General features: G+C 35.7%; 6 protein-coding genes and 1 long non-coding RNA gene across 19 annotated transcripts; 4 read left to right on the forward strand and 3 right to left on the reverse strand.

The window, feature by feature from the left end:
* The first annotated feature begins 1,445 nt into the window (after positions 1–1,445).
* LOC131024974 (late embryogenesis abundant protein At1g64065) lies at positions 1,446–2,248 on the forward strand. The gene has a single exon (XM_057954566.1). The coding sequence runs from the start codon at positions 1,568–1,570 to the stop codon at positions 2,120–2,122; it is 555 nt and encodes a 184-aa protein (XP_057810549.1). The 5' UTR covers positions 1,446–1,567; the 3' UTR covers positions 2,123–2,248.
* A 7,955-nt stretch (positions 2,249–10,203) lies between these two features.
* Positions 10,204–18,546, forward strand: LOC131025028 (uncharacterized). 9 transcript variants are annotated; one of them, XM_057954612.1, is made up of 5 exons: positions 10,204–10,302; positions 16,798–17,065; positions 17,425–17,528; positions 17,599–17,735; positions 18,249–18,546. In XM_057954612.1, exons 2-5 carry the CDS (start codon positions 16,883–16,885, stop codon positions 18,281–18,283), a joined length of 459 nt encoding a protein of 152 aa, XP_057810595.1. In that variant the 5' UTR covers positions 10,204–10,302; positions 16,798–16,882; the 3' UTR covers positions 18,284–18,546. The 9 variants fall into 9 exon arrangements, 8 of the variants coding, with proteins under 8 accessions (XP_057810595.1, XP_057810596.1, XP_057810589.1 ...); XM_057954613.1 differs by lacking the exon at positions 18,249–18,546 and adding an exon at positions 17,865–18,232 and having other exon boundaries at positions 10,205–10,302; XM_057954608.1 differs by lacking the exon at positions 18,249–18,546 and having other exon boundaries at positions 10,208–10,302; positions 16,798–16,863; positions 16,970–17,065; positions 17,599–18,232.
* Positions 18,547–29,467: 10,921 nt separating this feature from the next.
* On the forward strand, positions 29,468–33,154 carry LOC131025030 (uncharacterized). Of its 2 annotated transcripts, XM_057954616.1 has the most exons (8): positions 29,502–29,854; positions 30,846–30,919; positions 31,202–31,297; positions 31,547–31,730; positions 31,853–32,077; positions 32,207–32,323; positions 32,549–32,782; positions 32,864–33,154. In XM_057954616.1, exons 1-8 carry the CDS (start codon positions 29,783–29,785, stop codon positions 33,074–33,076), a joined length of 1,215 nt encoding a protein of 404 aa, XP_057810599.1. In that variant the 5' UTR covers positions 29,502–29,782; the 3' UTR covers positions 33,077–33,154. The 2 variants fall into 2 exon arrangements, with proteins under 2 accessions (XP_057810597.1, XP_057810599.1); XM_057954614.1 differs by having other exon boundaries at positions 29,468–29,854; positions 30,846–31,297.
* An 11,950-nt stretch (positions 33,155–45,104) lies between these two features.
* Positions 45,105–48,333, forward strand: LOC131025031 (transcription factor TGA2-like). 2 transcript variants are annotated; one of them, XM_057954617.1, is made up of 11 exons: positions 45,105–45,372; positions 45,477–45,568; positions 45,721–45,803; positions 45,873–46,016; positions 46,293–46,376; positions 46,451–46,510; positions 47,184–47,261; positions 47,347–47,386; positions 47,447–47,724; positions 47,815–48,060; positions 48,155–48,333. In XM_057954617.1, exons 1-11 carry the CDS (start codon positions 45,326–45,328, stop codon positions 48,299–48,301), a joined length of 1,299 nt encoding a protein of 432 aa, XP_057810600.1. In that variant the 5' UTR covers positions 45,105–45,325; the 3' UTR covers positions 48,302–48,333. The 2 variants fall into 2 exon arrangements, with proteins under 2 accessions (XP_057810600.1, XP_057810601.1); XM_057954618.1 differs by having other exon boundaries at positions 47,453–47,724.
* A 128-nt stretch (positions 48,334–48,461) lies between these two features.
* Positions 48,462–49,341, reverse strand: LOC131025032 (uncharacterized). The gene is made up of 2 exons (XM_057954619.1): positions 48,769–49,341; positions 48,462–48,645 (listed from the first exon to the last, which is right to left on the reverse strand). Exons 1-2 carry the CDS (start codon positions 49,280–49,282, stop codon positions 48,593–48,595), a joined length of 567 nt encoding a protein of 188 aa, XP_057810602.1. The 5' UTR covers positions 49,283–49,341; the 3' UTR covers positions 48,462–48,592.
* A 7,727-nt stretch (positions 49,342–57,068) lies between these two features.
* LOC131025033 (putative late blight resistance protein homolog R1B-17) lies at positions 57,069–61,382 on the reverse strand. 3 transcript variants are annotated; one of them, XM_057954620.1, is made up of 3 exons: positions 60,734–61,382; positions 58,081–60,351; positions 57,069–57,589 (listed from the first exon to the last, which is right to left on the reverse strand). In XM_057954620.1, the coding sequence occupies exons 1-2, from the start codon at positions 61,172–61,174 to the stop codon at positions 58,120–58,122; spliced, it is 2,673 nt and encodes an 890-aa protein (XP_057810603.1). In that variant the 5' UTR covers positions 61,175–61,382; the 3' UTR covers positions 57,069–57,589; positions 58,081–58,119. The 3 variants fall into 3 exon arrangements, with proteins under 3 accessions (XP_057810603.1, XP_057810605.1, XP_057810604.1); XM_057954622.1 differs by having other exon boundaries at positions 57,069–57,646; positions 60,734–61,283; XM_057954621.1 differs by having other exon boundaries at positions 57,069–57,705; positions 60,734–61,283.
* A 5,870-nt stretch (positions 61,383–67,252) lies between these two features.
* Positions 67,253–67,799, reverse strand: LOC131025034 (uncharacterized). Its single transcript, XR_009102070.1, has 2 exons — positions 67,610–67,799; positions 67,253–67,512 (listed from the first exon to the last, which is right to left on the reverse strand). It is a non-coding gene; the product is annotated as an uncharacterized LOC131025034 (long non-coding RNA).
* Between the last annotated feature and the right edge of the window lie 3,841 nt (positions 67,800–71,640).

The following is a 71,640-nucleotide window of genomic DNA, read 5'->3' on the forward strand; positions in this document are numbered from 1 at the left end:
TAAAAAAAATTCGAACAATAACGTCACTAAAATAAAAAACACGTTTCATGCTAATTCATAATCATTTATTTTATAGACCGCAGATGAAGGAAACGCATTTTCACGAGCCCATAATATAATTAATTCCTCAAATGGAACCTTCCTGGCATTTAATTTTTATAGTCAAAGTCGTCTAAATTAATTAACCACGTTTTCGGGTGTCTGAAATTGTACATTTAGTATCTAAATATATTTGAACAAATTAATGATAAAAAATATCTATTTTAATATAGCAAAGACAACTTATATTCGGGCTTTAAAAAATATGTAAAATTAACTATCCCATTTTTATCTGAATAAATTAACAAATTAATTCTCAATAAAAATTTAATAAAATTAAACTACCCACTCATCCATCGTCACTTTGCATTAATAAAATTTAATGCCCGTCTGTTTGTATAATAATTCACTTTGCACTATTACGTGAACGCACAATTAATCAACACAAAATCTTGGGTACATCCGGGGGTGTACTGTATAATTGAGTTGGTCCGCATTCAAAATAATGTTATTTATATGGTTTGGGTCAGGATATGAGGTCAAATCAAGGTACGGGTCAAAGTCTAAGTGAAGGTGCAACCCAATTATACGGTACACCCGAGTGTACCCAAAACCACCTCATTAATCAAACATTCGTACAATTGTACATTTTAATTTATAGACATTACAATAAAATTGTCTAATAATGACACAATTTTAATGACATCAGAAAATGTCACACAAAAGCTGCTACATCATTTGAATAATAAAGTTTAGTTACATCCATACATTCATCTATATACGTTTGCTACATATAAAAAAATAAGTAAAATTTGTTAATTACATAAAATTGATGCATGCACCCTCAAATATCACTATGTTTAATTTTGTGACACACATAATAGCTATTTATCACACAATGTCACAATTTTACTGCTAGAACATTTAATGTTGTAGCGAGGTTCTTGCAATGAAGAATAATTTCGTAACGTTGGGTATCAATTACTTCCTCCGTTTTTTATTAAGTGTCCCCAACCGTCAAAATACACATACCAATAACATAAGATATTTTATATTTGTAACCTTAGTAATTGTCATAATAAATGCATATATACAACTAATTATTACATTCATACAAGTATTAAATAAGAATAATAGAAAAAATGTCATAAATATACTCTCAAATTTTGAAATGAGACACTTGTTGATAAACAAAAAAATGAGCTAAACGGGCCAGGACACTTATAAAAAAACAGAGGGAGTAACTACTAAGCAATAATAAGCATACATTAATATTCTAGGAACCTTCATGGCAATCATCTCTAAATTGGTTAAAATTAAACACGTTTTTGGGTATCCCAAATTGTACTCCTATTTTCTATAACAAATATAATTATTTAAACTCATAACTTAGCCACTACTCATCTAGCTAGCCAATGCTCATTTTCTCTATATATAAGTGTACACAAACGATCCATTGATCTCATCAAACTCTTTCACACGCATCAAATTGCATTAATTCATCAAAACTTACAAAAAAAAATCCAAAATGGGAGAAGGAAGAAGAAGCCGCAAGAAATGCTTAGCATACGTTGCAGCATTCGTGGTATTCCAAACCGCCATCATTTTGCTCTTCGCCCTCACAGTTATGAAGATCAGAAACCCTAAGGTGAGGTTCAACGCTATGGACGTCGTCGAAACCTTCACCTTCAACAACGGCACTGCCACCTCCGTGAGCATGAGGCTGCTCGCCCAACTCACCATAAAAAACACCAACTTTGGGCATTTCAAGTATGACGAGAGCAGTCTCGTCATACTGCACCGAGGGGTGCCACTCGGGGAGGCTGTGATTCCCCGGGGGCGCACCAGGGCGAAGAAAACGCAGAAGGTGGAGGTCTCGGTGAACGTGAACACGACTAGGGCATCGGGTAGCGAGCTGAGAAGTGAGATAAATTCTGGGGTTTTGAAGCTGAGCAGCCAAGCAACGTTGAATGGGAAGGTGCATTTGATGAAGGTGATCAAGAAGAAGAAATCTGGTGAAATGAAGTGTGATTGGGATGTCAATTTGGGCACTAAGCAGGTGGAGAATTTGAAGTGCAACTGATTTTTTTTTTTTAGTTTGGATCTCTTTGCTTGTGGGTGTGTAGTTTTTTTTGTTAGATTTATTTTCTATTTTTGCTTCTGTAACTATTGAGGATTGATTTTCTTATTCATTTCTTACGTTGATTTATATGTGATAACAAGCCAGTGAATCTCCCTTTCCCTTTATCATTAATTAATACCTTATTAGATTTTAAACTCTGCATAGTATAACATTATACATGTAAATATTATCTCAAAAAAAAATTATTACATATATTTAATTCGGAAAACCCATGGACTTTGAGTTAATCATGCTAGTAAGTACCCCAATTCATATTAATTTTTATTCCATGCTACTACAAAACAATGTCGATGATGCTTCGACATTAAACTTTCTAGAAGACGTGATTTAAAAAAAAAAAAGAAAAAAAAGCCACCCACGTTTTCATTGATAATCAATGAATAGTTTATATATAAGCATTTCATCCCATAATTAATTATATAATTCCTGATATTAGCAGTATATATTAAGCACACAATATTCTAGGCACCTTCCTCACACCTCATTCCATTGCTAGTCAAAGTCATCTTAGTTAGCTAGGTGTCTGAAAATGTACTCCTTTTTTTATTACTTTATTTTATTTTCGAGAATAATTTTCCCTATATATATGTACGTACTCAAACCGATTCATATTGTCTAATCAAACTCACTCACACAAGTCAAATTACATTCGTCAATTGTCACAATTTATTCCAATATTTTTATACTCCGTATATGTTTTTTTTTCTTAAAGAAAAAGATCTATGAAAGAAGGAATAAGAAGCCGCAAGAAATGATTAGCATATACTCCCTTTGTCCCCCATATTTATGCATTACCTTTTCTTTTTATGGGGAACGAAGGGAGTACATTGCAACATTTGACGAATATTATTTCAGTCTTCTCCCTAACAATTACACGAGAGCACTCTCATCATACTACACCATGCATGGGGTGCCACTCGAGGAGCTTGTAACCCCCCGGGGGCGCACCAAGGCGAAGAAAAATGTACAAATTTGAGATCTCTGTGGACGTAAGTACGGTTAAGGTATTGGCCTAGTGAGCTGGGAAATGAGATAAATTATGAGATTTTGAAGCTGAGCAGCCAAGCAGAGCTGAATAGGAAGGTGCATTTGATGAAGGGTGATCAAGAAGAAGAAATCTGGTTAAATGAGTTGTGATTGTTGTGTAATTTGGGCACGAGGCAGGTGATCATGGAGAAGTGCAAGTGATTATAATAAACACATCTTAAAATATAAAATATATATATGAATCATTTTAAGCCCTTAGATCATCAAAATCTACGGTTGATTCATCATCTTGTTGGATGAATTCATGGTCCCGAGTTCGAATCTCATAGGTAGCAAAAAAATTATTTTTCGCAATTTATAAATTTGCACAGTGAATTCATACGTATTGAATTCATATATTTTAACTATTGTAGGATACATCCTAATGCAAATACGTAAAGTTGTAAATATCTTTATTCCTTTTTTTTATAAATTAACAATATTAAATAAAAAAATTAAAAAGTCGCGTCATATGGGACTCGAACCCAAGACCTTTGGCCTTATACATTTACCCCTTATCGCTTGGTCAACACCCGCACACAAATATCTTTATTCCTTAACATCTTTGTTTTTATTAATTTCTTTAGTTCATGTTTTTATGGTTTAAAATTAAATAAGAGGCCAACTATCGTGGAGAATTATTTGCGTATCAAGGTTCCTTTATTTTAAATGATTTTATTAACGAGATATCTGCAATAAATTACGTAAGAACATGTGTACTGTTTGCTGGTTCCTAAAAAAACGCCTATGTATATGTTTCAAAACTTGCATTCTATATTTAATTCAAATAGCCCGACAAGTAGAATGGGTTGTCCGAAATTCAAATGAATTGGTCCAAATATCGTTATTTAGAGTGAAAAGTACTATTTAATTTGTGCATGTGTGTTGATTTAGCGGTAAAGTGACTAATGTATTGAATGTTTTGGATTTGAGTTCATGTAAGATGGATATTATTTAATTTTAGTAAAAAATAGAAAATAGAATGAGTAATTCTATTCATAGCCCTCATTTACTCTTTATAGCCTCCTATTTAATTAATAATTAAAAATAAGTAGAATTTTACTAATTTACCCTATTTTTCATAGCCCCAAATAAATTAATTTACCCTGTAAATGAGGCGCAATGGACGGGGCTGGATGATGTGGTGGATCTTTACTGCGAGACAACGCTGGCCGGGGACAAGCTCGTGGAACGCGTGGTGATAAGGTGAAGACTCTTCGACAAGGGGATCAAATCGAAAAGTTGCCTTAGCTTCCCTGTCGCCGGAAGGCCGAAACTATTTGCGGGAAGCTGTATATTCGCTGCTGCTTCCAGGAGAAGGATTTATTTTTCACCATAGGAATCAAGCGTGGGAAAGATTAATAACTCAAGAGAGCTTTTACTTCTCCCAAAATTATTTAGGCTGCATTTACTTTGATGGATAAATTTATCTATGAAAAAGAATGGATAACAAAAATTATGCCTTTAAATGTCTCATTTCTTTTTTCCAACATTTGACACAAAATAAATGAGACATTTAAAGGCATAAATTTTTGTTATTCATTTCTTTTTCATGGATAAATTTATCCATCAAGGTAAACGCGGCCTTAGTGTTATTATTATATACATGTATGTTAATATGTTTGCAGTTGTGCTTTTGTATGTGTGGTGTGTGCAGTAGGGCAGTTACAGTACATGCTAATGGCGTCGTGCAGTGCTTGTGAAGAAGAGGCGAGCAAATTTATATTGTTACTTCTTTCTCTCTATTTATGTATCTCCGTTTGCAACTGTGTTAATAATATAAGCAAAAACAAATTATATAATAATTTTATGTAAACAACAATACGCCGTAAGTGATGTGGAATAAGTGGGAGGGATGATAAATTAATTTATTTATAATTATGAAGAATAGGATAAATTAGTAAAATTATAATTATAAATAAAATAGAAGGATATAAAGAGCAAAATGGGGGTACGAATAGAATCATCCAATGTGCAATTGTCGTTGCCTAATTAGACTATGATACAAAGAAGCATAAAGTCTAACCTCTTGAGAGTTGAGAGCCAAACCACAAACCAAACAAGTGATGGGCCGACAATGATTAAAGCCCAATGTCTTCGGCCCTAAAGTTCAGCCTCCTAGCTTCAATAACCTCCCAATTCTTGAACATCTCGGAAGAGTTAAGACTAAAACCCTTTTCATCTATGTTGCACAGGTGTGAGGGACGGGTGCGGAAGCGATACGATTCGAATGTGCAGATACGAATTTTCAAAAAGTATAGGGTGCGATTCGTGAAGGATACGTCTATTATATTTATATATTTTATTATATATGACCAATCAAATTGAAAAAAAAAGAAAATAACGTTCATAAATTAAAGGGGTAATTGCCTGTAAATTCCTAACGTTTACTCGGAATTGGTTTTTGCACCTTTTTTTATTTTTCTTCTTTTAAATACCTAACCTTTAGTTTTTGTCTGAAATTTATCCGATCACCGGTTTTTTCTTACACCGGCGCCGGAAATGCCACTGTGGCAGCCGGAATTCACACTGTAGCAGCCGGAATTCTCCACTTGACTCATTTGTGACATGTGGCAAAAAAATATGAAAAAAATTGAAATAAAAAATACATGTGGAAAACAAAATAAAAATAAAAAAGAAAAGAAAAAGAAAATCACCCCCCCCAATCGTCCTTTCTCCCTTCCCCACCCCAAACCCTAACTCTCCCTCCCCCCACCCGGCGCCGCCCCCTGCCACCTCCACCACCGCCGGCGCCACCACCCACCGCTACCACCACCAACGCTCCACCGCCTGGAGCAGCGGAGGAAGTCGATCGCCGTCGCCGTCCTCCGGAGCAGCAGACCAGCCTCCACTTCGTGGTAGTGCACGAGCAAGGCGCGCGACCAAGCGGCAGAGCAGCAGACCAGCCTCCACTTCGTGGTGGACTTCCGGCCTCCCCCTCCCCAGATCTCGTCGGTCTCCCACTCCTCAGACCGTAACGACCTTCGTCTCCCCCATCCCCAGATCCCACCGACCTCCGCCGCCCCCTCCCCCTCTCACCTAACTTTCCATCTCTCCCTTCACATCTCACCAGTTCCAATTTCTCCGAATTGAAGCGGCGAAGCGCGGGGGAATTGGTGGTGGTGGCGCAGCAGGGGGCGGCGCGAATTGGTGGAGAATTGCGGATCTAGGGCACGAATTGTTGCCCTTTGTCCGCTGCAAATTCGTGCCCTTTGTGCGCTGTCGTCTGTGCTTGCGAATGTGGTGAGAACGGTGTGGGGTGGTGCCGGCAATGGTGGCGGCATGGGCGGTGGCGGGTTGGGGACTGGGGAGGGGCAGACGGGATCTGGGGATGGGGGAGGGACAGGTCGTTGCGGTCTGGGGAGTGGGAGACCGACGAGATCTGGGGATGGGAGAGGGCCGATGGGTCTGGGAATGGGGGAGGGGTGGCCGGCACTGGCGTATGGTGGCGGCGGCCGGCGCAGGCGGGTGGGGGGAAAGGGGGAAGAGGTGAATAAGGTTGGGGAAGATGATGAGTTGGAAATTTTCTTCTTCTTTTTTTTTTGCCACATGCAAAAATTATGTTTAGGTGTCAATTCTGGTTGCCATCTCATCTATTCCGGCAGCCACAGTGGCATTTCCGGCGCCGGCGTTAGAAAGAACCGGTGATCGGACAAATTCGAGACAAAAACGAAAGGTTAGGTATTTAAAAGTAGAAAAATAAAAAAAAGGTGCAAAAACCAATTCCGTGTAAACGTTAGGAATTTACAGGCAATTACCCCTAAATTAAATGTTGCATTGCAAATATAATCAAGAAATAAAATACATATAATAGTTGGAATTGCAAGATAAGCATTTCAATCTGTCACTTTTATTCTTATAATTATTTAATTATTAGTTTACTACTCCCTTCCGTCCCACGAATCTTTACACATTTAGATTCGGCACGGGAATTAAGGAGTTGTAGATCAGTGTTTTAAGTGTGTAGTTAATAAAATATAAAAGTGATAAAGTAAGAGAGAGAATGTAATAAAAGTAAGTATGAGAGAGAATGTAATAATTATTACCCGAAATGGAAACGTGTCAAGATTCGTGGGACGGCCCAAAAGGAAAACGTGTCAAGATTCGTGGGACGGAGGGAGTACTAATTATGATAGAACTTAGAAAATAAAATATAGTAGGATTATAATTTCTAGAAATTGAATTCTTCTTTGTTGAGGGATCGAAGAGACACAAATAATTGTAGGTTAATAAATTGAAAAAATTACAAAAGAGCCCAAAAATAGTGGAATTCTTCAAAACAACCCTAAATGCACCCGATTCGCGAATCCGATTTTATTATTATTATTATTATTATTATTATTTGGGGGGATTTGCCATGTGGCGAATCCCGTGCGAATCGCACCCGCACCCACACTCTGTGCGTATCCGATACTACAATGTGCTATTTTTTGAAGAATTCGTGCATCATAGCTTTTCATTCATTTTCGTTGCGCATTCTGAAATCTTTAGGTATTCATTCAATTTTTTGCTTATTAGTTTTCTAATTAATGGTTCCTAATTTGTAGAATTTATAGTTGGTTTGTGCTATATAAAAGACTAGTGTTGTTGTGATATCCCGTCCTTTTCATAAGAAATATAGAAAATCAGAGATTAAGTACGCTATTGATACACGCTCGGTATTTAATAATTATATCAAAGAAATCGATATAGTTATATTCTCAATTTTATTATTTATCGATCGACTAAATTTTGATCCATTATGGAATTTTATGAAAAATATTATTACTAATATTCCTCATTTTATTTATTCAATTATCTATCATCTAGCTTGTTTATTATAATTATTTTGAATCTAAGGCCCAAATATACGTATATATTTAAATAGTTATGGGATTAAATTATTTTTGTCTTTAAGCCCAAATAATTGTGGACTTGATATATTTTTTTAGGGCCCAAAACAGTTCCTACAGCGTGAAAGATTGTATGATTACAATCTGACAAAATCAGATTTCTTTTTATGCCGCCAGCATCTTTTCATCTCCCGATAAATCTTTTCTTCCAAATCTATCCAAATCTTTCCCCCTCCCAAAACTCAACTTTTCTGATATCTTTTCACTCTTCTCCTTTTAAATAATCATCCCTGACCCACTAGAACATTCTCATCCTTTCTGCATCAAATCTGCAGGTAACTTCTTCTTCCTTCTTTCACTTTCACTGCACTTACTTTTCAACCCAAAAAGGACAGAATCTTCATTATTTTATTTATACTTCAGGAATTCAAGACCACAACCCATTGAGATCAAGGTAGTATTTTATTCTCCTCTGTTACAAATCCACCAACCTTCATTTTGTCTCTTTCATTAAATATATATAGTGCTTTCATCCTTGTTACAGCAAAACAACAAAGTACAGTCACACCAAACAAATCTGAACAAGGTTCGTTCCACTTCTTCTAATTGTTAGTTAAGCTAGCAAAGTAATTTGTCCAATGTTGTGTCCATTTAACAATCTTCTTCAAGAACATGACGACCTAGATTCGTAAAAATCAGTTTCATTCCATCATACAAACTTATGAAATGATCTATATTTCTCAAAAGCCCAACTACAATATAGTAATTTTAGAAAACAATCCTCGAAGAGGCGTACCAACAAAATTGTTGAGTAAATGAATCAGATATGAACACGACTGCTGCTAGACATCACTGCCCCTCTTATACTTAAGATGAGTGACAAATTAAAGAAATAAGCATAAGATTTAAATCTCTATATATTCTTATTATATATATATATATATATATATATAGTTGCATTCTACAGAAACAGAGCTTATACAAGAACATCAGAAACATCGAACATGTATTGAACATGGCAGTAAATGTTGTTGAACATACAAATAATTTGTTGAACTTTAGGGGGCAGAGGGATTCGAACTCTGTTCATGTTCAACACAATTCCGCGTTGAACATTGAACGAACTAACGCTGACCGTTAGATTAGATAAGATCAACGGCTGAGATTAAGACTCTATACTATGCCTATATTTGCGTTTCTATTGAACTCTTCCCTATATATATATATATATATTGGATAATTTCAGCTTAATTATGATATAATTTTTTTTACAGTTAACTCACAATATGTTCTTCCATTTTTTTATTTAAAAATTCTTATAAAAAAGACTAAAATTTCCAATAAAAATTGAAAATATCAAGGTTTGTTTCATTTTTAACTTCTTTATTCTTGTAATGGGTATGAATGAAAATGACCGAAATAATTTGTGTAAAAAAATGATCATGACATATTTTTTTAATTAAGCTAAATCCATATAAACTATTTTAAGTGAAGTTCACGCATCAGCTACACAAGGTCAATCTTTTGCTCTGAACTTAAAAATTGTGCAATGATCAGTTTCAATATTTTGATAATTTTCTCCATATCACCTTCACTTGTGAAATTTAAATTAACTTATACTGATGTTATGTACTTATAATTTTGTGTTTAATGATATATTTAACCAACATAGTTTTCATGGATTATAATTTTGAACTACTGATGTAATATTATACATAATTTTGTATTATAATTTTGAAATACTTAACTTATATATTGTGTATTCTATATTATCAGTATTACATAATAAAAAATACTTATGTTCAACATACACTTTACTTGTACCTATAGAGAGATTCAAACATATTATAATGTAATATCATAAAAATTAATAATTTATGCAATGAAATATTAAGTTGAAAATTATAATTGGTTACAGGCTAAAAATGGAATATAATTTATATAGAACAATCTATATTATTGGTACATAATATAAAGAGTTGCAATTTGATATAAGAAAGACAAAAATAGCCACAACTATATATATAAAACTATGCATAATATAGCTATTTTTTATGTACATGTACAATATTACATTCAACGTATTAATTTAAAATATAAAATAAAAAAAATAGATACAACTATTAGAATAAATAAATAATAGTAATAAAAAAACTAATTAGCTACCTATTCATTTCCCTCAATTCGCCGGATCTCTCTCTCTCTCTCCATTTCTTCACTCTGCTTCTTGGCCTCTCCCTCCCGCCGCCGCTGGTCTCTAAGGTAAGACAGCTTGAAAAATAAGAATTTAAAGATCCTTAATCGGCCAGTTTTTGAGGGACCTGGTCGACCTCTTGTGGAAAAAAAAAATAACAATTCAAAGTGGTCCAAGGAGAGGTGGTCGACCAAGATAAAAATCGGACCTGCCTTGGTCTCTCTCTCTTTTCAAATTTAATTCATTGATGTCATGACACTTGTAATTATATTATTGGTTGAGTGGATTTTATTTAGATAATTGATAAAAATCATTATATCTTTTATATAAAATATTAAAAAAATAAAAAAATTATACCAAAATTTATATTTTTTCATTCTCTATAAATAGATACCACTCTTGCTATATTTCAATACACCTTCAAATTCTCTCATTTATCCTCTCTACATATAACTTCTATTATTTGTTTCTCTATTTTTCAATGGATGGAGACAATAATTCTTTCTTCAACTCTCAAAATTTCAATCCCTCCCAAGACTATTATCCAAATCTTGCTGATATTCCAAGCTCCAATGAATTCCCAGAGTTTGATTATGCTATGAATTCAGAATTCTCGCATAATCCAACTAATTCTCCTATTTCTGAATATCACCAAACCTCTGAAATTTTTTCTGCAAACCCTTCCAACAATGCGCAAAGTTGGACTGATATAGAAGATATATCACTAATGTTTGCTTGGTGTTTTGTCAGTAACAATCCAATTGTTGGCACTAACCGAAATAGTAAGTCGTTTTGAAAAACTATTGCAGATATGTATGAGCAAAGTCGAGCAGATAATCCAGAAATTGGAGGTCGAAGGAGCATCGAATCATTGAGGAACCGTTACAAACGCCTCAACAAAAATGTAACTCTGTGGGTTGCTGCATACAAGAAAACATATGAGCGACGAGCGAGTGGTCAGTCTAAAGAGGATATCGAGAAAGCAGCTCAAGCAATTTACGGTAAACCTAAGTTTACTCACCATGAGGTGTTTGAAAAAGTTATGAGCAGCTATCCGAACTGGGAACTGAAATTGGATAGTACTGGTTACGTACGTCGTTCTCACCCAGACGACGAAGACAGTGTTGACGAAAGTCGTAGCAGCTTCAAAAAAATCGAGGACAGATGAAGATGTGGATCCTCCAACCGACTCCACTCCAGAAACTCCAGGTAGTGATGCTTCAAAATTTCATCGTCCTATTGGTAGGGATAAAGCTAAAGCTAAGGCTAAATAAAAGGAAAACAAACAGAATCACAATCTTCGATAGTTTCAGATGCTTTCACTGCTGAACTACGTGAAATGAGAATCACACGCGAAAAAGAAATGAAAACATCTACGTTGAATACATTAATTAAAAAAAACCAGTTATCTCCAGATGAGGAAGCTCTCAAACGTCGGCTAATGGCAGAACTTTATGGAATGTAATCGAACTTATGATGCTTGCTTTTAATTATTGTGTTATTTAAATTATTATTGTATGGTTTATTTATGTAATTTCAATTTATGCAATTTCAATGTAATTTCATTTTGTGTAATTTCAATGTAATTTCAGTTTGTGCAATTTCAATGTAATTTCATTTTGTGTAATTTCAATGTAATTTCATTTTGTGTAATTTCAATGTAATTTCAGTTTGTGCAATTTCAATGTAATTTCGCTTTGTGTAATTTCAATGTAATTTCATTTTGTGATGTAATTTCATTTTGTCACGACATTACCAAAAGCTTTTACTTTCGGTGGCACCACCAATGTGACTTTTGAATTATTGTCACGATATTTCCAAAAGCCTTTACTTTCGGTGGCACCACCACCCATGTGATTTCTGAATTATTGTGTAAGATAGCATCTGACACTTATCATGCTCTTGCTTATATATTTATCCATGTACTCTCTCAAATAACAGAACAATTGTCTCTTCTATACTCTACATAGAAAAAACTCCTCTTCAAAAAATGGCCTCTAGTTCTAATATTGATGCTTCAAATTCTAGCGATGATGAAGCATGGGAACAAAGCGTTGCCGAACATAATCGCCAACTTGATCGCATCATTGAGGATGTGGTCATCCATGCCGCAAGTCTATCTGTACAACCTACCAATCATGCCGTTAGAGGAAGGAGACAGTATATTGAAAGAAGACGTGAGATAGGCCATGAAGGTGTGTTCGAGCAGTACTTTTCAGAAGATCCAATCTATCCCCCAGAATATTTTCGAACAAGGTTTCGCATGCGAAAGCCTTTGTTCGAACGTATAATGAACAAGCTCGTCGCCACCGATAGATTTTTTCAGCAACACCCTGATGCAGCTGGCCGTCTTGGTATGTCTCCAATTCAAAAATGTACTGCGGCTATGAGGGTGTTGGCATATGGCACCTCAGCCGATTTGCATGACGAATACTTACGAATGAGTGCCCAAGTCATTCGTAAATCAGTCATCAAATTTGTTGAAGGTGTCATTTCCAATTTCGGAGCTGAGTACCTCAGAAAGGCAACTGAAGAAGATATGGCAGCTCTTCTTCATATTGGAGAATGACGAGGGTTCCCAGGCATGATGGGCAGTATTGACTGTATGCATTGGGAATGAAAAAATTGCCCTACTGCATGGGCAGGGCAATATGCAGGACGAAGCGGTACGCCAACAATTATTCTGGAAGTAGTTGCATCACAAGACCTATGGATCTGGCATGCATTTTTGGAACCTCAGGTTCAAGAAATGATATCAATGTACTTGATCAATCGCCTGTTTTTGACGATATCTTGGAAGGTCGAGCACCTAAGATCAATTATATCGTTAATGGTCGCGAAAGGAATATGGGATATTATCTCACTGATGGTATATATCCTCAATGGGCGGCATTTATCAAATCTATTCTTGCTCCACAACTTCGAAAGCACCAGTTGTTTGCTCAACATCAAGAGGCTGCCCGAAAAGATGTTGAGCGAGCATTTGGAGTTTTACAAGCGCGTTTTGCTTTTATCAAGCGGCCATGTCTTATTTGGGATCGTGATATTATGGGAAAAATAAGGATTGCTTGCATCATCATGCATAATATGATAGTGGAAGATGAAAGAAGCACTTACCTTAACTATCATGATCCTACAGAATTCATCGAAGATCGACTAAGACAGAATACTCGTCGAAGTGAAGATGGAGAGGAAACTAATGATTTCGTATACTCTACGAATAGGATTGCAAGCCTAGCGAGCTATATGAGAACTAGGTCACAACTTCGCAATAGAGAAGATCATAGCTCTCTATTACATGACTTGATCGAGCATATATGGCAAAAGTTTGGAGATGATAATTAAATGCGTAGTATGTATTGTTTTTTTTTTTTTTTCTATTTTAAGTTTGGATTGTTGTAATTTATATTTTTAGTTTGTCGTAATTTAAATTTTTATTAGTTTGTTATTTTTTGTATTTTAATTTTTTATAATATTTTAATTTATATTTAATATTATTAAAATTATTACGAATAAAAATAATAATAAAATAATTATAAAATTATGTTGTAGTTGGGTGGTTGGATGGTTGGGGTTAGTGTTGCCGCCGGTTCAGAAATCGCCGGTTCCGGGCCCGAACCGGCGGTTCAGGGTCGAGAATCCGGCGAACTGGAACCGGCCCGGATGAAATGTAAAGGGCCAGTTTTCGAACCCTGAACCGGCGGTTCCGGGCCGGGCCGAAAACCGGCGGTTCCCGGTTTTTCACTTTTTTTTTAATGAAATTAAATGATTTGTGTTAATTTCAACTAAATGTAGCTTCACTAATTATAGTGTACTACACATGGTAGAGAATCCTACATTTTTCAATGTGGGATAATGTAGCTTCACTATTTATAGTGTACTATAGATGGTAGAGAATCCTACATTTTTCAATGTGGGATAATTTCAACTTAATGTAGCTTCACTATCTATAGTGTACTACATATTGTAAAGAATACTACATTTTTCAATGTGGGATTACTCAACCTAACTTATAAATATAGAACTTATATTCATGTAATATATAACTTACAACTTATAAATATATAACTTGTAACTTATAACTTATATTCATGTAATAGTTTTTACTTTACAAATGTTGAAAAAATATTAAAATTACTCAACTTATACTATATAGTTTTATAAATTATGATGTTAAAAACTTAAAATATTAAAATTACTCAACTTAAAGTCTTAAATTACTTAATACTCCCTCCGTCCCAATATTGTTGGCCACATTCTTTTCGGCACGGAGATTAAGAAATTGAGTGTTATGTTTTAATTGAGTGTGGCCCACCAAAATTAATGAGTTAATTAAGGGAAAAAAAACTGAAAATCTGGTGCTTCTTTTTCTCGCATTGGGCGCTTCTTCTTCTTCTCACCTTCTTCTCCGGCGCCGCCGCCGGCGACATCGACGACCCCAAAACCAGACACCGCCTTTACCCGCCTGAATCGCACCTCCATTTCTCCTCCAAATCAGGCCCCAAATAGTGTGTGAACAAAATCGAAAACACGAATATGCCAAAAACATCTAAAAATTAATCATCTTTCATGTTAATCAATCTAAAGGCACATGCGTAACATCAATTGAAAAACTCTATTTCTCCTCCTAACCAAATCCCAAATCGCATACCCAGATCTTGCCCAGGAAATCGGTGCACAGGTGAGCTTCGAACACCACAGCCTATCCTCGATCTATTTCGGTCTGCCGCCCTGACGCCGGAGTCGCACCTCGACCGTATTGTTCTCCAAACTCAAGGAACCCAAACCAGAGAAAAAGAGAGAAAGGGAAAAGGCGGCCGCCCTGACGCCGGAGTCGCACCTCGACCTGCGCTGCTCGAGATGTGCGATTCGCACGACTGGCCCTCCAGAATTGGGGCTCTCTTCTGGAATCGGTGGGGGCTGGTTCTGGGTTATCAACAACCGGAGCCCTAGCCCCCAAAATCACGCGGTGAGGGTGAAGCGGCGTAGATAGATGGAGAAAATAGAACGGTGGCGTCCGGCCGGAGGGGCGAGAGGCGGCAGCGGCCGAAGAGACGAGAGACGGCAGCGGCGGCCATGGGGGTGGCGTCCCGTCGGAGAAGAAGAGAAGGGAGAATGGGTTGTTGAGTGTGTGTTTGTGTGTGTATATTTTGAAGATGATTTAGATTTAATTCCAAATTTTAATCAAATTAGGGTTTACTTAGTAACTTAATTAGTGACCCTAATTAAATTAAATGTTTCCATTATAAGAAAGTGGCCAACAATAATGGGACAGAACAAAAAGAAAATGTGGCCAACAATAATGGGACGGAGGGAGTAACTTTTATACTATTGTCATATAAATATATAATTTTTAAATATATATTGTGTTTTTTAAAGCTTGCAATTACTCAAGTTACCAAGTAAAATAATTTTCAAATTTACTCAGCTTAAAAATCTTAATAATATAATAATATTTTTATATCATCTTTTTTTTAAATGACAATTGAATTGAAATAAAATAAAGGAAAAATAATTAACACATTGATAATAAAAAATTCAAATGAATTCATAAAAATAGATATCTTTATTGAATTTATTCTATGTACCAAAAAAATATTACAATGATACAAATTACATAATCTTCAAAATTGAATAAGTAAACTAACTAATACTAACTAAATAACTAATTGATTCCTAGACCTTATAAGTTATAAGTTACATATTTATAAGTTAGGTTGAGTGATCCCACATTGAAAAATGTAGGATTCTTTACAATGTGTAGTACATTATAAATAGTGAAGCTACATTAAGTTGAAATTATCCCACATTGAAAAATGTAGGATTCTCTACCATGTGTAGTACACTATAAATAGTGAAGCTACATTATCCCACATTGAAAAATGTAGGATTCTCTATCATGTGTAATACACTATAAATAGTGAAACTACATTTAGTTAAAAATTATCCTACATTAAAATATGTATGATTTGAATATAAAATTTAAAAAAAAAATTGGCTGGGCCCGGCGGTTCAGGGCCGAACCGGCGGGCCACGGGCCTGCTGCTCTTGAACCTTAACCGGCCCGGCGCTACCAGCGGTTCGGCCCTGAACCGGCCCGATGGTCAACGGTCCGGGCCGGAACCGTTGATCGCCGGGCCGGTTTAGGGCCGAACCGCCGGTTCCGGTTAGCCCTTGGCACCCCTAGTTGGGGTGGTCATTGATAAATGAACAAAAATAGAGGTGGTTGGGTTGGGATGAATATTAGTGATGTGGAAGAGAGAGAAATTAATTAAATATTAAAGATGGTTGAATGGTTGGGTGGTTGGATGGTTGCTGATAAAGATGGTATGATTCTTCTTCTACTTGTTTCCAACTCTCTTAGAATCGTCTTTAGTTTTTGATCTGCATTAGGCCTCACAACTCAAATATCACCAGAATTTTAGACATTTAACAAAATAAGAAAAAAGAACATACCTGCAAAAGGCACCATCGGCTGTCGTTGCTACTCTTAACGCTCCATTTTATATACATATATATAGATATAGATTGTTTGAACTGATTCAGGAAGTTGAATAGTGTAGGATAAAATGGGTTGGAAGTCAGCGCAGAAACTGATTCATCACTGGAAGATTCTTAGAGGTGATAATGTAAGGGAGCTGAGATCATATGCCTCTTCTTCTGGATCTTTTGACGGGTTTCGCTGTTATTGCCGGGGATTTTCTTCTTCAAATTTCCGTTCATTATGATTGGCAGATCATGATAATTAGGGGGAAAGATAAAGGGGAGACTGGTGTTGTTAAGCGTGTAGTTCGATCTCAGAATCGTGTTATTGTTGAGGGCAAGAATCTGGTAAGCTGTTTGGCTTAGTTATTAGAGGAATTTGTATTTGTATTTGGTTGTATGTGATTTTTCTAATCCAAAACTCTGTTTCATTCAAGTGAAAATGTGAAACATGGCTTCGTCTATTGTTATTTTCCGTGGGTGTTTTTATACATGAAACTCGAAATGGCAGAAAATCAAGGAAACAAACACATTGGCCGCGCCTGATGAACAGCTCGTTATCCATTTTTGTTTGTGTTGACTTCTGATGTTTGCATCATGTCATACATCTTGCTTTGGCACTGATAGTTCATATTTGGTATTTCTGGCATTTTCTCAGTGTCTTGATTCCTTACTTAGGATTGTTTCCTGATAATATTTCTTTGCAGGTGAAGAAACATATCAAGCAAGGTCAAGGTCACGAAGGTGGGATTTTCTCAGTAGAAGCCCCCCTTCATGTCTCAAATGTTCAGGTTGTCGATCCAGTCACAGCGTGAGATCATAATGGCTTTTGCTTGTTTTCCTCTTCTCCCACTTGAGTGGTGGCTAACGTTTGCCTGTAGGAAGCCCTGCAAAGTTGGGATTAAATACTTAGAAGATGGTAGCAAGGTAAGAGTAGCAAGAGGGATTGGAACATCAGGAGCCATAATTCCTCGTCCAGAAATCTTGAAGATGAGGACAACCCCTAGACCTACTATTGGTAACTTTCAGATTCTTGCATTTTCACCAGCTTATTTATGCGAGTGCTTTTCTTCGTGTTCAATTCATTTGGAGCTTGATCCTGCCTTTGTATCCAGCCGTTTAAACATGCTCTTCTTTTTTGTTCAAGACAAGACATAATACATGGAAACATGCAACCTGAAAACCTATTTGCGAGCAGATGCTCTAGTTGTTACGCGTGAGTGTAGGAACAATGGTGATCAGACTGTGCAGTATGTTGAACTGTAGCTGACAATGCTTAGCTTGAAATTAGATAATTTTACCTTCTCTTGGCTTGGCTCACAACAATGCGAAAGTTAACTAATGGAGGAAAGATATAGTGATGCATCCTATAAGAGATGTCATGTCAAATAAGAAATCCGATACTCAAGTTCGAACTTCAAATAGATGTACTCTGATTTTTTACATCGGTTTTAATCTGACACTGCAAAATGAAATTTAGGAACTCTATCAAATATGAATTGAGAAATTTCTGTTTGATTTTTCTTGGTAGATTGTGCTTTATACTGGGCTGTGTATGAGCTCTAACTTTCTGGAGAAGCAAATTAGAGACGGATTGCGAACTCCTTTTCTTGAATCATATAGTTGTAATAGATAAGTTAATTAGTTGTATATACTCATAAACTACAAAACTGCAAATTGACTTGCTACCTTCTTAGTTGTATTTGGTGGTTCATCAAAAACAATAAACCACCAATTATTGGGAATTTTACAAATGATTTTGTAAAAGAATCTGCCCACCTACTTTTGTAAAATGGTCATGATCAGCTCAACCGAATCAAATAGTATAAGTCTTCATTCGTGCGGGTTCGAGCGAGTCTTTTCCATGGCACTCAAATTTTGGCACAATTTTCTTTTTCTTTTGTGGACTAAATTCCGTCACAATTTATTTACACTCGTTTATACTATTCCAAGTTTATAATGAAGAGATGTGTTAATTTAGAATGTAAATTCTTATATTTTTACTCTCATTCACACATTATTTACAAAAAATTCATCTCACAAACATTTAGTATTAATTACCTAATAAATCAATTTGGTGGGTCTCTCTTTTTTCACTTTGTACACGTCTTTCACTACTTACTTATAACTCGTGTCATTTCATTCACGCTACTAATTATGGACGAAGTGAGTATATAACAACACAAACTTCTTCTTCTTGCTCCATGTCAAATTGCACAAAGTCAAGGTCGTTGGAACGCGCATTGGTCCCAATAGCAACATTAATTTGATTATTTTTCTGATGCATCTCTATATATTATGTAAATGGTCTTCTACGTTTATGAGTGTGTAATTTTTTTAATTGTAGTATATACTATATACTATGGACGTATGATGATTTTTCTGTAAAATCTGATGAATTATCGTAACAAATAATGAATTACAAAGAAAAAGACAAAAAAGGCTCTATGAAATTCTTATCCAGGATCATAAATTCATTCAATAAAGTGATTAATCTACCATAAATCTCACGATATGTGAATATAAGTATTTATTTTCGTGAATGAATTAATTTTACAAAAAAGTGCATTATTCTCACATTTTCGTAATAACTAATATATATTTTTTTATAAAATTAATGTATTCACTGTTAAATTTGATTATCGCGATAACCAACATATATATCCTACCTAAGTTAGTTGAAATCTGTAAATGCTAAATAAAATTCGAGTGTGTTATACTTAGAAAATTACATCTTACTTTCCAGTAAAATATCAAAAGCTCATGCGTCATGCTTGAATTATACTAGTGATTAATTTTGTAATCATTCTTTGTATTAGTTGTTGACTATATGCGTCTCATATTAAATTATGTTATTGTCCTTGATAAAATATTCAGAGGGATGCAAACTCATATCTATGAATACCAAGGTTTAGGGTTCGAACCACTTTCTATTCTCTAAGTCAAAAAAAGAAAAAAGAAAAAAAAAATCATACTTTTTCCGTTTCAATAAAAATGAAGCGTTTCTTTTGGGCATAACCCAAAAAGGAATACGACTCAATTTCATTGGAACAGAGGAAGTATTATACCTTTATTAAGGCACCATTTATGTTTGATGATAGCCGATAGCAAGTTCTCCCAACTTTAAGAAATTTTGGAAATTTTACTGTTAGATTATTATTTAACTTTTAAGAAAATCACTGTATAATATGATTTAATTATGATTCTTTCTGTTTTCTTAATTCATGGACCTATGCGAATTAATGAGCACTTTAAATTTTAATTTTCTGCAATTTTACATCTCTTTACATAAATTTCAACATGAAAATTTTTCTCATATGAAAATCTCAAATTAAATATGAAATAATTTTATCATGTATCTGCACTCTAATTTTCAATATTCAACAATTTTATTACAAACGACGTCGTAATATCAATATTATGTGGCAAAGTAGCAACCGAAAAAAAAGGGGTAACACTATTGCAAAAGCGAAAAAAATAATGATTTAATTTATCATATTTTAAAAATCACGTTGAAATTATAATTTTAAAATAATTCATATTTCTATTTGTCGAAACCCCTTTAAAATAATGAATTCAAATTCGTAATCATAACAAATACTGAATCATGTTGGATTTGACCGTCAAAATAAAGTGATCTTATTATTTCTTGTTTAATTTATGCTTTTAAAACAACATAATTATGGACAATTTATATTCTCTCCGTCTCATAAAAATATAAATATTTTAGGTGTCTCACAAAAATATAAATATTTTTTTATAAAAAAATTTAAGGATCGCATCATAGGGGACTCGAACCCAAGACAATCCTTAGGCATTAACCCCTTACCGCTTGACCAACATACGCACACCAACATTTCTATTTTGGTACACTACTCACCGTAATCCCTTTACTTTTTTATGAGGGCTGAAATACTCATTAGCGTTGTGCTTAACGATACTAGGATATTTCGCCTAATTATTATTATTATTATTATTATTATTATTATTATTATTATTATTATTAAGTAAAACTAACCGGCGAAGGAAGGTTTGCATGCGCAGTCAAGAGAACCCGAAGTGCCTGCGGAGTCAAGAAGTAACTCAATTCCCAGCACAGGTGACTCAAAGCCAAATACCAAAGTTAATGTAATAAGGGGCTTAGGCCTAATTATCTAAAGAATGGGCCTAATGGCCTTAGGGCTTACTCTCATGCCTATAAATAAAAGGTTTACCATTAGAGTTGGGGGATTCATTCTTAGCTCACTTGTAATATGTAAATATTCTCAAATCATAGTGAAAATACTCGAAGATCTCTCGTGGATGTAGACCGAACCACGTAAATCCTGTTGTCATTTTATCGTTTTCAATTAGGGTGAAATTTCTTGTTTCATCACTTCTCATCTCAATTTTTCATATAAAATGAAACCTTTTTTTCATTTACAATATTTTTTTATTTAATATTTCTTAAAATTCATGTTACCTACGCGGCTACACGTATTAAATTCTACACTTTTTTCACCCATTTGGATAAGCATATATTTACATCGTATATGTCTAAATACATTATTTCCCTTTTCTCTTGAAAACTCTTTTTTGACTAAACAAAGTAGTTGTCCAATGCTATAAGATAAAGAAACAATAGGGCTGAATGGCCCTATTAAACATACAACATCAAATTTTGTCCACCATTTGAAAAAATATAAATTTTGGCCATTGTTTGTATGTCATGACTATTCTACCCTTCTCTCTCTCCAGCGGCTCCTCTCTCTTTCTCATCTCCCTCTCTCTGCTCCAACGGCTCCTCTCTCTTTCTCATCTCCCCCTCTCTCTCTCTAGCGGCTGCGCGGCAGCGGCGCCGAGCTTGGAGAATTCGTCGGAGCTCTCGCGGCGGTGGTGGAGGAGATCCTCCCTCTCTCTCTCTCTCTCCAGCGGCTGCCGTTCTCTCCTCTCTCTTTCTCATCTCCCTTTCTCTCTCTCAAGCGCGCCGCCTGGGCAGAATTCGTCGGAGTAGAGGATGAGGCGGCGGCGGCAGATCTGGTCTGATGAGGCGGCGGCGGTGGATCTGATCTGATCGTTGCGCCGCCTCCTCCATCGGCAGATTTGATCTCCGCCTCCTTCGATTTCAGCCATGGCAGATCTGATCTGATCTGTGTGCTGCACGTATGGCACTTATGGCATTATTAGTGCCATAAGTGCACACTTCCCCCTAGGGTTTAGATATTCCATTTAGGGTTTAGATTATCCATTTAGGGTTTAGATGTTCCATTTAGGGTTTAAATGATGTTGTTGTTTCTGTATTTGTGCTGCACAAATGACACTTATGGCACTATTAGTGCCATAAATGCCCAAAATGATTATTTTACTTGGTTTTATTTTGGATTTCCGTTGGCACTTATGGCACTATTTAGTGTCATAAGTGCCAACGGAAATCTAAAATAAAACCAAAGTAAAATCTTGGCACTTATGGCACTATTGACACTAATAGTGCCATAAGTGCCTAACCCGACCCGGCACGCGACCCGCGTGCCTGATCCTACCCGATCCGCCTCATTAAGGGTAAAAACGTCCAAATCAATAAAAATGACCAAAATTTATGTTTTTTCACTGTGTGGCCATAAATTGTGTTTTATGCTTCATTTTGGCTACTTCAAAATTTTACTCTAAGATAAATGTCATTCAAAGTATTAGCTCTGCCACACTGTGGTCACCACCTTCAAGTTCTATTTAAAATAGTTCAAACTGCCACATCAATTATTATTATTACAAAATTATATAATTAATTAAAAAAATAATTATAAATAACTTGAATTCAGAAACTATTGTATATTTTATAATCAAGGTTGGGGCCACCGCTCAATCCAAAAACATTTCTTCCAACCCTCATCCTATGATAATAAATATAATAAGCACGACAACTTAATTGGGTGTAACTAAAAGTGAGCATTTGGTTATTCGATCACCAAATCGAATTGAATAGAAAAATCAAATTAAAATCAAATTATATAATTAATATCTAAATCTGATTCGAACATACCTAAAATTGAATAAAATTGAATTAAAATATTTTGATTCGGTTTCGGTTAAAACCAAATAACCTAAATAAACACACAATATATTTCTAAAGTTTATATAAGTAATTAACATTAAATATACAAGATTCGAAATCCTTAAAAAATAATAATTCAAAATTTCAAAACATCTTAACCAAAGATTAAGAGTATAAATTAAGAGTAATTATTGAAAAGTTACTTTAATTTTTTAAAGTTGATCGAGATTAAGAGTATAAAGATTGACTATTTTATTAAATAGTAATTATAATCATTTTAATTTTTAAATACTATACATAAATTATTAAATTAATCATTATTTCGATTCGATTTTCGGTTAACCATATATTTTTTCTTAAAAGCCATAACTGAACCACAAAATCGAAAACTTCAAAATTCAAAACCAAAATCAAACTGAAAACCAAATTAACCGAACATAATTAGTATTTTGGTTAGGTTTCCATTTGGCTTTTCGTATTTAACCGAATTTTGCTCACTGCTAGGTGTAACCGGTTGCACCCGCACTTAAATCATGACTAGCATTTTGATCCGAACTTGTATCCTAATCATGTAATAATAATATTTGGTTATATAAATGACACTGCCTATAATTGACACTATTCGAATGTTACACAAATGACACTTGATTATACAAATGACACTACAATATTTTATAATGTTATAGTGTCATTTTCAATCTTATAGTGTCATTTACTATTTTATAATGTTAATTACAAGAAGTGTTATTTATATTTTCAAATAATGTCAATTATATACAATATCATTTATAATGTTATAATGTCAATTACAGATAGTATTATTTGTATAACAGAATAGTGTCATTTACACAATTTAAGTCACTATACGAATTCGACTCAAAATATAGGTCAGAATTTAAATACGAGTGTATGGTTCAACCGATTACACCTAGGACCACCTCATGTATAAATATTCAGCCCATTTCGCGTATGAGACATGATATTCCAATCTCCACATGGTACAATGTAAACTAGAAAACTTTTACATAGTATATATCTTATTCATTAAATTTTTGGATGCCTTGCGAATAAAGTCGCATAGAAAAAAGGCAAAATATAATCCTAATATCATGAAATTTCCAAAACTAAAAGTATATATTCCCTCCGTCCCATATGTTTAGGTTTGTTTTCCTTTTTTGAATGTTCTATATATATAGGTTTGTTTTCATAAAAAGTAATATTTTTTTACTCATTTACTATTATATCCCTATTTAATTCTTTAATTTACTCCCATTTTAATACATCATTAAATAATAAATATGGACATACTAGGAAATTCACTTATATATTTTCATTTTCAATGATTTTTCTTAATCTTTGTGAAAATTCCAATCAGCCTATCCATATGGGACGGAGGGAGCATATGAATGAGCACTTTTAATATCTTCCGAACTAAATTCAATGAAAAAAATCACATGTTTTTACAATTAAAAGCGCTTGAACAACACATCACCTACATATAAATGGTGGCGTAATCAAATACTTAATTAAACTTATAACATCAAAATTGCATAATTTTAGTTTTAAGTAGTTTATGAAGGATTGCAAAAAAATGATATGCATGCATTTATTCGGTTTATAAAATATTGTCCGTTTTTACATCTATTTATTATATGAAAACACAGTTTGAGGCAAAATTGTAATTAAAGAATCAATCAAAAGATATTTATAAAACTCAACAAATCTCATATCTCATATATTTTCTCTCTCATCTCTTTCATCATATGCATTCTTCAATTTTCTATTCTCTCTCTTTCTCATATTCTCTTTTTCATATTTTGATGAATTTTTAAAAAAATCAAATTTTATTTATAAAAAATATTCTATATATATCTTAAATTAAAGATGAGTGCAAGATCTTTGATTTGGTATCAAATAATTATTCAACTCTTTTATTAGTATTCTAATAAATTCTAATAATATAATTTATTTTCTTACTTATCAATTGAAGCTTTTCTAATAAGATGACATAGGTAATGAGCTAACTTAGAAAAAATTAATTTTATGCATGATTAGCTTATGTTTTAAAACTATATATTGTGATTTGAAAACTCTTTTTTTATTGTTTCTTCGTTTCTTTTAATTTGAATGATGTGTTTATTCTATAATTTTAAGGAAGAAAATAAAGTTTTCCATCAAATAGATGAAAAATTAAAAATGATACTTTTCAAAATTATAAAATAAAATTAAGGATCTTTACTGAGTAATTGATGTAGATTATTTTATTTTTTTAAGAAAAAATAATTTACATTTACTTATATTCTAACTATATTTAATATTTATTTTTTATTTATTTGATACATCATTTAATTTATTTATTTTTGATAAATTAACATGATTAAATAAAGAAATTTAAAGGCCGCGCCACAGGGGCTCGAACCTAAGACCTTCGATTTTAGGCATTAACCTCTAATCACTTAACCGATACACACGCTACATCGTTTAATATTAATACAAAACTATGTTCGCCGTGCATCGCACGGGCGAATATACTAGTTTACTATTATTCTTATGTCAGCTATTTGTCCATTTTCGTTATGTTCCATAAACATACATGATTAATTACTTAAAAAATACATTAAAAATATGTGTGTTCACTGTTCACATGTGCAAATGTATATGGAGTATGAAATTTATTTACAGTATTATAAATATTTAAAAATTAATTTATAATCTATTCTATAATACGATTAAGCTTATCCTATGTGGCAGCCCTCAAATCACTTCTTTTCAAATTCCTTAGCCTACGTGGCATATATATAGAATTCATATTACACGCTTTAGGTTATATTCTCTCTTTTTGCTTGGAGGCTGGAGCGTTGACTACCAATTCACCCAGCCGTTTACTGCCTCAATCACGGTAGTACTTTCTGTGAAGGGTTCATAAGCTTAATTTCAAGCAAGCGGCGTTTGTGCTTCATTCATACCAATTTCATTCATTTTTTTCATCTACTCTTCTAAAAATTCTCTCAATCTCAGCCAATCTGATTCATTTTTTTTTTCATCTACTCCCCTAAAAATTCTCTCAATCTCAGTGACGTTTCACTACAATCAAGTCAGAAATTCACTATAAAACATTGTCGGAAAGATTTAGTTTTTACCATGTTCGATTCTTTTATTTTAATAACCACTGATTTTCAAAAAACTTCACAAATCCGCCGCTCACCGGTTGTTGAAACTTCACAAATCCACCGCTCACCGGGTGTTGGCAACGGCCGTTCGACCGTTATAAGGTGCGTTGTCCCGTTGTCAGAATAGAGGTTATGAACAGCCAGAACAGAGGTTAGGAACAACCATTCCCATGATTTAAAGTTATGTAAATGTAAATCTTTCCTTTTATTTTATCATATATGATATGGTATTGCTCACCAGTTGCTTGATAAAATGCCTAAGAATATAAGTGAGATTTTACAAAACTTGATTTGACCCGGCATTGTTATATTGTGTTGGTGTTTGTTATATATGATATGGTATTGCTCACCAGTTGTTTGATAAAATGCCTAAGAATATAAGTGAGATTTTACTAAACTTGATTTGTTTGGTATTGTTATATTGTGTTGGTGTTTGTTATACATTTTGTTTGCTGCACTGGAGACTCGGCTCCGCTGCACTGGAGTGTTGACTTCTCTGCTCTGAAGCTTCGATCCCGCTGCTCTGGAGCTTCGACTCCGCTGCTCTGGAGCTTCGATCCCTCTGCTCTGGAGCTTCGATCCCTCTGCTCTGGAGCTTCGACTCCGCTGCTCTGGAGCTTCGATCTCTCTGCTCTGGAGCTTCGACTCCGCTGCTCTGGAGCTTCGATCTCTTTGCTCTGGAGCTTCCGAGCTCCCAAATTTAGGAAATTTAATGTCAAACTTAGTATCTTGTCCCATCGGATGTCTGGTGTTAGATCCAAACATCATATCCCCAAATTTCCAATTAGCAATTAACCGGTGCACTTTTAAATAGAAGGAATCATTGTAAAAATGGAATCAAAATCATGTTTACTGGTAAAATTTCTTCCTCAATTTCTGGCAAAAATTCTTCCTCAGTCGCCAAAAATTCAGTCCCCCCAAATTTCTCCAAATTCCCGCTAAAAAAACCACTGTCTTCCTCACCTCCGGTGGCGTCGGGAAGGCAGAACATATAAACCCATCTACAATCGATTTTGAATGAAAGCGCAGAGGGGCACTTAGGGCATTTTTCTATCGCAGATTCAACATTGCAACCGTATCCGGGGGGAGGATCTGATGGGTATTATAGCGTGTAGTAATATATACTATGAATATACTATAGATGTAAATGTAAATCTTTCCTTCTATTTAAACATATATGATATATGTATATCATACCAGTTGTTTGATAAAATGCCTAAGAATATAAGTCAGATTTTACCAAACTTGATTTGTTTGGCATTGTTTTATATATATATATATATATATATATATATATATATATATATATATATATATATATATATAGGATGTGGTTCTAGAGAGAACTACATTATTTGTGAGAACGGGAGAACCATCAAATCTAATGCATACACTGTAAAAATTAATGCATTCGCTGTTAAAATTAATGCACTAAAAAAATTAAAAAAAATGCTCCCTTCAAGATTCGAACCCAGGATCTGCATTCATCCAACAAGATGATGCATCCACCGTAGATCTTGATGATCGAATGGCTGAAAATGGTTCTCCGGTCTTCTTTTATTTATGGTTCTTTCTTGAACCTCTCCCTATATATATATATATATATATATATATATATATATATATATATATTTTTGATCGGGCAAAGTCATGTTAGATGTTAGTAGTTAGTTCCCCCATCCACTCCAAGAACCACCTTATCTCTCCATTCACCAAACTCCACCTTATATCTCCAATCACCAATTCGTTCCCAAGAGGAATCGAACCCGGGTCACTTCACTTAAGTGAGGACCCGGTGGCCAGTGGGCTAAGCCCACTGGTTGTTTGGCATTGTTATATTGTGTTGGTGTTTGTTATACATTTTGTGTTAGATTGTGTTGCTGATGAATTTGGTGATTGAAATATTTATAGTTGTTTTTTATTGTGTTGCTGATGAATTTGTTGATAGATTGCATTTCATCGAATATTAATTGGTTTATGACTTTTTTTTATAGCTGTCCACATGTCGACGACTAATGGATGTATACGCATGAGTGCCCTCGACGATAAAATCTATTCTATAATACGATTAAGCCTTAACCTATGTGACATATCTAAAACCTCACCATTTCAAAATTTACCATATATAATCTTCATCATTTATTAATTAATTAACTATTACATTCCATATAAAGATTCATTAATCTTAATAAATATAATTAATAATAAATGTGTATATATATAATAATATTAACTTACATATAATCTAAATTAATAAATTTTATTATTTATTTTATTTCGATAAAAATTATTAATAATAATAATAATAATAATAATAATAATAATAATAATAATAGATAAATTATTAAATTAGTAATGCATAAATGAAGAATTTAGATAAAGAACAATAGAGGATATGATGTTAAAATACATTAGAAATCTTTAATTATGTATTAAATTTATAATAATCTCAATCGAGTGAAGAATTCATATAAATCACCTCATTTCACATTGATATTTTTTTATAAGGTTTGACTAAAATAAAACTTATACAAGAAGAAGCTCTTGCTCTCCAAATTAAAAATCTATATTTAATTGGCGGAATGATTGAGACTAATACAATTTGAATTGCTCCAAGCGAGATGATTCTCGGAACCCAATTAAATGATTATACTCACAAGTTAAATTTGTTCTTTCAAACTCCAAACGAGATGATTCTTGGAACCCAATTATAATATTTGAAGCTAATAATGCATAAAAGTTTGTCAATAATTTTTTAAGTTTCATACAAAATGATGTTTACAAGTTAGTTACTATGATATTAGAAGCTCCAAATCATACAATCTCACAAGTCAAATTTGATTTTTAAACCTCCAGTTAGGTGATGTTAAAAAAATTGACGCATAAAATTTCATTTTTTGTATTTTAAGGTCTAGACGAGATGATGCTCAAAAGTCTGGTGTTCAAACATTAGATGTCGTCTTCCGGGCTACAGGATGGTTCAGACGAGATGATGCTCAGATGAAATAAAATCTTCAATATTGACTTTTTTTCCAAAATATTATTAAATAAAAATTTATATAAAAAGAATATTTATTATTCTAACAAAAGGTTAACATTTAATTGAGGAATAGGATTCAAATTAATATAATTTCAACTATATTACCTTAAATTAAATAAATTTAAAAATAATTTATATATAAATAATTATTTATACAGAAATAATACTCCCCCATCCCCCAAAATTCATATGCATGAAAGTTTGTAGTAATGATAGTTGAGAAATGGTCCCACAGTGAGGGTATTGTTAAATAGATTATGAGTAAATAGTGTAAGTTAAAGGGTAAAACTGTAAAAATTATATGAAGGGTAGTGTCTAACAATAAGGTATGCATAATTTTGGGGGCCGTACCAAAAAAAAAAATATGCATAATTTTGGAGGATGGAGAAAATATCATAAATTTAAATGATAATTTAAAATAATTTCCCGTCGAAATTCAACGGGTTATGCACTAGTTCATCGTTAAAACTTAAAAGCTTAAAATGGAAGAGCGCGTGGGAGTACCTCACGACAACCATACATTTCCTCACAACTAAAGGGTGGCAACTACCTGGCAACTCACGCCGTCTCTCTCTATTATTTTTAATTTCGATTTTTCTCTGTCTCTTCAAAAATAAAAATGATAGCCGTTTCGTTTTTTCCTCAGTTTACTTCCAAATTCTTTTATGCTTTTTCCTCATTTGCAAATACCGTCACCCTCTGAAACTACTATTTGCTGTCAAATTCTTCCAAAACCCTAGCAAAACTACTCATGTTCTTCGCTACCAAACAAAATTCTGATCCACTATATACGTTAATTCTTTCGAGTTTCTGGTAGCCGTGGCCTAATGAACGACTTTCGCTCTTCATCGTCGTCGTCTTCCTCCTCCTATGACTCCGCCGTCGGACCACCGCAAACGGTAGGGGAATTCTATATCCCGGAGCGACTTTGACTTTGGATTCTGCTTTATTTATTTTTGAGTTAATTTGGTCGATAGTTTTATTTTGCTTGATCCTGCGGCTTATGTACGCGTTTATGTTTTTGTGAATTTAATCATATTCTTCCGAGTATGTTAATTTTCGGAGACTTTGTGTGTTTGTGCTATGTGGATTTTACTGTGTTTGATTTTGAGATGTGCCAGCGATGGGAGACCGTAGACCGTGCGAGCGGAAGAGTTCTCGTAAGAAAAAGTAGTTTTTGTTGGATTTCGCGGTTTAATCGCAACTGAAAGGGAGTTAGGCGGGATTTTGAGAATCTATTAGTTAGTTTTCGGTGATCATTGGATTGAATTGTTCCTACTTTTCCGGCCGATACTGCTTTAGGCACCAATAGTTTTCGCTTAGGTAAAACCGCAACGTAGATCTTCTTGTTTACTGAAAATAGCTGTTTACTTTTATTTATTTTTATTATCGTAATTTGTGCATGACACGGGTTTGTCCCGAATTACTACTATTTTTTCGAAAATATTATCCCTTTGATCAGCCTGTCTCTGTTTGTAAACCCGTGGATCAAATTATCTATTGCCTTTTCAATTCCCTGATCATCCTAAATCTGAATAGATTTGCTCATAAAATTAGTTTATAGTACTAGTTAACTCAGGACTAGATTGATAGTTGCAACAAGGGTTGTGATGGATCAGTATGTATTAATATTTGACATATATGGTCTGAGTTATCACTTTTGAACTTAATCTGTTCTACGCCAATTTTGTCAAACTAGCATGGATGTAAAAAATTCAAGTAGCATTTGTTTGATGTTTGATGAAGATATGGAGTACATCTTTCATATATATAATTTCAATGTGAATGATCGACACTGGCTTGCAGATAATGAACAAGTACATGATGTATCTCCACTCCCTCTCCCCTTTTTTCTCGTTTATGTGGATAACATTATGAACTGGATTGCAGAATGTCATGGGGAGTCGTTCATCTTCTCAAGGAATCTCCCACATGGTGTCTCGTAGCTGGCGGGATGTGTTCTGGTTGGTAATATTTATAGCGCATTTGGTTGTGGTAGGTTTTGCTCTCGGGGTTTTTGGGCTAAATAGGTTTAAGCAATTGGATAGGCTAAATATTGATAAATATACAATGGGATTTCTTGAGAATAAGGATGGTTTAACTGAAGACTACTGGCCATTGTACGCTGTTGCTGGTGGAGTTGGGGCAGTTTTGGGGTGGACTTGGTTGTTGTTGCTCGGTTCACGTGCTACTCAAATGATGAAGTTCTCGGTGCACATTTTGACTACATATCTTGCTGTCATCAGTGTGCTGTGTTTCTGGATCAAGCAGTTCTTCTGGGGTGTTTCATTTGCTATTGGTGCTGCGTTGCAATTCTTGTATGTTATCTCTGTTATTGACAGGTAAACATTGATATACTTGATGCTTTTGCAGTTTCCAATAATCAAGATCCTTTTCTTTTCTTTAAATATAAGTACTAATTTGAAAATTATTTCTCCTCTTTCTAATTATGTGTATTTCTAATGAATATTTGAGTTTTTTCATGAATAAACTGAAACAGAGATCTTATGTGGTAAAATTGTTATCATCAATAGCAAGGAATAAACTTTTTATGCCTGGTTTGATTCTGTTTATCTCTTGTCTCTTTTCAGGCTTCCATTTACCATGCTGGTACTACAAAGAGCAGTACAAATGGTTTGGGACCTTCCTGAGGTCACAAGAGTAGCTAGCCTTTTCATGCTCGTAATGCTTTTGTGGCTGGCCCTGTGGTCTTTTGGTGCAGCTGGGGTTGTTGCTTTAGGAATTGGTGATGGTGGTCTCTGGTGGCTTCTTGTGGTGAGCTGGCAAGTTTTTGCTCTATATATATAAATATCAGCTTTTCTAGGGTTGAGAACTAGTTACCATCTCATTTACTGATCTCATAACATAATATTTGGTCCGACCACTTGCACTGACAGGTGCTGTCAGTGAGTTTGTTTTGGACTGGTGCAGTTCTCTGTAATGTTGTCCATGTTGTTGTTTCGGGTATGGTTTTTCTTGTTCTTATCCATGGCGGTCGAGAAGCAACATCGATGCCTCCCAAACTAGTGATGAGTTCATTGCAACATGCTGTCACTACTTCTTTTGGCAGTATATGCTATGGATCACTTTTTACTGCTGCTATTCGAACCCTGCGGTGGGAGGTGAGCATCCAAGATTGTTTAATAATTATGCAGTGTATTCTCCGGTGTATAAATTAAGCACAATTGAACTGATGTATTTTCACTTCAAGTGCCTCTTACCTTCAACAATTTGTCTGATGGACTTTACAGATCAGAGGATTGCGGTCAAAGATTGGCAGCAATGAGTGTCTGCTCTGCTGTGTTGATTTTCTGTTCCACTTAGTAGAGTTTTTGGTTCGCTGGTTCAATAAGTATGCTTATGTCCAGGTACTAGTCTACCTATATGGTAGCAATGACAACTACTTACAGAAGACTTTAAATCCTTAAAGAGTACATTTTGATTATTCCAAGAAGTCTTCAAAGAGATGGTATTTTATCTTTCACTCTTTTCTTACATGGAGGAATTCGTGAGGGTAATATGTGCTGGAGTGGAACTTTTAGTCCTTGAATTTGTAAATTGGATGCCTAAACATGATTTGGCATGTCATCCAGATTGGTATTTACGGAAAAAGTTTTAATCACTCCGCAAAAGATGCCTGGGAGTTGTTCCAGTCAACCGGTGTGGAAGCACTTATAGCATACGATTGTTCGGGAGCTGTTTTGTTCATGGGCACAGTGTTGGGCGGGCTGATATCAGGAACCTGTGCAGCAATCTGGACTAGGATCAAGCATCCTGAGAGAGTAGTTATGGTGGGCTCTACTGCCATGTTGATGGGGATGATCTTGGTAAGCAAGCAACGCTGTTAGAAGCATAAGCATCATCACTTATGGTTGTCTGCTTACGGGTTTGCTATACATGTTGTGCAGGTTGGACTGGCGATGGTAGTCGTGGAGAGCGCCGTTACATCTATTTATATCTGTTATGCAGAAGATCCTTCTTTGATAAGCAGGTGGGATGCGGCATTCTTCGCCCAGATATCAGAAAAACTACACCAACGCCTGCAGCACAGAAGTGCTCGGGCCAGACAGGTATTAGCAAATAGAGTAGATGACCAAATACAAGAAGCAGTTCTTGCTTGACTAGAAAAATTAAATTTTTTTAATATGGCTTCATGTAACTGATTACTGCACTTGTATAAAATGTCTCACTTCATTTCATTCCCCTTTTTCGTACAATGGCATTGGGATGGGCCCTGCCTTAATGGGTAACTGGTGATGTCTCTGGGTTAAATTATTCGAAAAAGAAAGTAATAATAATAATAATAATAATAATAAAGAAATAATTTAGTAATCATCACGGGTCACTATTATAGTACTAGTACCTGGTTCTACTGGGCGACAATTTACTATTTCATTTATGATTGCTTCTGTGAGGCTGAGGCGGTGGAGGAGCCACCTCCACCTCCACCGCGCCTGAGGTTTCTATACATCTCTATCTACTCTTGGTAAATAAATTTTGAGACAAGTTATTATAACATTGTTCGTATAATTGATGTCATGATGTTCACCGCCCTTGTACACAACATTGATTGCATGTTTTGTTATATTTGGTGGCCCTGAGTCAGTATGTTGATTTATTATTTGAATGGATTGGAAACATTTACATGTTTGTGGATTACATGATTAATGTTGTCGGAGGGCAAAACAGAGAGGCTCAACTCAGCTTTTAATCGTTTCCACTTGGGAGTTCGATATAGTTTCAGGTCTCATTCAAACCTTTTGCTTAATACATACAAACATTTAGAAAGGTATCTTTGATTGTTTTTATCTGGGGATGTTTTGTAGGATATGTCTTGGTGGAACGAGCATTTAAAACGTGCATATGTTGGTTTAGTGGTCGAGGGGTTAACTTTTTTAGGCTAAATCTATAGAATTATTTATTAATTGATTTTAGAAAAAAAGATTGAGCCTACCTCATTTCGATTTGAACACCTACTAAGGCTGTTACATTACATTGTTTGCAAATATAAATAAATAAAATAGGTCTTATTTAATTGAGACGTTAAATAGGAATTAATGTGGTTGGGATGCGTTGGCTGATGGATACTCGCTCCAGTTGACTTAGCAGATAGATCTACATGGCTACTTAATTTTTTTCTCACTAGCTTTCAACTCAATCGCCCAATTTTTTCGTCAATTTGATGAAATCTAAAATAAAATAAAATTAGTGTTAATGTTATAGGAAAAAAGATGTGGTATTAAACCATCCCTGGATCGAATGAATTGGATCAGTGACTTAGGGAAAAGTTAAAACTAGGAATTTAAGGCTTTGATTAATTGGATTTGGGTTTTACGTGAGTTGAAGAAATAGCTCAAATTGAGGTTCGAGAACAAGGCTCATTTTTTTTTTTCTTTTTAATCTTTGATCTTTAACCAAACCAACCAACTATAGTGTCGATATTGTGATTGAGGAAAGGGCTCAAATTAGAAATGTAAGGTTAGTTGAGGTAATTAATCAAATATTTAAGGTTTTGAGCTCAAGTTTTGAGGAGTGAGAAAGAGTTCCAATTAAATAAATCAGCCAAACCAGTCAAATTTTCAATAGTGTTGAGAGAAACTCCAATAATGTAATCTCAATTAAATAAATCGAGCCATCAAATCAATAATTAGTGGTCAGATGGAACAAGCGCAGAGAATTTAAAGGTGTTTAGCTAATTGTCAAAAGGAGATATGTATAGATAAGCAAAGAATTAGAACATCTTAGATATAAGGATTTATCTATTTTGGGGTAAAGAAATTAGAACATCTTATATATAGGATTATCAAAAATACCTTCAGAGCAGAGAAATACCTTCAGAGCAGCCCGATCAGAGCAGAGAAATGCCCCTCAGAGCAGCCCGGTCAGAGCATAGACATGCCCTTTCAGAGCAGAACATTAAAGTCATGGCGGAGCATTGAAATCCCGACAGAGGATTGAAATCCCGGTAGAGCATTGAAATCCCGACAGAGGATTGAGATCCCGGTAGAGCATTGAAATCCCGACAGAGGATTGAAATCCCGGAAGAGCATTGAAATCCCGACAGAGGATTGAGGTCCCGGTAGAGCATTGGCATCCCGACAGAGGATTGAAATCCCGGAAGAGCATTGAAATCCCGACAGAGGATTGAGGTCCCGGTAGAGCATTGGAATCCCGACAGAGGATTGAAATCCCGGAAGAGCATTGAAATCCCGACAGAGGATTGAGGTCCCGGTAGAGCATTGGAATCCCGACAGAGGATTGAAATCCCGAAAGAGCATTGAAATCCCGACAGAGGATTGAGGTCCCGGTAGAGCATTGAGATCACGGACGGTGGCTGAGCATTGAGATCACGGACGATGGCTGAGCATTGGGATCACTGCAGAGCAGTGAAATCACAGTAGGGCAGTGAAATCACGGCAAAGCAGTGCAATCATGGTAGAGCAGTGAAATCACGGCAGAGCGGTGAAATCACAGTAGAGCAGTGAAATCACGGTGGAGTATTCCTCAGCTGCTTCCCTCCTTTGTATGCATTCCTTTGCTGCTTCCCTCCTTTGCTGCTTCCCATCCAAGCTTGAACACTCTGCGCGGAGCATGGAAGACCCGGGGGGGTGCAACCAACTTTCGCGGCTTACGATTGAAAGAACACCCTGCACGGAGCATGGAAAACCCGGGGGGTGTGACCAACTTTCGTGGCTTACGGTTAAAGCAACCTCTGCGCGGAGCATGGAAAACCCGGGGGGTGCAACCAACTTTCGCGGCTTATGATTAAGTGCTATCTCTGCGCGGAGCATGGAGGGCCCGGGTGGCGCAACCAACTTTCGCGGCTTACGATTGACAGGAACACCCTGCACGGAGCATGGAGGACCCGGGGGGTGCCACCAACTTTCGTGACTTACGGTTTAAAGCAACCTCTGCGCGGAGCATGGAAAACCCGGGGGGTGCAACCAACTTTCGCGGCTTACGATTAAGTGCTATCTCTGCGCGGAGCATGGAAGGCCCGGATGGCACGACCAACTTTCGCGGCTTACGATTGTCAGGAACCTCTGCGCGGAGCATGGAGGGCCCGGGTGGCACAACCAACTTTCGCGGCTTACGATTGTCAGGAACACCCTGCACGGAGCGTGGAGGACCCGGGGGTGTAACCAGCTTTCGTGACTTACGGTTAAAGCAACCTCTGCGCGGAGCATGGAAAACCCGGGGGATGCAACCAACTTTCGCGGCTTACGATTAAGTGCTATCTCTGCGCGGAGCATGGAGGGCCCGGGTGGCACAACCAACTTTCGCGGCTTACGATTGTCAGCAACCTCTGCGCGGAGCATGGAGGGCCCGGATGGCACAACCAACTTTCGCGGCTTACGATTGTCAGCAACCTCTGCGCGGAGCATGGAGGGCCCGGGTGGCACAACCAACTTTCGCGGCTTACGATTGTCAGCAACCTCTGCGCGGAGCATGGAGGGCCCGGGTGGCACAACCAACTTTCGCGGCTTACGATTGTCAGCAACCTCTCTGTTCTGGTTGAGCGTGACCCCTCTGCTCTGGTGGAGCGTAATTCCTCTGGTTTGCCCTTTGACTTGCTGAGAAGCAATTTTTGAATTTGAAAATTGGGGACTACGGGTATACACCCTACTCCCCCCTCTGGTGACATGTGCAATACTCTGTTATGAACATGTTAAGTGTGTGTGTGTTTGGTGCTCATGCTTGTGATGATTGTGAGAGAGTTAGCATAACTACAGTTCCCAAGTAACATAATTCAAGTTGCAGTTCAGGCCCTAACACATATGCAGAAGGTGTGTAGCTTCGTGTACTTAGTCAATTCATAATCTAGCCCTAGGCACATATGCAGAAGGTGTGCAGCTTCCAAGACATAATTATTATTGCATAAATCCCAGCACAGATCACATAAGTCATGGTTTTGCCCAAGTAAAGAAGTAGAATATTTCTCAAATCCCTATCATGCTTACATGCTTCCACGAGATAAAGTTCAGCGAAGTACCTGAATTACCACTTACAAGTGGTTTACCGTTTTCACGTTATGGCGATTCCCATATTTTGTTCAAAGCTTTCCCAAATTTAATTTCCCTGTGCTACAAGGTCTCTTAGGCACAGATATCAGTATAAATATGAAAGCCCCTTTAAGATAGGGCTGCAAAGAGAATTCGAACCCTAGATTACATAATTCATTGCCATAACTTGATTCCCATATTCATATCCCGATGAATTCATTCAAATTTTCAAATCCCATCACAGGTCATATAAATCATGATTTTGCCCAAGTGATAAAATATCACATATCCCAATCATGCTCCTCCCATTGATAGAGTTCAGCGAAATACCTGAATTATCCCTTACTAATGGGTTACCCTGTTTTACATTATGGTATTTACCATAATTGTTCAAATCATTCCCCAAATTTGCTTATCTTGTGCTACAAAAATTCTTAAGCACATATATTAGTAAAATATGAGAGCCCTTAGAGATAGGGCTGTAAATCAATTAACAAGTAAAAAAGTGTACGCTTTGCTTTTTCCAAGCAACAGTGCCGCCCTAAACATTTGTTCCACCGAATAAAAGTTGTGAGGATCCCCTAAAAATGACAAATAAGTTAGAATATTTATGTCCCAATGGCTGAAATTCACAATCCTGAAATTACGATTCTCAAAGAGAAAGTATAATGGATAAACAATAATTATTCGTCAGTGCAAATGATATGAAACCACAAATCCAATAATGTTTTTAACCCAAAAACCCATATCACGATTAGTCTCTTTTTTGTGAGTGTGTTCAGCAACCCTCTTTTAACGCTATAACATTCCCCAAAAGTTGAGCTTATGACCCGAGCAAGTAACTAGCGAAGCTGTCATTTGTCCCCTTTTGCCAAGGGCTCCCATGAATAAACCATATTTGGCTCAGCTAGGCAATCATAGTGTTCTCAACAGCGAGCAAATGTTGAAATACCCGTCTTGGTGGTCCTGAACTCACAATGCGAAATCAGGGCTAAGTTAGTCCAACAAAATGACAGAATTAATCCCCAAAATCAGAGCAAAAATCATAGCTAAATCACTCCCAAGTTCAGAGTTATATTTCAACAATATCAAGTCCAAAAACCATATGCAAATAAGTTTCCCAAGCAGTGAATAAATCCTTGCATTAATCAAAACAACACGATCATCATTCCTCTTATCTTCATCAATACCGCACGATTTCCTTAAACTCCCATATAATAATACGTTAGACATCTAATTAGACAAAGCTCTCCACATAAGGTCAATCAACAAACACGGTGTAGCATACGATTAATCCATGAGTAACATTAATTTCTATTCAGAATTCCCACCTTCTCAAATTTATTTCAATCACACGAAAGATGAGACGCCCATATTCAAAAAACTACCAGCGACCCAAACGCACAAATATAAAGACAACTAAAAAACGTGGGACAACGAACAAACCACAATTAGTCTCAACAAACAACAGCAGCAGTTTCAAATAAACCATAGGAAATATAGCAAAGTCACAATGAAGACAACCCTGATATAGAAAATAACTCATCAAACCCCTCAATCAAAGTCAATCTGATTTTGAAATATTCAATTTAAACAGAGGTATCAAAGACTTAGCTCTCTTTCATTATTTTTCTTGCCACTTCGAAGTAACCGCGATTGAGATCGGGGGTGGTGGCTCCGCTTCCTTAAAATCTGTGCAGCAGATCTTTGTAACCCGAGATCAGCTCCGTTGAAATAGCAACAACCAGCAATTAAATGCAGCCGAACCCCAACCCCAGAAGACCCCATTCAGCAGATAGCTACAGCCCTCGACAGTCCTGGATCTTGTAGAAGGAAGAGACCGATTACCCTGTTTTGAACCAGGAAGCGGACGACGGCGCTGCTGATTTTGAAGCCGGCTACCCCATTCGAACAAATCCGAGGTGACGATGATTCAAGCTTAGCAGGAACTAGGGCTCGATGAATTGTTGGTGAAGCTGCCCTATCATCGAGATTGGCGGGCCGAGTCAGGCTCCGGTACCGCCTCCACCGCCGCGGTGAGGCAGAGCATAGCCCCGATCTGGGGCTTCGAATTCTGCTCGCGGAAGAGCATGCCTGCCAGCGGCTTCAGGATCACCGCGAAGAGCAGGCGATGAGCACACGCGAGCGGCGAAGAACGTGACAGCAATGGCAACGGCATCGACGTCGGCCGCCCGGACGATTGAACCGCGGTTGCGGAAGCAGCGAAGAGCACTATCTCTGCGCTGGTCTCGAAAGAATGCCCCCCATCAGTGATTTGCTGGGAAACATAAGAAAACATAGGTAATCATCAGGATTTATTGCGATTTTCACTAAATTGTTGAGAAAGACGTATTGATTTAAGAAAATCGGGGGTTTTCCCCTATGCCCATGGTCTGCAAGCCATGATTGCTCAGAGGATGAGAACTCGGCGCGGCGGTGGTGGCTGGTTCCCGCTGCGATTGGAGATGAATAGGACCGAAAGCCATATGGTTGCTTGAAAATCTGATGGATCAAAGAACAAAACCCATATCCCGATCTGAAAACTAGAATCGCAAAATCGGGCATCCCTCTTCCGGGATCTGGAAATCAGAACATCAGCCTCCATTGTCGCCGGATCTTAGGAAAGAAATCAGCCGGCCAAATAATTTTTCCCATCTTTTTTTTTGGATGAACAGTACTCGATGAACAGTAACCGAAAAACACTCACGCCTTAGCTCATTTTCCCACAGACGGCGCTAGTTGGTGAAACGAGAAACCAACACCTAAACTAGAAAGCAGTAAATGACACCGGATTTACGTGGTTCGGTCGAGAAGACCTACGTCCACGGGGTGTTTTGGAGGTTTTTCCACTATAATCGAGAGAGTCTTTACAGTTTACAAGTTGTGGCTATAAAAATGAATATCCCCCCTAACCTACTACTAAGTCTCTATTTATAAGCATGTAAATAATCCTTAGGGCCTCAAGCCCATTCCCTAAGATAATTGGGCTTAAGCCCCTTTAATACATTGAAGGGTAAGATAGTAATTTCGGTTTTACGCGGGAGACCTCCCCGCGCTTTTAGTGACTCCTCTGGTGAAAATGTCTTCTCTGGCGAGGGCGTCTTCTCTGGCGATGTTGACGTCTCTGGCGGAGGTGACTCCTCTGGTAAGCACGACTCCTCTGGCGAGGATGACCTCTCTGGCAGATACGCCTCCTCTGGCGAGGGCGTCTTCTCTGGCGATGTTGACGTCTCTGGCGGAGGTGACTCCTCTGGTAAGCACGACTCCTCTGGCGAGGATGACCTCTCTGGCAGATACGCCTCCTCTGGCGAGGATGACTTCTCTGGTTTACACCATTTCCCTACTATGCACATATCACTCCTCATCAGCAAGTATGTGTTAACTACAAATAAATGTCTATAATCAAGCAATCAATAAATATACATTTTTAATATATAGATATACATTGAATAAAAATAAATGCCCATAAATATATATACACCAATCACTGTATCATCAATAAACCTACATATAATATAATCATATGTGTGTATATATATGCATAGATAAATGATCTATTGAGAATCCACAAGTAGTGTGAGAATTGAGAATATGTATAAACAACCACTAACAAGTCATTTCATTTTGATGAACAAGTCAATAATTTTTATGAACAAATATTTTGGTTATGAGGTTCGAATTCTGGAGGTGATGAAATTTTCAACATATTAAATAGATACGTCTATTTATGAATCAATTATTTAAGAGTAATATATGATTGTGCTGAATTCGAGTTTTAAAGCTTGTGAATTCAAATTTTAAACCTCGAATTCACGACTAACAATATTTCTAGTTGTGAATTCAAACTTTAAAGTTTAAAATTTGAATTCGCAACTACCACTAGCTATTCAATTGTGAATTCGAGTTTTCAAACTTAAATTCACAACTAAAATTAGTGCTAGTTGTGAATTCAACTTGGTTGTGAATTCGTGGATAATTTTAAATTTTTTTATGTGAAGGGTAAAATGGTAAGTGTGTCCAATTTTTAATTTTTTTTTATCTTAGTGGTCAATTTTTAAATTTACTATTTCAAAGTGGCTATTTTCCCTCGCAAAGGGCTTTCCCCCTTGGATTTTCTTCCTTAACGAGGTTTTAACGAGGCTCGGCCCTTAGTCTGCTTTTCTGTGTTTTTAAGGGTTCTTTAGGCTGTTTTCTTCCTTTTCTTTTAATAACATTTTATTTTAATAATAATTAATCTTTTTAACTAAAAGAAATATTTAATTTGATCATTTCATTATAGATCGGGTTCAGCAGATTAATATTTATTATTATGAGTTTGATGAGAACTGGTACTAAAATTATTTACTAATTGAAATTGAGAGAAATACAAGAATACAAATTTTAAACGGGTTCAGATAGTTACTTACGAAATTTATGGCAACCTGCCAACCTGTACTTATTTTATCGATTATAATTATTATTTTTAATTCTAAGGTGGTCTAAACAGTAATCAACATGTCCAAGAAAATCTTTCTCTATTTTTCTAAGGTGGTCTAAACGGCAATCTAATGGTACAAATTTCAGAGGTGGGGTGGGGTGGTTGGCCAAAAGATATACTCGTATTAATTCCTCAATTACTTTCTTCTCCTAACAAGATTAAATTATATTCTTACTCGGCCCATCATTTACGTCAACATTTAAATTCTAACACGATACATTACTCATGCTACCTATATCACGTCAATCACATCCCACACCCACATATAATTAAATATTAATAATATTAATGACCATAATAATTAAATTATATATGCTACCTATATGACAATTATGTTTAAGGTATGGTGAAACGAGAAACCAACACCTAAACTAGAAAGCAGTAAACGACACCGGATTTACGTGGTTCGGTCGAGAAAACCTACGTCCACGGGGTGTTGGGGATTTTTTCACTATACTCCGAGAGAATTCTTTACAGTTTACAAGTTGTGAATGAATAATGAGATCCCTCTCTAACCTACCACTAAGTCTCTATTTATAAGCATGTAAATAATCCTTAGGGCCTCAAGCCCATTCCCTAAGATAATTGGGCTTAAGCCCCTTTAATACATTGAAGGGTAAGATAGTAACTTCGGTTTTACGCGGGAGACCTCCCCGCGCTTTTAATGACTCCTCTGGTGAAAATGTCTTCTCTGGCGAGGGCGTATTCTCTGGCGATGTTGATGTCTCTGGCGGAGGTGACTCCTCTGATAAGCACGACTCCTCTGGCGAGGATGACCTCTCTGGCAAATACGACTCCTCTGGCGAGGATGACCTCTCTGGCAAATACGCCTCCTCTGGGGAGGATGATTTCTCTGTCAGATGCGACTCCTCTGGCGAGGATGACTTCTCTGGTTTACACCATTTCCCTACTATGCACATATCACTCCTCATCAAGGTAATACTCCCTCCATCCCATGAAGCATGACACACTTCTTTTCGGCACGGGAATTAAGAAATTGGTATAAGTTAGTCCTTTAATTTAAGGGAAAAAATAACTTACAATATTACAATAAATTACATCATTAACCATTAGTCATATCTACACGCCTAAAGTAGTAGAAAATAATTAAATGATCGAAACCATATATACTTAAGATCGAAGGTTCAAAATTTTAGATGATCCTTTTTTAAAGTATTCTTTAACGTGATCATTTGTATCATAATTTTATGGTGGTGTAATTCTAAAGTACGGTTCTGAATTTGAATTTCAAATTGATTTTCTGGTGTATATATATAAGGACTTGCTTTACTTAGGAAAATTAATTTGGATTTATAATACATCTCATTTGTTTAATCTTTTATGCTGAACTTTGTATCTCGATATTGGATTCCACTCCTCATATGCATTCAAATAAATTTTACTAACCATTTTTTTAAAAGAAACTTATAGTGTAATATAATCATTCATTTTCATTAGTTGTTTTTCTGTGCTTTCAAGAATTCTTATTTTTTTTTAATTTTTTTCAATAAAATCGTAATTTAATAATAATCATTCATTTCATTATATCCTTAGCAACATATTTAATTAGGCCGAGTTCACGTATACTTAAATAAGAGATATAAAAATTTGTTTGAGATCGTCTGAAGAGTCAATATCCGTGGGACAAATACCGATGACCGGATCGAAAACGTAGCTAGCTACATCCGACAGAAGTCCTTCACATAATTCAAAGACGTTGCAATCATCAAATCATGAAGTGAAAACCGTTATGCAATGGAATGTTACCTCGTGGTAAACAATTTTATACGACAAAGATGGCATAAATGCAAGCCAACGTAATAAATCAAAGAGAACGACTACACATAATCAGTAGCTGTCCTTGACCAATGTATTTCACACCATATACAAAACAAATTAAATTGCCTCTCATGCACACTCACTCTATCTCATTATATTTTTGGCACTATCAATTTCGTTATTCTCTAATGTTGATTTTTTATATTTTGAAGATATTAAGTAGGATTCACCGATCCAATTAGAATTTGTAACTTTTTCTTATGGTTGTCTTAAAAAATTTAAATCCATTTTTTATTATTAGGATCGATTGATTCATATATTAAGATTTTTTAGTTTCATTTTTAGTGAATTAGGATTCATTATATAAATATGGCCTGAGGCCCCTCTCCCAACAAGATTGTCCCTTTCCTTTCCAAATGTCAGTCAACTAAGGAGGGCCTGAGGCCCCTTCCAAATTATAATTAGAGTCGTAAACGAATCGAATCAAAGTTGAATATTGTGATTTTGTATTTATATTTAAATACTAATTTTATTTGAATAGAATATTTATACTCGAATTTGAATAAAATATTTTTTGAATATGAATATCAAAATTCGAATACGAATTATTTGACAACCACGGTAACGAGGTGTAGCTTCTGGTGAAATTAAGGATGGCTTCAATTTAAAATTTTGATTTTACAAATTGTGAGTCTTATTACTTTTTGAACACCGAAATTTTCCATTATATAGGGATTGAATCAAATAAAAATCTCTGTTAACGTACAAACTACAAACCATTTGCACTTAACTTATAAAATAATTGCACTTCACCTATAAAGTATTTGCATTTTATTGGTATTGGATTCGAATTCCAAAGGGAGCACAATTACAGTGTAATTTATTATATACCATGAGAATGTAGATACTTTATATGTTAAGTGCAATAACTTTATAGGTTAAGTGCAAGGTTTTTAGTTTTTATGTATATATATATATAGGGGGCCGCTCCAATGAGACCCCCTAATTTTAGTGAGATCTAAGGCACAATCTGGTGCGTTTATTTTATCAATCCTATGACTGATATTGTATCTGGAGGGTGATTTTTTTTCGCAGGGTTCGAATCCTGGAGGGAGCAGAATATTTTAAATTTTGTTATTCATCAGTATATACTGCATTGTTCATCAGTATATACGGCCCTGTTCATCAGTATACATGTCTTATTCATTACGAATTTTTTAAATTTTATTTTTCATCACTATATACATCTTGTTCATTAGATATATATTTTGTTCATTAGTATTATATGTCTTATTCATTGTACTGATGTTACACGAAAAATAGGGGGTCTCACTGGAGCGCGCCCCTATATATATATATTATGTTTATTTGCATTTTTATTTTTAAAAATTATCAATTATTATATAAATTTATAATATCACAATTCTTTTATTATGTTCTTTTTATAATGTCACAATTCTTATATGTATATTTACATATTTAATCAAATATCTATGAATATAAAATCGAATCCAATAGAATATCTGTATTCGAGTTTGACTCTAATAATTTCGCATCGAATACCAATTCGAGCAAAAATATTTAATTTGTTTACAATCCTAATTATAATAAATGAAATAAATGCTCCCTAATACTCCCTCCGTTCCACTATGTTATCTCACTTATCATTTTGGATTGTCTCATCCATATATAAAAAGTAATTAACTCTTGATAAGTGCGTGGCTTACCATTTTTAATCAAATTACACCTACTTCTTGAGGTCCCCAAAAGTTTTGGTACAAGAATAATAGGAGTGAGGGAGTAGTTTTTATTATAATAAATATGTATACAAATTAATGAAACTAAAAGCGAGACAAAAAATCAAATGATGATGCAATGATGGGTTGTTATCGCAGAAGTATCCCCCTCCAATCGCATCATGCATGATTTCGTTATCCTGTCTTGAATAGGAAAGGATTAATTGCTCTCGAGATTTCCTTGCTCTTTTCGCGTGAGATATACTACGCCCTTTCTTCCTTGGCTGTCTAAACCTAATAAATTATGTCCATGTTTCTTCTGTACAGTTAGGGTTAGATCTGTAGCTGCAGACACACACAGTGAAGGTAGGGAAAATGCACAGCTTTTTTAACTTTGATACGCAGTCGCCCTGCTACCTCAGGTAATCATGCCTCAGGAATCTCCTTTTTTTCCGCTGCATGCTGCCTTTTTTTTCCTTTTCTTGTATGCATGTTTTAAGCGGAGTAAATTAATGTGTGTATGTAGAGATATTGATAAGAATGGAGTTGATTTTGCGGAGCTCTTACAGTCTGCTGAAAATGGAAACCATCGTGCAGATTCCGCTGACATAAGTAGAAGTACGCTTCTCTCTCTCTCTCTCTCACACACACACACACTAATGATTGTCGGCGGCGGCGGACACAGAAAAAAAATATTGGAGATATTGGAAATACTATCGCTATACTTAAAAATCTCTCTCTCTCTCTCTCTCTCTCTGACTAATTTGCAGTATTCTCGATGTACAACGGAATGAAAGCGAGTAATGTTTCTGCGGTGTCAAGTAGTAGCTTGCAATTCGGTGGAGTTCCCAACGTAAGTTTCCTCATCTTTTTGGCAAGATATAATTAATTAATTAAACATCGTGTTATGTATGTTTGTCAGAGTTTAGGATCAGCTGAAACGCAGTCGTCGGAGCTCATATCCGGCGGCGGCGGAGCTGTCGGAAAGAGGCAGTTTGAGAAGTGGGGTGATTCTGCGGATCACATCCACCACAGCCACAAACTGCAGACTTCAACAGACAATGAGGTCAAAAAATCTCAGCCTTTATTTTTAGCATATAATCGTGATAACAATGTTTCGACCACAGTTGAGATGCTCTTCAATTTAGGGACTTTTTTTACTGCTCTTCTTGCTTTTATTTACTATAATTTATATGCGCACGTATTTACTGCATGTGAAAAAACGAGGTACCTCTTGGTTTTACTTGTTCTGGTAAATAGTACGACGTCGATATTAATTACCGTTATATTACCATTTTTGTAATTAATTACTGAGACAAGTTTTCAAATCACGTTTTCCTAGTTAGCTGGAGTTCATCACCAGAGATTGATTTCTGAGGATCCCACTGATCAATCCAAATTCAAAGGGAGATTTCGTGACCAAAAGGTTGATTTCTTCTTTTGTCGATCCAAATTTAATGAACATTTCTGCTTAATTAATTGTTTTTGATCTTCTTTCAGGAACTTGTGAAACTAGCTCAGAATCGTGAAGCTGCGAGGAGAAGTCGCATGAGAAAAAAGGTAACTATATAAAAATATCCAACTCTTAATGAGGATGTTTGACTCAACTTATATATAAAAGCTTCTTAAAATAATTTATAAGCTTTGAGAATTAATGCTTAGCAAAATAAGTTTTTTACAGCTTATAAAAATGTGAAAATAAGTTCCTCAAATTCAACTTATTTTTTCATAATTTTATAAACAACAATTATCATGTACCATTTCAATTAATTTCTATCTTTAACTAGGATTTTCTCTAACTCATATTTTCATATCTCCAGCTTATAAACACAATTATCCAAACACTGGATAACTCATGAGCTCTTAAAACATTATACTTCCCCCACCCGCAAATATTCTTCCTAATTTTTCATTTTCGTATGTCCATCATTCTATTCATTTTGGAATCTCACTAATTATCACTCTTAAAATTTTCACATATTTATATATACTGGAATTAATAGATCCACATAAACCCCTAACTATCACAATTTTTTTTTGTGAGATCATTTTTCACTCGTCAAATACACAATTAATTTTTTTAAAAACTCGTATCGACTTCACCGAATTACGTGAACGAAGAACATACATCTTATAAACTCTTAAAACATATTACAAGCTATCCAAAATATGCTTATCCAAGCAATGATTCATGATTTTAGAAATGGTGACGAATCTAGTTGGTTTTGGACAGGCATACATTCAACAGCTAGAGAGCAATCAACAAAGGATCATACAACTCGATCAGGCCCTTGAAAGAGCACGTCAGCAGGTCTCTCTCTCTCTCTCTCTCTCTCTCTTCTTTTAATATTTCGAATTATTTCAAGAATTAGTCTCACATAACGAGAAACATGCAGGCTGCATCACGATTTTGTGGCGAGCAGAGGCATTCAGCAGGTGAGTTATAAGCGTAGCAGAAGTTGGATGTTTTGATGCATTTGGTGATGACAAAAGTAGTTGCAGGGCGGGGTGTGTTCGACGCGGATCACGCGCGGTGGCTAGTCGAGCACGAGAGGCTCACGGATGATCTGAGGTCGTCGTTGAGCTCCGGCAAGGGCGACAACGAGCTGCATCTCCTCGTCGATGCAGTCGTCTCTCACTACGACGACCTCTACCGCATCAAGAGCGCGGGTGTTAGATCCGACATGTTTCACATCCTCTCCGGCGCGTGGAGAACCCCCGTCGAGAGGTGTTTGATGTGGCTGGGCGGATTCCGCTCCTCAGACTTGCTCAAGGTGTGCATCATTTTAGGCTCTCCGAGAGAGACAGGGAGAATCTATGTGGTGAATATTACTAATTTTATTATAAATTGTATCTATCCCGAGGTGCTGGAGAAGCAGATCCAGCCTCTGACCGAGCAGCAGCTGGTAGGCATCTGCAATCTGCAGCAGTCGTGCCAGCAAACAGAGGATGCGCTCTCTCAAGGGATGGAAGCTCTGCAGCAGTCGGTCCTCCACACGCTGTCGTCCACGTCTCTCGCTCGTCGCTCGGCTGGCAACGTGGTGGACTACGCGAGCCACATGGCTACGGCGATGTCCAACATTCAAACCATTGAGGATTTCCTTAATCAGGTGGACACACAGAGCTCAAACTCTTGTTTCTTAGGCTTTGCTTCCAAAGCAAGCATCACAATTTTGACAAAACAGAGGCCTTTGTTTGCAACAGGCTGACCTTCTTAGGCTGCACACCTTGCAGCAGCTGCAGCGGATCCTGAGCCCGTGCCAAGCTGCACGGGCTCTTCTTGCCATCAATGACTACAAGTCGAGGCTCAGAGCTCTGAGTTCCTTGTGGCTAGCGCGCCCCAAGGAATGATCCTTGTCTTGCCATTGCTTGTAACTACTTCATGCATCCTAATTAATTAGCACTATATATATATATATATATATATATATATATTGTCAGAATCTGATTAAATTTTAATTTCATCTCAGATTGTAGTGCTATATACTATGCTTCACTATGGAAATACAGATCAAAGAAGACCAGAATCCAAACATATATTGCAATATGTACATTAAAGTTAAACCATCCTGATTTATATTAGTACATACTTTGAGAAAATCCAAAATAACATTCCTTCTTTCACATAAAACATTCCACTACTCAGTTCATTCTTTCTACCCTCCTGTGTGTTCTCCCTCTTCCATTCTTTCTTCCTGCAACATCAAACCAGAACAACAAATGAGACCAACATTTTTTTTGTGTGTGAATTTTCATGCAAAAATAGGAAAATTATCTTTCAAGAAAAAGAGATAATTTTTTGCTAGAGAGAGACGTACTCGATCTGTTTTTCCTTTTAGAGTGAACTCCTTGAGGAATGAAAACGCCGGTGCCATTTCCAGTTCTCCACAGGTTGACGATCCATGCAGGCGCAGCGGCGTCCTTGATCGTGGGCCAGCCGTGATAGCAGACGGGCCGCGGAGGGCCGAGATACGGGCCGTGTTTGTGGGCCTCCGTCCCATTCTCATTCATCATGACCTTCGTCTCGTAAACATCTTCTTCTTCGCCGTCGTCGTCTTCAGCCGTCAATTGCAAGACCTGCTTGCGAAGCTCGACGTAGAAAACATCGTCGTCGTATACGTATTCCTCCGCCTCCGATTCCGGCAACATTCCTTGCCCGTGGAAATCCATGGATGATGCGAGAAATTGCATCGAGTTTTTGGGATAATATATAGTGGGAGTTAGTGGAGAAATGGTAGTGTAGAGGTCTCCAAATGGCAGTGGCAGCGAATCAAAATGCAGGGAAATATATTTGATTTGTGATGATATGCGTATTTTTGTAGTGTAGTGCATGTTTGGATTTTCAAATTCTGTTATTGAGATTTATTGGTAATTAATACGGAATTTGATTCTTCGCGTGTATCAGTTTTCCTTGCATTGAATATTCTGTGTTAATAAAAGTCTTATTTGGGTATTAAACGCCTTAAACTGCTTTTAAAACCCTTAGATATTTTCCCCCAATTGGACTATACATTTAATTTGTGTATTAGAATAGAGGGGAAGGCATGTTATGGGAATAGCATTTTTTTTTTGTTTCTGAATTTAGGATTTCATTTTTTCTGAATTTAGAATATAAGGGAACTGTAAAATATGAGATAAATTGTTGTGTTTAATGCAACATATATACTCGATCTATTCAAACATGTTTGGAGATCTGAATTTAGAATTTGATTTTTGAATTTATGTTTTGGTTTATTAAATTGTAGGTGATTTAACTAAAAAGTACTCTTAAGCAAAAATTAAAGTCGACAAGTCCTAAAGTTTTTTGTATTATTCAAATTTCAAAAACTCAATAGTAATTTGTTTGTTGTAAATTAAGGCACTCAAAGGCGAAGTCAATTTTGTTTGACGTTTATGGTAAAGTTTTTTTTTTTTTTTTTTTCCTTCCCACCGTTGAATCACTATTCCCTTACTAAAAGTGACTACAACTTCTCCAAATTTTGATTGAAAGCAAGTTAAGCAAAATAGTACTATATGCTATGTTGCACAGGTGCGGGAGCGATACAAGTCAGGTGCGGAGATACGGATTTTAAAAAATTATAGTGTACGATTCGTGAAGGATACGTTTGTTATATTTATATATAGGGTTAAGATGCAGATAGGCCCCTCAAGTGGAGGCCCTTAGAGCGTTTCAGTCCCCTTACTAACTGTGTGTGCAAATTGGCCCCCGAACTCTAAAAAATGGTGCAGATCGCCCCCTCTGACTTAACACCGTTATGGGCCGTTAGTCAGAGGGGGCGATCTGCACCGTTTTTTTGAAGTTCAGGGACTAATCTGCACATTTTCCCTTTTTGGAGTTCGGGGGCTAATCTGCACACCGTTCATTAAAAAAAATCACATCTCATCTTCTCCGACCAACTTTTCCGGCGTCAATCGCCGTCAGATGAGGAAAATCACGAAATCAAGTTCCCAAGCCCCAAATCGGGAATTCCAAATCGGCGTCATTGCTCCCGAAAATCACATAATCGAAATGGAAACTCGAATTCTCCCTCGAACGCCACCGCCCCCAATTGCAGAATCACCCCCAACGAATCGAACTTCGCCTCGCCGTAGGCGGTGATCGTGACCCCAATCGAGATCGAGATCATGTTGGCCATGGTCTCTGATTTGAAGGCGTCCTTCTTCAACAGCACGCCGATAGTGTAGATGGCGACGGGCATCGTCGGCCTTTATCACCGGATTTCGCCGGATTTGAGAGAAAGAGGCGACTCCTTATCGAGACAAGCTAGGCGACTCCTCATCGAGAAAAGCCAGGCGGCGGCGCCGAAGAGAGAAAGAAAGGGCCGGCGCCCTCCGCCGGCCTCGCCGGAGCTTGAATCAGCGACAACGACGATCAAATTTTGAGCGAGAGCGTTGAATTAATTAAAAAGTTAAAAGGTGCAGATTAGCCCCTGAACTCCGAAAAAATGGTGCAGATCGCCCCCTTGACTAACGGCCTATAACGGTGTTAAGTCAGAGGGGCCGATCTGCACCGTTTTTTTGAGTTCGGGGGCCAATTTGCACACACAGTTAGTAACGGGACTGAAACGCTCTAAGGGCCTCCACTTGAAGGGCCTATCTGCACCTTAACCCTTATATATATTTTATTATATGTGATCAATCAAATTGAAAAAAGAAAAGAACATTTATAAATTAAATATTGCATTGCAAATATAAGTCAAAGTAAAAGTTTCAATAATGAAGTTCTTCAAAAATTGTAAAAGAGCCCAAAAATAATGAAAAAAAATTGCATTGCAAATACAAGTCAAAGTAAAAATTTTAATAAATTGCATGTAAAAGTTTCAAATTGCATGCAAATATAACTTAAAAATTACAAAAGAGCCCAAAAATAATTGAAAAAATAGCAAACGAGCCCTAAACGCACCCTATTTGTGGGTGCGCGCGCACTCGATTCGCGAATCCCTTCCTTTTTTTTTTTTTTGGGAGGATTCGCCACCTGACGAATCCCGTGCGATTCCCACGCGAATCGCACCCGTACCCGCACCCTGCGCGTATTCGATATTGCATTGTGCTATTTTTTGAAGAATCCGTGCATCATAGACTATATGTATATCAAATTAAATTTAGTAGCCCTTTCATGTTTCCACCCTGTTTGGGTTGGACAGATTTATTGAATACAATGAAGTTTCCGTCTGTAGCTTATATCAATAACTTGCAAAAAATCTAGAGCAAATTAATTTAGAGCCAAACAGCACTTAGTTGTGGTTGACGTTAATATTAACATGTAACGACATGTGGCATCATCAAAACTTTGGAGTAGTCAAAAACTCAATATTCAAGAGAAGAAGAATTGCTGACTTGTCCGTTTCTGCAAAATTTCTACGCCTTTTTTTTCTCTCTCCAAAAATAAGAATCATTAAGAAAGTAATAAAGTAATTTTTTTTCTTTCCAAAAATGGGTAAAGTCTACCCTGGACATATGCGCACCTGCGCATCGCATCCAGATGCGAACACGTGTCCCACAAAGAAAACCCACTCGGCTCAAACACTTTACTGTTCATTCCGGTTTTCTTTATTGTAATACTACCGGTCTAATAAAATCACTGTTTTCCCAAAAGGTGATGGTTTTAATTTATGCTCTTGTGTAATTTTTAAATGCGGACACGTGTCCCTACAAGTATTGTAGGCCTTAGACATGATTTTAATTTGGCCCCCAAAACATGATCCTGTTTATTTATACATTTAAAATTCGGTAGCCCCCAAATGACTGAAAATTGAGCAAAAAGATAAATAAATTGGCGCTAATTAATTTTATTTTGGAGGGCTTTTTTTTTCGCGTAGGGCGGGCAGTGAATTTTTCAGGTGGGAAGTGAAATTTTTTGGAGTATATCATTAATAATTTATCATAGATTTATTCTCAATATTCATATCATGAGTTTGTGTTCCTCAATTCTTTTTTTGAATAATATATTAATAAAACTATTAGTGGAAAATATTAATGATATGATATATTAAAATAATATATCAATAATAAATTAAATATATCTTCAGATAGTATATTATTAAAAAATATTAATGGTATGATATATTAAGATAGTATAATAATAATAAATATTTTTGAATAATATATTAATAAAACTATTAGTGGAAATATATGAATGATATATTAACTAATCTATTAAAATAGTAATAAGATATAGTGAAAAATATGAATGGACAATATTTTACACTATATTTAGTGTAAAATATGAATGGTATGATATATTAATGGTATGTATTTTCGGGTAATATTTTCACTATTATAGTCTACATTTCACTATAATTAGTGTAAAATATGAATGGTATGGTATATTAATGGTATGATATATTGAATCTTAGAATTCTCACTTGAGATTCTAGAAATCATTAGTGAATGAAGAACCGATTAGTGAATCCTGAGATTGAATCTTAGAATTCTCACTTGAAATTATATAAATCATTAGTGAATTCTTAGATGAATCTTAGAATTCTCACTTGAGATTCTGGAAATCATTAGTGAATGAAGAACCGATTAGTGAATCCTGAGATTGAATCTTAGAATTCTCACTTGAAATCATTAGTGAATGAAGAACCGATTAGTGAATCCTTAGATTGAATCTTAGAATTCTCACTTGAGATTCTAGAAATCATTAGTGAATGAAGAACCGATTAGTGAATCCTGAGATTAAATCTTAGAATTCTCACTTGAAATTATAGAAATCATTAGTGAATCAAGAACCAATTAATGAATTCTTAGATTGAATCTTAGAATTCTCACTTGAGATTCTAGAAATCATTAGTGAATGAAGAACCGATTAGTTAATCATGAGATTGAATCTTAGAATTCTCACTTGAAATTATAGAAATCATTAGTGAATCAAGAACCAATTAGTGAATTCTTAGATTGAATCTTAGAATTCTCACTTGAGATTCTAGAAATCATTAGTGAATGAAGAACCGATTAGTGAATCATGAGATTGAATCTTAGAATTCTCACTTGAAATTATATAAATCATTAGTGAATCAAGAACCAATTAGTGAATTCTTAGATGAATCTTAGAATTCTCACTTGAGATTCTAGAAATCATTAGTGAATGAAGAACCGATTAGTGAATCCTGAGATTGAATCTTAGAATTCTCACTTGAAATCATTAGTGAATGAAGAACCGATTAGTGAATCCTTAGATTGAATCTTAGAATTCTCACTTGAGATTCTAGAAATCATTAGTGAATGAAGAACCGATTAGTGAATCCTGAGATTGAATCTTAGAATTCTCACTTGAAATTATAGAAATCATTAGTGAATGAAGAACCGATTAGTGAATCCTGAGATTGAATCTTAGAACTCTCACTGGAAATTATAGAAATCATTAGTGAATCAAGAACCAATTAGTGAATTCTTAGTTTGAATTTTAGAATTCTCACTTGAGATTCTAGAAATCATTAGTGAATGAAGAACCGATTAGTGAATCCTGAGATTGAATCTTAGAACTCTCACTGGAAATTATAGAAATCATTAGTGAATCAAGAACCAATTAGTGAATTCTTAGATTGAATCTTAGAATTCTCACTTGAGATTCTAGAAATCATTAGTGAATGAAGAACCGATTAGTGAATCATGAGATTGAATCTTAGAACTCTCACTCGAAATTATAGAAATCATTAGTGAGTCAAGAACCAATTAGTGAATTCTTAGTTTGAATCTTAGAATTCTCACTTGAGATTCTAGAAATCATTAGTGAATGAAGAACCGATTAGTGAATCCTGTGATTGAATCTTAGAACTCTCACTGGAAATTATAGAAATCATTAGTGAATCAAGAACCAATTAGTGAATTCTTAGTTTGAATTTTAGAATTCTCACTTGAGATTCTAGAAATCATTAGTGAATGAAGAACCAATTAGTGAATCCTGAGATTGAATCTTAGAACTCTCACTGGAAATTATAGAAATCATTAGTGAGTCAAGAACCAATTAGTGAATTCTTAGTTTGAATTTTAGAATTCTCACTTGAGATTCTAGAAATCATTAGTGAATGAAGAACCGATTAGTGAATCCTGAGATTGAATCTTAGAATTCTCACTTGAAATTATAGAAATCATTAGTGAATGAAGAACCGATTAGTGAATCCTCAGATTGAATCTTAGAACTCTCACTGGAAATTATAGAAATCATTAGTGAATCAAGAACCAATTAGTGAATTCTTAGTTTGAAATTTAGAATTCTCACTTGAGATTCTAGAAATTCCCAATCGATTGGATTATTTGATAATACCGACGTAATATTTGATAATACCGTCGAAATACATGATTATACCATCGGGAAAATTGAGAATATCGTCGAAAAAATATAGAATACCCGGCGGTATTCTCAATTTATCCGACGGTTTTCTCTATTTACCCGGCGGTATTCTCAATTTACTTGGAGATATTGACAATTTACTCGACGGTATTCTCAATTGGTATTCTCAATTTACCCGGATAATTGAGAATACCTCCGGGTAAATTGAGAATACCGTCGAGTAAATTGTACCACCAGGTAAATTGAGAATACCTCCGGGTAAATTGAGAATACCGCCGGGTATTCTATATTTTTCCGACGGTATTCTCAATTTTTCCGATGGTATAATCATGTATGTCGACGATATTATCAAATATTACGACGGTATTATCAAATAATCCAATCGATTGGGAATTTCTAGAATCTCAAGTGGGAATTCTAATAATCAAACTAAGAATTCACTAATTGGTTATTGATTCACTAATGATTTATAGTAAATCAAGTGAGAATTATAATAATCAAACTAAGAATCCACTAAATGGTTCTTGATTCACTAATGATTTCTAGAATCTCAAGTGAGAATTCTAAGATTCAAATTTAGGATTCACTAATTGGTTTTTGATTCACTAATGATTTATAGAATCTCAAGTGGGAATTCTAAGATTTAAACTTAGAATTAACTAATTGTTTCTTGATTCACTAAATATTTCTCAATAATCTTACTTTAATTAGTTCAAGATGCATTAATGGTGATGATCATTCTTAATTAATTTAAAGTATGATTCTCATATTACAACTCTAACTTATAAACTTAGTTTTGAGAGGAATTAATTCAATTAGTTCGTGATTCACTAATAGTGATGATCATTCTCATGTTAAAAGTATGATTCTTATATTATAATTCTAAATTCTAAACTTAGATTTGTGATGAATTAGTTCAATTAGTTCATTAATTATAGTGAAATGTAGAATATAATAGTGAAAACATAATATGAAAATATTATCCATTAATTATACAAATTGCCTGAAATTTTGTATACATCAAAGCAAACGAAGTATAAGGTGGTAAATGTAGCTTATCTCTTCCTTATACCTCAAAGCAAACACACCCTACATGTATAATTTTCACTAATATTTTTATATTAATATATTATCCAAAAATATTGTTCATTAATTATAGTGAGATGTAGAATAATAGTGAAAATATTACCCGAAAATATTTTTATTAATATATCATACCATTCATATTTTTCACTAATATATTTTCTTACTATTTTTATTAATATATCATACCATTCATATTCTTTGCCAAAAAAAGCCCACCCAAAATAATCATTATTAAGATAATATAATAATAATAAATATTTTTGAATAATATATTAATAAAACTATTAGTGAAAAATATTAATGATAAGATATATTAAAATATTTTTGAATGGTATGACATATTAATGGACAATATTTTCGGGTAATATTTTCACTATTATATTCTACATTTCACTATAATTAATGGACAATATTTTTGGATAATATATTAAATAAAAAATATTAGTGAAAATTATACACTTAGAGTTACAAGATGAAATAGATATATTGGATGATGATTCACTTCGAAAGGTGTCCTAGGGGCTAGGAGGTAAAGTATAATCTTATTCAAAAATGTCTCCTGCATGCAATTCTTATAGGGGACACGTGGCATCATTTTATTGCCACACGAAAGCCTCTTCCAAAACAACCACTTTTTTTATAAAATAGTGGTTTCACTCAACCGGACACTACAATAAAGCAAACCGGAGCAGAGATATCAAATATTGGACCGAGTGGATTTTCTTTGCGGGACACGTGTTCGCATCTGGATGCGATGCACAGGTGCGCATATGTCCAGGGTAGACTTTACCAAATGTCCAGGGTAGACTTTACCAAAAATGGTCTGGTCTGCATACCAGACAAAACATTCTGCGCGCCAACTTTCATTAAATTGCAATTGTATTTAATAAAATCCTAATTGAAATTCAAATTAAAACACTAATTACTATTTAATTAACTAAATGAGACACGCTTAAGTTTTATGCCAAAATTCTAATCTCTAACCAATGCACTTGTTTTTCGTTTCCAAAGTCAAGATATGGATACTAACCCTGCATTCGTTTATTTATAACAAAACAAAGTTTACATATATGTAAAAACAACTAAAAATAAATGTTGCAACAATTTAGCGTTTTCGAGCACTAGGATTTGAAGAGAACAAGAGGCCACACTCTCTGTTTTGTCACAAGTTCTAATCCATGGCATCAAGTTGTAGAATCATGTAATAAAATGAAAAACAGAATCAAGTGATCAAGATTTGGTCATCAATTAATGCACTTTATTGCACCAAGTTATTTTATTTTTATTTTTTTTTTAAAAAAGATCAAACCAATATTTCAACCAAATGACGTGATACAATCTGCGACACAAAAGACTACAGAAAGCATGAGATGAAATTTTTAACATAATGCCCCTATTATACATTACAGCTAACCTCAATAGACCTACAGACCACCCCACCCCCACCAAAAAGGCCTAAAAGGGGGCTAAAAGAAATGGGTTGAACCAATTCAACTGAAACAAATAGGTATTGCTTCAACAAATGTACACTCAAGGAGAAAAGAAAAGGCAAGACATATCTATGTAGCTTATGTTCATCAATCATGTAGAGTGAAGTAACTCAGCCTTGCTCATGGGAGCGAAGCAAACATCAAATAGAGAGCACAAATCAGAGCAGAGGTTCGACGTGTTTCTGAATAACACGAAGCACATATCTCCTGACACCCAATAGAAGTCGAGAGCTTATTCATTAACTTTCATTTGTTCGACACCATCGCCTGCGCAAATCAAAGAGCCAGTAATGCGTAAACAATCCTTTAAGGTGCTGGATTGTGCTGATCAACAAGAGATGTGTGAATCAGTTCAGGATGCATATTCAAATCTCACATTCCATCTGTTATTAAGAGAGAAGTTTGAGTTGCCACTAGATCTTATTGCAAAAGCAAGTTATTGGTGTATTTGGAAAAATTATGACATAACAAATACTAGAAACAAGCAGTTTTTTAAAAGAAATCACTAATCAGGGTCTCCTTATTCAAAAATAGCTTGCAAACAATATCCTAATCTGAGCAAAAAAAAAAAAACATTTTCTGGATATGATTGTCAAAGACGTTAAAGGAGCTTATAAACTCTAAAGCATAGCCAATGGGATATGCAAGAGATCATTAATAGGACCTCTGGCATTCTAGTGGTGCTTCAAAGAGAAACGCAATTAGAATAATCTTAACTGCTGCATTTAGTTACTGAAACAAGCAGAATTTTCACGTACCTGTCAAAGGGCTACAGCTCGAGCTCAATCGAGTGAAGATCAATGATCCGGAGGATAAATAGAGAGCTTCAATATGGTGATTTGCCTGCCTAGCATCTCTTCCTTTTTCTGCTTAATAGTTCTAGCAGAAGTAGCAGCTGATGACGTTGTACAGTAAAGGTCCACTAACTGGAGACTCGAAACTTCTGCAAAGCCTAAGGGAAGTGACTCAAGGTGAGTGCAGTGTTTAAGGAAAAGATTTCTAAGTCTCGGGAAGTGATGAGCCGAAGCATGCCAGGTCACTAGATCGGTCCTTCCAATATGCAGAATCTTGAGAGAACGAAAGCCACCATCATCCGGTTTCCACCAATTTCCCTTAAATGCATTGTCCTTCAGCTTGAGGATCTCGAGGTTTTCCAACATCCCTAGAGTCGACATTTCCTTCCAATCTAGTAAAGTATCTGACAGAGTGAGTTTCTTAAGCTTAGTTGGGAATTTGTACCTCTGGGGAAGGCTAGTCAATCTCCCTTCCGAAGGTGGACGAGGAAACACATCATTCACCAACTTCAGATTCTCAAGATGGCTCAATTTCCCTAGCCCGTCAAAAAGCATGCTTCCATTCTTGTTCTCTAGAAGTTTAGCCAGTTGGCCACGAATTCCCAGAACTTTCAGGTTGGGAGCCCTGGCAAACACATCCTCCGTGCAGCTCTCAGGGGATATCGTTGAAAGTGTTTGTAGGTTCCCGATCATCAAGACTTCGTCTTTACTCTTTCTTGATTTGGAGAGAGGGCGTGGCAAAGTAGTCGATGCATTGGTTTTCACGTGCCTTAACTGAATCATCTTCCATATATCTGCTTTGATTTCAAGTGTGCGTGAAGCCGTTTCAACAACTAGAGTTTGAATGTTCCATAGGCTGGATACTGCCGCAGGTACAATCTTGAAGTTGCAAGAAAGTACTATATACCTCAAATGGACCAGTTGAGTGAGATCAGTGGGGAAACGCGTGTAATTGATGGATCGACCATCTAACACCCGGAGCAACTTAAATGCTGCAGGGATGGATGAAATGTGCTCTGCCGGTAAAATAGTCTCCTCAGACGAGAAGCACAAGAACGAACGGACTTGTGGACCATTTGGTCTCGAGGAGATATAGTTCAAGACGCGGGAATGAATGGAAAGGCGACGGTACTTCTCTGAGGCCGGATTGGAAGATGCATACGTGCCTTGATCAAAACGCCTTATTTCTTGGAAGAAATTCTCTTCTGCTGCTTCTTTTTTGCAGAACTCGCGCAGCATGTCATGAATACGACATGTTTTGAGTTTACCGTTGGATCTGAACTGTCCCACCATCACCAGATTTCTGTTGACAAGATCCTCCAAGTACTCCTCCGCGATATCCTCCAAGCTCATTCCCTCCTTCTGCTGTATGAATCCTTCTGCAATCCACAGGCGGACCAGTTTCCACACGGGGATCTCAAAATCCTCCGGAAACATCCCAAGGTAGATAAAGCATGCTTTCAAGTGGTAAGGCAAGTGATTGTAACTGAGAGCTATGAAACTATCCATACGTCTCGCCTCATCCATGGCAATGTAGGCATCCACACTACTAGCAACCTTCTCCCACCAGTCCGTCCCTTTCTCTAGCAGAACCCCTCCGATCACAACAATTGCAAGTGGCAAACCACGGCACTCATTCGCTATATGTCTTCCATCCTTCACTAACTCCTCGGGGCAATTCTCCGAACCTAGCGCCTTCCTCTGGAGCAACCTCCAGCTCTCATCCGGAGTTAGAAACCGCAAATTATGAGGTTCTGCAATCGGATTAGCATGCTTGGCAACCTTCTTGATCCGGCTAGTTATCAAGATTCTGCTCCCCTTGTTGTTGTTCTTGGGGAAGGCGATCTTGAGATCATTCCACGCCTCCTCAGTCCACACATCGTCCATAACAACCAAGTACTTCGATTTCTCCAATTGTTTAGAGAGCTCTTTAGCCAAATTCTCATCATTCATCTTATGCATGTCGTCAGTGAGTTGCACAAAGTTACTCAGAATGTTGAGGAACACTTCCTTTCTACTGTAATCTTGAGAAACATAAACCCAAGCACGTTTGTAGAATTGGTATTCAATATTTGGATCACGATAGACCATTTTGGCCAATGTCGTCTTACCAAGCCCAGGCATCCCAACAATCGAGATAACTTCAAGATCATCAGATCCTCCAGAAAGGAGATTCACCACTTTTACAGCCTCATCTTCGAATCCCACCACGTTGTCTTCTTCAACAATCGGAGGCTGCACCAAAACAACTTATTAGTCCACGAAAATTGGTTCAGCAGCGTTTACTTTTATGGCTGATAAGATGCAAGATTGAGTATTTTTAAGCTCATTACTAGGATTTCTCCAATCTAATCCTTTCAATCGGATATGAATCAAGCAAAATTAGCTCAAATGATAAAAATTATCAAGGGCCTTGGATATCCCTAAGTTCCAATCCATCTTAGTAAACAATAGATTATTAAATTAATCAGACTAATATGGCCGTTTCATGAATCATGACCATAATCTTCACCAACAATGGAAACAATGAGTTGAGAATCATAATCATCTGAATTGATGCATAATAATTATTCTTCAACCATCAATCTTCAGAAAAGGGGGAAAATTCAAATTTCACCTTTTTCTCCTTGGTGGGTCTGTCAGATCCGCCCCCAATGTGCAGGGCTTCGAATCCGAACTTCTTGTTCTCGTAAATATCCTTCACCCTCGTGCGAATCAACTGAATCTCCTGCGCCACGGCGCGGAGCTTCGCCGAGTAATCGATGAAATGGAAGGCTTTCCCGATCTGCTTGCGCGCCTTGTGCACGGCGGCGTGGGCGACGAAGGTGTCGATGGCATCCTCGGCCTCGTAGACGACGTTGCGGATGTGCTTGACGAGCTCCTTGAGCGTCTCGTGCTTGCTCCGCTTCTCCGTGGAGTCCTTGAGGAAGGCCTTGAACAAGGTGAGATCGTTGTAGAGGAGCTCGACCTGAGCCTTGACGTCGAGGATGAGGTTCGCGTTGTAGAGCAGCAGCTGCTTGAGGTTCTCCAGCAGGAACTCGACGGCGGCGTCGGCCATTTCTCGAACAGTTGGTGGCCGACGGAGTTGACTAGCTTTGGAGAGTTGACTTGAGGTGCAGTGCAGTGCAGCTGCGCATGCGCTCCTCTTTTCTTATCATCTTATTATGAATAATCAGATGGAGAATATATTAATTAAGATTATTATCGAAAAAATAAAAATTAATTAAGATTAATATTTAATCTTTAGGCTTAGCTTAGGACAGAGTCTAACATCGTAAATATCTGGATGCCACTGATGTTATTAGTCAATTGCCGACATGCTTCCTCGAAATTTCTTTTATTTTATTATGCACATTACATGTATAAAGCTTTGCTATTTTACAGGATTTCAAAATGAGAGGATTGTTACTATTTGTGACACTCTTTTGGTTTATTTTATGTTAGCATTATTTTTTAAAATATGTTTATTTTACTTTTAATACAACAAAAATTATTCTTCATATTATTAATTTTTGTATAGTAAATAAACTTAAAGCTTATTGTTTTGTTGTTTTTTCTTTTCATTTATTTGAAGTTGTAGGAAAACAAAACAAGTTTTGAATTTTATATAATTTGCAAAATTAATGATGTCAACAACAATTTTTAAGATATTAAAATCAAAATAAATGTATAAAATAAAAAATAATAGTGTAGAATAAATTAGGGCGGTGCTCACAAATGATGCTCACATAAAATAACATAACATTCATCTTGAAATAAATATTACTACTTCGTAATTTTCACAATTTCACTTGTCATTATGGTCAAATCAAATAGCAATTGTGACTCTCAGGACGATTAAAATAAGCAATATAAGAGTAAAATTGAGAAATATATTAAAGTGATATATGGAATTAATACAATGAGAAAAGAATAATTTGCATGTGTTAATCTAGTATCTGAAATTATAGGTCTTAAATTCGAGTTAATCATAATCCTTAAATTTTTTTGTTCATTCATATAAAAAAAGAATGAGAAAAATAACTGTAAATATGATTATTTATTTTAAGGGCAAATAGCGCCAAAATTAACGAACTTTTACCCGATTCTCATTTTTTCCACGACTTTCAAAAGTTAGACAAAAATACACAATCTTTTGATAAATTCTAATTTTTCCCACGATGAATTTTTCCAGCAAAAATCAAAGCTGACGTAGCTTTATAATGCTGATTAGGATACGACAATTTAAATTAAAATGTCGTTTTATCTTAAAATTTTAAACCTGCCTATATTCTAATAATTGTATCTCTCTCTGATTTATCTTCTTGGAAAGAAGCATTCATCATGCTGTTTTTCATCCACCAACCCTCTGGCTCTTAGATGCTCCAAGGCATTGTCCATTTCAAGCTTCAACTTCTGAAAACAGAGCTTGTAATACGACGTAAGCTCCAGATCGATCCATTTCCATAATTTATGAGTTGCAACCAATTTCTACCGTTTTTAACATAAAACAGAAGTGTTTTTAACAGCTGGAAACGACATCATTTGATTCGCCGGACGACGTTGCCATGTTGGAAATTATGAGTGCCACCTAAGCTTTAAATTGGGCAAAATTAACAATCGTGGGAAAAATCAGAATCAATCAAAAGATTGTGTATTTTTGTCTAACTTTTAAAAGTCGTGAAAAAAACGAGAATCGGGTAAAAGTTCGTGAATTTTGGCGCTATTTTCCCTTATTTTAATTAATAAACACAAAACAGGGTCGTTGTGTAAGTTAAAAAAATGAAATTGTTACTTGTCGAGCTTCTATTGTTGAGAGTATTGTGTTGAATGAACTGCTCTTTCAATTTGAAGTTATTTTTGGTATGTCGTAAACTTTCATAAGCCGAGTGTCTTTTCTAGTCCGAATATACAAAATGACGCAGAGTCGAGCATTTTCACTCTGCCACATTAGTATATAGGCATGTCAATTCAGCCCGAAACTTGTAGGTTGGTCTGATTAGGCTGACAATTCAAGAAGGTTAGGGCTGAAAATTTTCATTCGATAAAATTACAACTCGAATAGCCAGTAACCAAATAGCCTGACACTCGTTAGGATTGGTCCGAAAATAGCTCAAGCCCTATAAGGTTGATCTGAAAATAATGTATTTGCCTAATCATATGAAAAAAAAATCGTTATTTGATTTTCAACTTCATTACTTTGCTTCTGAAAGTTTCATGTTAGAATATTTATAATTTTATGATGTTTATTCGAGAAGTTTCATGTTAATCATTTTTATATAAATAATAATAATATTTTATCAAAATAATTTGGTGAATAATGTATCTGCTAATCATAAAATGTGAATAATGAAAATGTTACGCTGAATAAAATAATATTATTCATGAATATAATATGTAGCGAATAATCACAATTTCTCAATGAACAAAGCACAATTTTTCAATAAACAGAACATAATTTTTCTCATATATTGTGAATTTAAAAATTGTTAAGCTAAATATAGTACTAATAATATTCATAAATATAATATGTCCTCCGCTAAGGAACTTATTTCTTTTTTGTTTTAATGAGATAATCACAATTTTTCAATGAACAAAATACAATTCCTCAATGAACATAACACAATTTTTTGATGAACATAAATCCAGATGAAAAATCAGTCCGTCATAAACTCTTGGCAGACCTCTCACTAGGACAATGTTTATGCCACTGATTATAATGGCATTCGGGGAACAATTCATCAATCAAGCAAATCACTCCAGTTTCAAACAATCTAGGGATCAATTCGAAATCAGTCCCTTCAACATCCAATTTGCAATTTTTTTTTAATTTCTTCATCTACAGAGAAATAGAGAAATTGAGGCGAGAGGCAAGAAAAACATAAAAATGAGAGAGTGATAATCAAAGTGAGAAAAACATAAATAAGGGAAACTTGGAGCCTAACTGCGAAGCTCTGTTGCTCATCGAAGGCGGCGCCGATGACCATTTTCTACGTGCCAACTCGACGTTCCTGTGCGGCGATTGCGACGGCAAGATCCACGCTGCCAATAAGCTGGCGTTGCGCTATAGCCACGTCTGGATCTGTACAAGGTGTGTGAGCAGGCCTCGGCCTCCTTCACCAGCAAGGCCGACGATGTCTCCTACTTGACCCCAACATCAAAGTGGAAGAAAAATCCTGATCGCCTGAGTGAGAAAATGAGGAGTCAAAATATGGTTTGCAGTTTCACTCTTACCAAAGTTACTCATTTACCCTTTCACTAATTATTTTTCAGCCATCTGAATTTCTTAAATTTTGTTCAAATTCCCCCTCCCCCCACACACACACTTTTTGAACTAATTCGATGGACTATATTCATTCTTTATTCTATATACTAAGGAAATTCTCTATTGAACTAACCCATATATATACGGAGGAGTTCTAATAAAAATCAAAGTTATTATAAGAAATGAGAACTAAATTTCGTAAATGCACGGTAACTTAATTCTTTTTGTATTTACAATAATTGTATTTGCATTTTTATATTTTCCATATTAATATAATAAACCAACTTAATTTTTATTTAATATAGAAAGATATAAAATGCAAATATAGTTGTTGTAAAATGCAACAAGAATTATGTTAATTTATATTTTCCATATTGGATTGATTATAGTGAAATAATCGAACTCCACTTCCCCTAAACGAAATACTTGAGTTGCAATTTAAAATGAGAATTGAGAACACTTTATTGGCATCTAAAGTTACTGCATTCGCTATGCAATTAACTGTATTTGAAAAAAAAAAGAAAAAAAAAATAAAAAATAAATAAATCACTCCTCCAGAATTCGAACTCAGGTAGTGCATTCATCCATCAAGATAATGCATTCACCTATACGTCTTCAAAATCCAAGAATTGAGAATGGTTCTTCATTTTTATTTAAATCTTCATTTGAACATCTCCGTATATATATATATATATATATATATATATATATATAGGGGTGGGCTACCGTAAGAGCACATTTTAAAATAAGAAATAAGAGCAATTCTTAATGTATGAATTTTATGTAGAACACGTATGAATTCGTTGTATAAAGGTATGAATTGTGAAAAATAAATTTTTGCTACCTCTGGGATTCGAACCCAGGACCATAAATCCATCCAACAGGATTATGAATCAACCGTAGATCTTGATGATCTAAGGGCTGAAAATGATTCTTATTTTATATCTTAAGAAATGCTCTTATTTTAGCCCTTCCCTATATATATATATATATATATATATATATATATATATATGAAGATGTTCAAATAAGAACCACAAAATGATATAAAAACGAAGAACCATTTTCAGCCATTCAATCATTAATATATATGGTAGATGCATTATTTTAGTGGATGAATGCAGCACTTGAGTTCGAATCCTGAAGGGAGCGAAATTTTTATTTTTTTCGAGTGCAGCAGATTTAGCAGCGAATGCATTAATTTTTACAATAGATACGATAATTTTAATGATTATCACGTTCTTACGAAAATTGTAGTTCTCACTATAACAACTCTATATATATAAGGTGGTTCTATTGAGAATGTTAAATGTGTTGAGAATTGAGAAATAAATCAATAAATTCTTCAAATAAACAAATAAAACTGATGAACATACATGTCTATATCATATGGTGAAAATCTTGCCCCCTTCAGGATTCGAATCCATACTAAAATGTTTGTTCATAAAAAGTATTGATTCGAGAGAGTTCAGACGCATTCTCAATTCTCAACACATTTAACATTCTTAACGGATCATTTCTCTCTCTCTATATGTGTGTGTGTGTGTATGTGTGTATGTGTGTGTGTAGGGTTAGGTTCAATGGAGAATTCTCTATTGATTATTGTTTCGACTAAGTCAATAACTTTTTTAAATAAATCAAGAGACCGCATGAACATACATATACGTATAAAACACCCCCCCCTCCTCCAGGATTTGAACTCAGGCGGAAATGCATGTTCAGTAAAATGATTGGCGTATTCGAACCGGTCAGAGATTCCTTCTCCATTCTTTCTATATTTAGTGTTCTCTATTGATCATTTATATATATATATATATATATATATATATATATATATATATATATATATATATAGGGGAGGGCTACCGTGAGAGCACATCTTAAAATAAGAAATAAGAGCAATTTTTAATGTATAAATTTTATATAGAACACGTATGAATTCGCTGTATAAAGGTATGAATTGTGAAAAATAAATTTTTGCTACCTTTGGGATTCGAACTCAGGACCATAAATGCATCCCACAGGATTATGAATCAACCGTAGATCTTGATGATCTAAGGGCTGAAAATGATTCTTATTTTATATCTTAAGAAATGCTCTTATTTTAGCCCATCCCTATATATATATATATATATATATATATATATATATATATATGATGTTCAAGTAAGAAACTCTAAATAAAATAAGAACGAAGATTATAACCACACCCTATATCTAAAATAAAAACACTTTTTAAAATATACAATAAGAACCATTTTCAGTCATTATATCATCAAGATCTACATTTGATTCATCACTTTATTGGATGAATTTACGGTACTGAGTTTGAATCTCATAGGCAGCGAAAATTTTATTTTTCGCAATTCATACATTTATACAGTCAATTCATACGTGTTTAACATAGAATTCATACATTTTAGCTTATTCATATTTTATATTTTAAGAGTTATTTTTATCCTAATCCCTTCCTATATATTACTCCTTCAGTCCCGACTTTTAGTGGTAACGGGTTTTAATAAAGTGGTTGAGTATGTTGTGAGTGGAATAAGGGTCCCACCTTTTATGTGAGTGTTAAAATAATTTAAAAAATGGAGCAAGGGTCCCACCTCCTTTTACTAAAAATAGAAACAGATACTAAAATGTGGGACGACCAAAAAATGAAAGTTAAATACTAAAAGCTGGGACGGAGGGAGTATGTGTTTGTTCATGGTTCTCTGTTCTCATGAAAAGATGTGATTCTCACTCGATCCTTTATCTATCTATCTACATCTATATATATATATATATATATATATATATATATATATATATATATTGGTTATTATAATAATTGGATTGGATGCATAAAATCCATACAGTATTTACAGTCAAATTTACTTTACTCGGAGAAAAATGAATTTTTTGCTTCCTTCATGAAAACTCAAGTGTACCATTTATTCATTAAGGTGATACATTCATCATAAATTTATATGATAAAAAACTGAAAATAATTCTTCGTTGTTATTTTAATCTGTATATAGATTAATAAAACATGAAGGTCCGAGGTCGAGGCAGCACAAATACTGAAAACCCTCATCCCCTCTTCATGTCAGCCGTCCAAGACATCTTGCTCAAATGAATGTTCCACCAAGCTCTATTACATACAAACTCTACAATAAAAATCAATAAAATATTTTGATTAGAGCAGAATATAATTCAATAATTCATTCTTTCAGAAAAAAACTATATACATACATATATATGTACCACAGTATACACTCGTTTCTTCTTCTTCTTTGTCCCTCTACTTTTGGTTAAGCAGTGCAGGTGGTATTGAGGGTGATTCTCTCTCATAGTTTCAAGAACTTGTGTGTGTGTGTGAGAGAGAGAGAGAGAGAAATGAATTAATTTTTGTTAAGATTGTGAACAGAAAGCATGATATTTATAGCAGAATGTGTTGGTGCATTTGGTTGTTGGAAATCACACGATTTCAGTACCAGCCACCTTTCCTCTATTTATCAGCACGCTCTCAACTCCCACTGTGACTACGCACAAATCAATTTCAAATTTTGTATTTCTTTTCTTTCTTTTTTTATAAGAAGGAAAACATATATACTTGTTTTTAGTGCCATAAATTAACTTAATAATATGTATAGTCTAAAGTTCAATATAAACATAAGAGTATTAGTCAAGATTCATTAAATAATTTTAGCATGTTACTGATTTTAGGAGTTGAAAACTCTAGTTGGTAATCAGATTGAATGCATCATCAAAACAACATCAAATATTAGGATTAATTGTATATAAATTATTGAACTTTTAACAAATTTTTATTAAAATTATTAATTCAACTATTATTTTTTTTCTCATTTTGCATATTCGCTCATTTTTCCTTAAACTCTAGGCCTGAAACAACGTTGTTTTCATCCAACTATACAATACGATGTCGGTTATATTTTTCCGCATAGTCATATTTATGCCCCACAAGCATATTAATGTCAAAGGGTATATATATGCCATGTCACCATGATGAAAAATAGGATTATACAAAATAAGAAAAAATTAATAGTTGAGTAATTTTAATAAAAATTTTAAAATTTGTGTGTAAAATGATAATTTGTTAAAAATTCAATAATTTATATGCAATTAATTCAATATTTTATGTTGTTTATACAAAAAGATAAAAAAAATAATGTCATTTTGATGACGTGGAAGAATGCCTCAGTTTTCCATATAATAAAAATTATGCGTATTGAATATGATCACTTGTAAAATTTGACTGTCACTGAATAAGTATATAAATTGAAGTTCAGCTAAAACTGACACTAAGCTTGTTTAACGGGTTGTTAATTTTCTATTAACCAAATCACACAGAACATAATAATATATTTGTGAGACAGTTTTGGGTGGTCCAGCCACAATTTATGGGCCGGCTGTGGGGTGAGTGAGTATAATTCTGCATAATGGAACTTCGAGGGGCGTTTACTTTTCATGATTGAATATTTTTATCCCCAAGATTGAAATATCTTTGATCCCACCATTTCAATGAGATAAGAATCAAGTAAAACTAACTTAGATGATTGAAATAATAAAAAATTTTGAGATATCTCAAAGTTACAATATATCAAAGTTACAATAATAGTGATTAGTCTTACTATTTTTATCCACTAAGGCTAACTCTATAAAGTAAACGCCCCTTGAATGATATTGAATACTGTTATGCTGTTGCGAATGATGTATTTTGAACTCCGGACATTTTTAATGCTGTTATACTGTTGGGACATTTTTAGCTTTGTTTTTATTCGTTGAATTGTGATATTTATTGTTGTTAATGTTGAACGAATTGTGACATTTTGCCAATGATATATACGTATTTGTCTAGATAATTTATTTGTTAATGAAATAAATTTTTAGTTAAGTATTTAATTATTTTTAAAAAAAATTCAGAATAACCGAAATAACTATTCAATTCTTTCGATTAATTCGATTCGGTAATCAAAATAACTGTTTTATTAGAATTAGAACTCCCCTTCAAAAAAAAAAAAAAAATAGAACTCTCAATTTTTTTACAGACTTAAAATTTTAATATAATACTAATATTCACCTATTGAAATCTTGTTTCAGGAAATCAAGGTATGAGCTTTGACGGGATCAAAGATATGTGCATTTTAAGCATACGATCGAGTCGACGTCAAGTACTTGCTTATCATAACAAATTTCGACATCAAATCTATCGGAAATTATTGAAAGAGATTTCGAAGAAATCTGTCGCTGTGAAGGAACATCATAAAATGAAGATTTTAAATACCAACACTTAGTAAAAAGTTGATGAAATCTATATATATACCTAATATAAAAGAGCCTTGTAAACATGGACGAAACGATTAGTTTAACGAAACACGTCGTACGAATAGCACATTAAGAGGTAGTCAAACTAAGCACAGTAAGTGCCGTTGCTCGCCACCGCTTCTTCGCTGCTCACTCGGCGCCGCCACCTCCTTCCATCCTTGGTCCGTCGACAGCAGCTCAGCTGGCCAGGTGAGAGAAGATTGCGAGAGAGGGAGGATTGAATCGGAAAGCTAATCAAGACGAGCAAAGATAAGAAGAAAATTAATAAGTGGACTTGTCCAAAAAATCTGAGATTGGACGCCTCCAGGCTCTCCGCAGCCCTACAGTCCGGCGAGACCGCGCCTTCAGCCAGATCCGCTTTCAGCAGAACGATCCGGAGCAGCGTCTCTTCAGCGAATCTCGGATCTACAGATCGGATCCAGTCCAGATCGGCGACACCTTCCTCAGGCGAGACGTGCGGTAGCTGCCTTCGACTTCAGACCAGCGAGACGCGCTTCAGAATTGCCGCAGCTGCTTTCCACTCCGGCGAGACAGCTACTTTCCACTCCAGGCCCACCGCAGCTCTCCAGTCCGGCGAGACCGCGCCTCCAGCCCGATCCGCTTTCAGAAGACAGATCCGGAGCAGCGTGTCACCTCTTTTTCTCTAGCTCTCTTCAGCGAACCTCGGATTTCCAGATCGGGTCTCTCCGGAGTCGCAGCGGATTCGGTTCTCCAGTCGGACGCGTCAGGGGGGTCCGGATCTGAGGTCTCGGGCAGTCTAGCGGCGGGAAGATGCGGCGGAGGTGCGGCTATCGTATGCGGCGGGCTGCATTTTGAATACTTACATTTTAACAGATGGGAGAGGAGGTTTGGAGGGAGGTGAGGAGACGAGGGGAAGTGAGGACAGGAGCCGATGGGATGGTGAAGAAGCAGCTGAAACAAAAAACTCAAAGGTTTTCGAAAATTTGGAAAGAAAGTGACGAGAATGAAGCACAAAGAGTTACATTCTTTTTCAACAACATTCCAAAAGAATGTAGCTTCGATTTTTTGAGGAGAAAGTTCGGTTCCGTGCGAGAACCGACAGACATCTTTTGTCCAAGAAAGAGAGACAAAAAAGGGAAGCCTTTCGGTTTTGTTCGCTTCGAAGATGTTGAAGATAAGGACGGTTTGCTGGAGCAGCTGAATAAGTTGTGGATTGGGAGCTATAAAATTAGGGTGTTCAAACCGAGATTCGAGAGAGAAGTGAAGATCCAAGGAAGTAAAGGGAACGGAATCAAAGCTGACGCAGGTAGAAAGCCGGAAAAAACAAAGGTCGTGCATACTGCAAAAAAGATGATGGGGGTTTCTTTTAAGGAGGTGCTCACTGGATCCAAAGAAGGGGAGTCAGGACCTTCGGATTTGCTTCAGTTCAAAACTTCGGATGAGGAAACACGATGGCTAGATGGAGCCTTCACGGGTTTCATCAAAGATGAGTTCTTGTGGGAAGAGATTAATGAAGAAATCAATAGCGAAAGTGCTGGGAAACTGAAGGTGACGACGATGGGAGGAAATTTGGTGTTGATACGTAGTGTCTGCGACGCGCCAACAGAAAAAGTTTTAACTGAGATGGATGAATGGAGTGAGTTCTGGTTTCAATGGAAGAGGAAATGGAACGTTGTGGATGTGTTTCAACAACGAGTTGTGTGGACGAGGTGGGTCGGAATCCCACTCCATGCATGGAATCCTCGTTTCTTTGAGTTGGCAACTGCAAAGTTCGGTCGGGTGTTGAAGATGCATGAGAAGACGAAAGAAAAAGAAAAACTGGATGTTGCTTTGATTCAAATCTCCACGGGCCTGAGATCCATTGATCAAGTGACGGAGTGTTGTATTAATGGAGCAAGGTTCACGTTTCGCATTGAGGAAATTCACGAGAACCCTTTCTCTTCCATGATCGGCGAGCCGGAGTTCGAGGATTCGGGATCGGATGCAGG

Source organism: Salvia miltiorrhiza, chromosome 5 (assembly GCF_028751815.1).
Source record: "Salvia miltiorrhiza cultivar Shanhuang (shh) chromosome 5, IMPLAD_Smil_shh, whole genome shotgun sequence".
NCBI classification, from domain to species: Eukaryota; Viridiplantae; Streptophyta; class Magnoliopsida; order Lamiales; family Lamiaceae; genus Salvia; species Salvia miltiorrhiza.

Coding starts and splice junctions, on each gene's coding strand:
- LOC131025031 (XM_057954617.1), top strand. CDS start 45,326: ATGCACAGCTTTTTTAACTTTGATACGCAGTCGCCCTGCTACCTCAG. Junction 46,017..46,292: donor AGACTTCAACAGACAATGAG/GTCAAAAAATCT, acceptor ACGTTTTCCTAG/TTAGCTGGAGTTCATCACCA. Junction 48,061..48,154: donor TTGAGGATTTCCTTAATCAG/GTGGACACACAG, acceptor TGTTTGCAACAG/GCTGACCTTCTTAGGCTGCA.
- LOC131025028 (XM_057954606.1), top strand. CDS start 16,883: ATGCCTCTTCTTCTGGATCTTTTGACGGGTTTCGCTGTTATTGCCGGG. Junction 17,066..17,424: donor TTGTTGAGGGCAAGAATCTG/GTAAGCTGTTTG, acceptor ATTTCTTTGCAG/GTGAAGAAACATATCAAGCA. Junction 17,529..17,598: donor GTTGTCGATCCAGTCACAGC/GTGAGATCATAA, acceptor GTTTGCCTGTAG/GAAGCCCTGCAAAGTTGGGA.
- LOC131025033 (XM_057954620.1), bottom strand. CDS start 61,174: ATGGCCGACGCCGCCGTCGAGTTCCTGCTGGAGAACCTCAAGCAGCTG. Junction 60,352..60,733: donor GACCCACCAAGGAGAAAAAG/GTGAAATTTGAA, acceptor GTTTTGGTGCAG/CCTCCGATTGTTGAAGAAGA.
- LOC131025032 (XM_057954619.1), bottom strand. CDS start 49,282: ATGCACTACACTACAAAAATACGCATATCATCACAAATCAAATATATT. Junction 48,646..48,768: donor TAAAAGGAAAAACAGATCGA/GTACGTCTCTCT, acceptor TTGATGTTGCAG/GAAGAAAGAATGGAAGAGGG.
- LOC131024974 (XM_057954566.1), top strand. CDS start 1,568: ATGGGAGAAGGAAGAAGAAGCCGCAAGAAATGCTTAGCATACGTTGCA.
- LOC131025030 (XM_057954614.1), top strand. CDS start 29,783: ATGAACGACTTTCGCTCTTCATCGTCGTCGTCTTCCTCCTCCTATGAC. Junction 29,855..30,845: donor CCGTCGGACCACCGCAAACG/GTAGGGGAATTC, acceptor ACTGGATTGCAG/AATGTCATGGGGAGTCGTTC. Junction 32,783..32,863: donor TGTTGATGGGGATGATCTTG/GTAAGCAAGCAA, acceptor CATGTTGTGCAG/GTTGGACTGGCGATGGTAGT.